This window comes from Anas platyrhynchos, chromosome 3 (genome assembly GCF_047663525.1).
Source record: "Anas platyrhynchos isolate ZD024472 breed Pekin duck chromosome 3, IASCAAS_PekinDuck_T2T, whole genome shotgun sequence".
Taxonomy (NCBI): Eukaryota; Metazoa; Chordata; class Aves; order Anseriformes; family Anatidae; genus Anas; species Anas platyrhynchos.
Genome location: NC_092589.1, coordinates 68,023,749 through 68,095,837, shown reverse-complemented (window position 1 = coordinate 68,095,837; position 72,089 = coordinate 68,023,749).

The following is a 72,089-nucleotide window of genomic DNA, read 5'->3' as shown; positions in this document are numbered from 1 at the left end:
TTGACTGCTTCTTTCCATCTTAATTATTAAACTTCAGAAAATTATGAATAAGAGTGTTGAGATTTGTTTCCCTCTAAGTAATACTGTGTGTGCACAACATCAAAAGTCACAGTAAAATATTTCCCTAATAATGTCAAGAACTAGTCACGGGCATTCTGCCTTCAGGAAGCAATTAAGAAAATTTTCCAGAGGGGATATCTGCTAAAACTGCTTTGCAAAACAAGTTAATCAGAGTGAGTAGGAATTAATTCCTTTACCTCACCTTCAGAGACCTAAGGACGTTTTTCACCTACTTTATTTACAAAGCAGGAAGTGTGCAGAGACTTCTCAACAGAAAACTAATGTGAAAATTAAAAAATGGTATGTACATTTGAAGGAATGACCTCCACAAAAATGTGTCTTAATTTAAAACAAACAAACAGAAATATTAAGTAATCTATTAAAAACACCCCATCAGTGAAGAGAGCTGTTTGAACATGTCTGTGTGGGGAAGGGAGAGCAGAAGGTCAGAGCCAGAGGGTCAACTTGCTACTGGCAAACTGGTTACAGGGAAGGACATTAAAATATGTGCCTGGATTCACCAGGGAATAAGGGGATCAGCAGGTCATGTGTAAAATAACAACTAACCAAAGTTATGAAACATGCATTCACTGTGGGTCCTTGGGACTGGAGTTTCTGCACCGAGAATTAGAAGGCATCAGATTTTTATCAGACTGGTGTATTTGCTATTAGATTCGTTCTCCTCTCCTACTTGTCCCTGCTATGATGTATTGGCAGGTCCAGGCTTCCCATTTCCTAGTCAGCCCAGGATGGCAGATTAATAATGGCAACCTCTGGGCTGAAATTCTTGACAACAAAGCTGAAGCAGTTGCAGAAAACCTTGGGACTTTGCCTCAGTCTCTCATCTTTAGAGGAGAGTCATAGCACTTTCAACATTGCAGAGATACTGTTAACAGTTCTGTGATGCTGAGATGTACCCTCTGTCATACAGGAGATTATATGCACATCAGTTTGGGAGGTTAATGGTAAACAGGGAAATGAGTTATTTATCTGATAAACTGGGTTTACTTTCAGACATTCATGGAGAAAATTGATATTTTCTGGTGCCTGAACAGTATATATAAAAGGAGGTGCATTCACATGTGAAGCAATGAATAGCTTCATCTTCCAGAGAGGCACTAGAAATGTTCTGTAGTTTTGTGATAAAATGTCTGAGGGAGTGATTAGAGTTAGCAGATGAGTAGCTGTTTCACATGACTGAGTGTATGAAGTAAGGCCACACCTGTTATAAAACTTACATTTGAGTCAGCCTTACTAGGAAAGAAAGAAAGAGAAAAAAAAAAAAAAAAAAAAACAACTAAAAATGTTTGCTTCCCTCCTGTCCAGTACCAGCCTCAAAACTGTTAAGGTTTTATGAGAGTATCTCTGTATTCTGCAGAAAAATACTACAAGTGAGCCAGCAAGAAGTCCTGTTATTGCAGGACTGCAGTTCTTACTGATGCTGCTTGTCTTCTACTGCCCACTTAGGGATATCAAAGTATGTGCAACAGTAAGATATCTGATTGTCCATGAAGATTAAATCTGGTTTGAAGAGATTAAAAAAATGTCAGGAGAAGATAATAATTCTCAACACATGCAATATACATGCACTCACTAGCCCTCTCCTGCTCTGGTCCTTTCCATTTGATAGATAAAACATTTTTATCTTCACTGTGCCTACTTTCATATCTTAACTCAGATAAATAAGTGAACTTAAGATAAATTTTTAATTACAGTTGAAAACAAACAAATTAAAAAATCATAGTTTGCTTCAGTCAGCCCCTGATCTGCTAATTACTGCCTGGATAGTGTATACACCTGCTTTTTCTCCATTACACTTAACTCTTTAAAAGTACAACCTTCTTGGCAAGAGATTATTTTAGTTGATGTTTGCTTATTCTGCTTGTTTTTGGTGCCCGCTGTAATCTCTTGTACTCTTATTTAATGCATGAAGAATATATTCTCCTGTCTATAGTCTGTTATGCAACTTTGTGATGTTGCAGCTCTTTGAGAAGAGAGAGATATTTGGAAAGATAATCAAACTCTAGAAAACTGTAATTTACCATATGTGTTCAGAGTTGTAGTGAAAGCTATCAAAATAGCATTGTGAACTATGCACTGTCAGCTATACATACCATATGCACAGTTGTCCTGGTTTTGGCTAGGATAGAATTAATGGTCTTTATAGTAGCTGGTATGGTGCTGTGTTTTAGATTGACAATGAGAACAATGCTGATACCAGAGGGATGTTTCAGTTGGTGCAGAGCAGCGCTTGCACAGAACCAAGGCCCTTCCTGCCCCTGGTGCTGCCTGGCCAGCGAGGAGGCTGGGGGTGCCCCAGGAGCTGGGAGGGGACATGGCCAGGACAGATGGCCCAGGCTGCCCAAAGGGATGTCCCACACCGTGTGGCACCATGCTCAGTGGTAGCAGCTGGGGGAAACGAGGAGGAAGGGGTTACACTGGGGTGATGACGTTTGTCTTCCCAAGGAACCCTCACACACTTTTGCCCTGCTGTCCTGGAAACAGCTGAACACTTCCCTGCCAATGGGAAGTAGTGAATGAATTCCTTGTTTTGTTTTGCTTGTGTGTACAGCTTTTTCTTTTCCTGATATACTGTCTTTATCTCAACCCACTAGGTCAAGCACTTTTACATTTCCAATTCTCTTACCTATCCCGCTGTGGTGAAGTGAGGAGGTGACCGTATGGGACTGAGCTGCCTGCAGGCATTAAAGAAGAATAATAGTCTACATAAGAGACAGAGTGAGCTGTGATCTCAGCTATAGAAGAAAAAGGAGGCAATAAGCAAGAGCATATTTATTTCAATAACTTACTAGTGCAATCTAGGCAGGTGGTACGAAGGTAAGGTCCTAGAAATTCAGGTCTGTATATCAGTAGTGGAGTGCTTCAAGTGAGACGACAACACATCTTGTGTCTGAGAGCAAACCTTCCTAGGTCTTGGATGGGATGGCTACAGAATGGCTGTTACTGAACTGGTTCCAAAAGTCACTCGGTCTACACAGCAAAATGTTCAGTGCATTAGGAGTGGATCTGTGGAGTCCAATCAAAACCCATTCTGCACAGTCTTTCATCAGGTTTTATATTAACTCTAGCCTAGTCCCAGAATAGTGGGTACACTTCTGAAACATATATTTCAGTTTAGTTTCATCCAAATGATATCAAGTTCATGCACTCCAAGACTGTTTTGTGAAGCATGTAAAGTGGGGGTGGCTGGGAGAATGATTTTAAAAGCTCACTTCTTATTCAGAATACATAGTTAATGTAGATTCACCCAGTAGAAATATAAAGTATATGGACCAGGTCTTTCTTTCTCTAAATCTCCTTGTGAACTTACCTTTCTTCTGCAGTACAAGCATACCAGAAAAGCTGGCTTCACAGCTAACATCTTCAGGCAGAACATAAAAGTTCTTGCTGTTTTCTTTTCTGGAACATTTAAATCTCAGTCTCATTCCAAAGAAGAACTTAAAAAAAAAAAAAAAAAAAAAAAGTCAAGAAATCTTTTCCTGGAGAACTGGCAATGAGGTTAAAACTCAGTAATTGTAAGGAGAATTTCCATTGTGAATCTCCAGAGTCTTGTGCATTTTAAGGCCAGAGAGGACCAGCCTGTTTTCCTCTGTAACACAGGCCATAGATTTTACAGGGGGATTTTTGCTTGAAGCTCCTTAACTACTGTTCATGCTACAAGCATTCTCTTTTTAGTTTTAAGACTCCCAGTGAAAGAAAGGATATTGTTGTCTTGTGACTAATTAGTCACAAGATGTGCATTAAATGCACGTCTTGCCTTCTGTTTGCTGTTTCTATTGAAAAGAAATCCAACATGGAGATAGTAGTGATGGAATACTAAAGAATTCAAGTATTCCTAGAGTACGTTTTCTATGTAATGTGTGGAGGAACTTTCATAAAAAATATTTCTTGGAAGGATTTTATTTCAAAGTTCAAGGAAACTCATAATTGCATTTAACTAAGCAAACAGTTGTTTTTATCTATGCTAGTCTATGTAATTAATATAGAAGTGAAGGGAAAGTAATTTTTATGAAAGTCCCTCTTTAGACTCTTCTTAAAAATACTTCTGGGCCTGGTAGCAGAAAAGTCACTTCAAGGAAATATCTGATGGGTGGCGGAAAGTCCAAGCTGTTGGTGTCATCTGCATTGCAAAATACCAGAGTTCAGGAGCAGAAATGCCTGGAACATTTCTGTTCCTTCAGAGTGAAGAGCAAACTTCCTCATAGTAATTTTCAGATAGTTTCAGTTCAAGGGTCTGATTCATAATCTATTGGATGCAAGAGGACTGCTCTGAGAAATTTCAAGTGGATACTAGGAGAGCAGCCTTGCTGGGAAATGTAGAGCCACTTTACAACCACTATATCTGCCAACAATTGCTGGCAAATAGAATTAAATATAAATAATCTGCCAGCAGAGGCTTTTTCTAAGATACATGTATCAGAAAAGTCATGGTGTCTTTGGATAATGGTTTCATAGCAGAAGACATTGAGTCTATCCTTTTATGCTATGGCTCAAGTTGGCTGTCCCTGGATAAATGTGAATAGACTTCCTGAGCAACGAGATTTGGGGATATTGTCCAGAGGCTCCAAGGTTATTCCTTGGTTATTTTTGTTTGACCTGCAGTTCTTGGATGTCTCCAAACCTGAACAGTCACTTTGATTTTAATGCTGAAAGTCAAGCAATCTGGGTTCACAGATTAGAGCATGATTGAAAGTGATTGACCTGAATCCGTGTTTTAGAGAAATCCCCAGAATATCTAGTTGCTCATTTTAGCTGTCTTCCCTCTCATTTCCTAGTTGCAAATGCTGGGTTCAGCTATATGTTTTGCAGTTTAGTTTCACACTTTCAATATCTCATGTTACTGTTAATATATGACTACACCAACCATTTAGTAGTAAAGGAAAAATATTCAGTATACATTATATTACATTATAGTATAAACATATATATTATATTACACATATATATTATATTACATTATAGTATAAACATTTACATGTAGTTGGACTTGGAAAGTATTTTGGTATAATATGTTCTACTCTGTTGACTAACTCAAGCTGAAATTGTGGCTAGTTAACTTACAACCAAACAATATTGCAAGTAATTCTTTTCCTATGCCCAACTATCAATCTGCTTTCTCACACCACTGATGCTGGAGAGGGAAGACTTGCCTCAAATTTATTTATATGAATTTAAACTGGAAATCTTTAGATCTCCAAATGTTCATTCTGAAGATACAGATTGTGGTCCTGCTAAGTGTGGTCCTTAGTGGTGGTGAACTTCATAAAAATGGATATTAAAAGAATAACTAAATTATCTCCAAATTCACAGTATGTTCTCTCTGATTACTATAACCTGTTTATTCCTACATTGTGTCCTAACACAAGAAAAGTGCTGTATGTTTAAATTAACACCATTAAGTCAGCTTGAGACAAATAATACATTCTTTAACATTTCATTTAACCTGATTTCCTAAAATGTCTGGAAAAAAAAAAATAGTGAAAAGTATTGATTTTATTTTCCTTTTCCTCATTTTCGCATTATTCTCTTTTACATCCATGTTGGGAGTAGTTTCAACCACATCTATTTCTACCTTGGAGTATTTCTAACTTTTATTAATTTATCTTTTCTTCTAGACTGTTATATTTTTAGTTGTATCTTTTGATGTATCAGACAGATAGACTTTGTTTGTTTGTTTGTTTAAAGGCATTTGCATTGGAGACTTTCTTTGTGAACCTGCATTAATAGCAGCAACTGATCTGAGCAGAGGGAAATTAGAAGGAAAAGACACACACTGAAAAATACAATGTGGGAGAACATGGGAAAAGATGTAAACTGCTTGTTGGAGTGTAAAATTGGCCTAGGATGGCATGTGACAGTCTATCTTCAGTTGACAAAATAAAGTTTGACTGACAATGCAATAAGATTGAGTAGATGTCCTTCATGAATATATAATATTATTGAAGAATCAGAGGTGAGATGTAGCAGAGAAGAAGAAAGCTCTCTGGCTACATCAAAACCTCCTGCTCTTCTCCTAGCTCCAATGTGCTGAGATGATATGACAGTATGTCGGTGTATTTTCATTATTCAAATAATCATTTTTTGTGGTTACACTGGTTTTGGGTGTATGTGGATGTTATTATATGCCCTAAAATTCAGAGATATTTTCTAGTTAATGCAGCTTTGACAGTGTATTTGGTATGATTACTGTTGACCTCCAGACCTGTGCATAAATACAAGAAAATCAGACTTGTGCTTTTACAGAGTATGCTAAAGTGCTGCTATGCTAAATAATTCAAAATATTGGAGAATTCACCAAGTACTGCAAGTTCTATTTGTGTTGTACACGGATCTATTTACATTATGCAAATGAAGCTATAGTTTTCAAATACACTAATCACTGAGTTTATCCAGATGTGATCAGTGTAATCTTATTTTAAAACTAATCTTATTCTCTGAGGAACACTACAGGATGCACTTCAAAAGTAACTTGTAGGTGGAAGAAAAAGAAACTGGTGCTTACATATATATGTACAGGAGCAGTATGGAATTTTTTTCTTCTTGTGAGAGATGAGAGAAGTGCCACTGTCAGCAACGGTTCAGCTGTGCTGCTGTATGTAGGAGCTGAGAAGAAGTATTAAGTCAGTTTGCAACATTTGCATACTGAAAAAAAAAAAATCACTGTTCATTTATTTATGCATTTATGTCTCAGCCTGTTTGGAAAACTTTAAAAAGGCATGAGGTTTAAACAATTCAATTTCAAAACAAGCTTTCAAAGATAAACAAATATCTGGCACTTCTTAGTCTGCTTTTATTTGATGAAAATATTTTGATTTGTCAGCAATGTCTGAAAAAGTAGATGAGCTCCAGTATGCAGCCCATAAGTTATACTGAGCATGATTTAGCTATATTTTCTTTTTCCTTTCAGGTTCCTTTACTTCAGATACCAAAGAAATAATGTCACAAACTGCATAATGTGATTTCCCCACTTTGTGTGACAAGGATCATTCAGATTTAATAGGACCAAATATATAAATGAGTTTAATTTTAAGCTGTGTTATACTATTGCAATCCATCACACTTCCACATATAAGGTCAGGTTTTTCATTCATCTCTAATGATTTCTGTTGGTCAAATATGTATCTTTTACTTCCCATATTTATTGACTGCTGGAATGAAAATGCTGTAGTGTCTTGTTTACTTTTGAGATTACAAGCTTCATTTTCTTTTTTAAGGTACAATGTTTGTTTAGGCATATAGTACAATAACTGATCATATAAATTGTAAAGGTGCTTCTAATGAATACTTCAACAAAATCAATATAAATAAAGAAACTGCAAAGACACATTCCATCAGCTTTGTTTGCTTTAAAGGTGTTTTTTTGTTTGTTTGTTTTGTTTTGTTTTCAGTTTAACTCATGTAAGATCTCCCATAAGGTTCAGTAAATTAGGGGTGACTCACAACATGTCAATGAGATCTGAATGTTTCATCTAGACTTCACCTATTTGATTACCTATGTCATTACTGCTCAGGGGTTACTGTTTGCTAACAACTTAGGTCAGCTTTGTTCGATTTTGGTTTCTATACAGTTCTGTTCAAAACACTTTTCCTCTTCAGTCCTGACAGTGATGTTCATGCTGTGTCAGAGAGGCTGGAGTCAACATGTGAAAGCACTCTCAAGATGTTTTAGTTAAGGAACCATACACATCAAGAGTACTGAAGATACAGGTGGCAGATGCTTTGCTCAATAAAAAGACACGGGGTACACTTACAAGGGCTTTATCTACACAGAAATCTGTGCCATTACACCTGGACTAGAGGTAGGTACTAACAAAAATTACATGTTCAGAAATTATATGTCCGGTTTCTGTGTGAACAGAGTGGAAATATCAGTGATATTAGAATTTCCTGTGCATTCATAATGGAGATTAAGTATATTTTTTATTTTTAAATCAAAATAATCACTGCTCATATGCTACCAGAGCTGCACAAGTGTCTCTGTGAGGAGCATTCATAGTGCTGAAAGTTTTTCAGGTGGCTGCTGAATACTAGTGAGATTTTCCATTTTTCTGAAAATCAGTTGTTCTTCATTCAGTTTGTCTCATAATCTGCTTAAATATAAATTACAGTCTTCCAGACAATTAAAAAAAAAATATATATTGAAAAGTTAAGATAAAAATAATTATGTTCAGGTTTGTAATTTTAAAAGAAATAACTGAACCTTTTCTTCCTTCTTTCTTGAGAGGCATTAAGTTAATGGAAAATACGGGCTTTTGTCATAAAGGCTTGTGAAAAATCCTTCGGTAAGCTATCATTAAGTTATGAAGTCTTCCCACAGAGACATCATGGGCTTAAGTTTCACTCAGTGTATGGCTGCTTTTTGCCCTGAAAACCTTTTATTGGTCTGTGACTTGCATTGCCAGGCAATTGCTCTTTTACTCCACTGATGATAATCACAGCTGCATGAGATTAAAAGGCTGCCTAATCTCCACACTGCTGTCAGTCGCAGCCAACAGAAAAAAAGTCCTGAAAGGTGATGCAAAGTTTGTGAGCTGAATAGGGTTTGGGATGCGCTTTTCAAGACTGAGTAACTGGCAGTAAACAAAGAAAGAAGACACTCCAAGTAACATTAAACCATGAGCTTCTGAAGGGTGCAGACATTTTGGGGTGCTGCTCTCTCTAGCTGGTGGTGGCACTGCTGAGGATTTCTAAGCAAAATCTGTGTTTGACATCAACCAGCCACATATTTGCCAGGGGCAGGGCAGAGATAGCTGAGTATGGAAAGGGCAGAAGCAGCTATGACTTCTACCTGAACTGATTTGAAATCTGAGCATTGATTTCAAGTGAGACATGGGGTTAGAAACTACAATGGGCTCAGGATAGTTATTTCATCCTGTTTCAGTTGCCTGAAATTGCTGCTGGTCTCCCACTTGGATCCTGAGCCTTGCATTATTATGCTCTTTCTGCATAGCTGACCCATGAAATCCTCACATTCACCCCTGTGGGAGCTATGGCATGAGTCTTGCAAGCTTACTGTATCCTTTGGCAGCTCTACCTCAGAGGTGGGCAGGTGCCCAGTTAACCTCATTGCTGAACGGGACAACAGAGAATCCAGAGCAGGAGCAGGAGACTGCTTTACCACCACTGAAGTCGAGGATCTCAAATAGTCCTGCAGGATCTAAAATAAATAAATAAATAAAAATGCAAATGTTTCCATCCAATTTACCACCATCCAATGATAGTAAAGCATTGTTGGCAACCTCCGAATCTATAAACTTTTATCAACCCTGAAACTACGTAGATCTTGCAATCTATTTGTCTGCTGGCTAGCACCAATTGATATAGGTGTCTCCTTCCAGCATGAGAGCAAAGGTTGTTGATGATCTTTCTGTGATAGTCTCATATTAATCCCTGCAGGATGTGTGGTGAAAGTTAGATTTAAAACATCAGTATCATCCAAACTACATTTTCTGGTCAGAAGTAGCACCAGTGTTGCTGAGCAAATGCTGTGATATACACAGCAGGATACCTTCTGTACAGGGAAGCAAAGAGTAGGAAGATAAAATTAAATTATCAAGTACCTGTTATCCATTACAATTACCTTGTTAAATAGTGTTTCTACTATTTCATTGTATTCTATAAGAGTGTTCTATTTTGTATTTTTTATTGTGCCGAGTGCCTTCTGGAGCACGAAAGTTGAGACACTCTCTTTGTCTACCTACCTTGTGAGAATCAGTATGTATGAATGTGCATGACCTTGCCAGGATTTATGGTGCTGGTACAGGCAGCTGGACTGTACCTTTAATCCCCTCCAGAGAAGGCAGAGGAGTTCAAGTGTTTGAGGTGACAGATAGGGTGATGGTGACTATTCCTCCAGGAATGAGGGATGGAAGCAATCTCTCCCTTACTCACTGCAATCCCTTTTATTGTAGGTTAAAGATGAAGTAATTCAGAGCTGCATGTTTTCAGTGGTTTATTCCCTGAATTACTGCTATATTTAAGTGACAACAGCTCAACCCATTGCAAACTTGTATATCTTATTCTTCTCTTGGGCAGCTGCCACTGTTAAGCTGAGTAACAAAGGTTTTCTTCTGAAGATTAGAGCTTGCTGGAAGCTGTAGATCATCATTATCTATGAAATATGCCTGTTTCTCAGAAAACAATGTATTCTGTAGGAAGACTTTTTATTTTTATTTTTATTTTTTTTAGCTGTGAATTTCCTCCAAAGCATGAGAAGGGAGCTAATCACATCTACAAAGTGAGTCTGCCTAGTTGCTGGATCACAAGAGCATTGATAATGCCATTCTCTGGCCACCTTTCACAATATACAGAATGTGTCTGGGTCTGATATTGTACATGGCTGTAAGGTCTTTGCTTCAGAGAGACCCTGTTAGAAAAGTGCTGCAGAACTGGGAAATCCAGCATTTTGGGGTTCCCTGTTGATCTAAGAAACCACAGGAAGAGCTGTTCTTGACACCAGATTTTCTTTTTATTTGGCATAGAGTTTGCCAGTCCTAAAAACCTTCCTCTGCCCTCTCTCTGTTTTCGCTGTGAAGAACTCTTAGACCTTCAAAAGATGGGGTGGGCAATTAATTAGTTTCAGTTCTACAAATATTAAAAGGAAAAAGTATTAGTTTTTAAAAACAATAATAGACTTTCTCAACTGTATTTCTTCAGAAGTAATAATTTGGTCTAAAAAGCTAGATTTAAAAGCCAAAAAAGAGGAAATCTGTATGGGATGTACATGCCAAGTTTTTACTGTTGTACTGAGGTAGCTGTATTTTACACTTTTCCAAAGAGCTCATCTTTTCTGTGGAGTCCCTCTTTCAGGACCCAGATTTTGGAGGTGAATGTGGTGAATTAGAACCTCATCAACAATGGTGGTGAAGACATGGAAGTACATGGTGGAGTCTGAGCAGATCCACAACCCCCTGTAAAGGTATAGTGACTTTACTCCACACGCAGATCATTTTCAATCTTAAACACATCATAATCCCATTCCATCCTGATCCAGCAAAGTAGTTAAGTTTATGTTTAAGTCAAGTTGCTGTCATTCTGATTTAAGAAGCACTTAAGCAAAGCTTATTCTTAAATACTTATATGACTATGGATGGATTGAAACATGCTTAGTATTCAACACATACTGTTAAGCTGAATGGGAAACCTGAAAGTGGAAAAAACCTGAAACTATATTATTCATTGAACCAAACTATATTTATTCATTCAACCACTGCTTATTTCTGTAAAGATATGCTGATGATGACTATTAAAACGTAATGAGGTTAATTCAGATTGAGTTTAATAGAATTGGTCTCATATATGAACTTTTTGAAACTCATAAACATTTACAGGAAACAAATTCCATTGCCATAGTGAATTCTGGAGTTCATGGAAACCACAGTTAGTGTAGATGAAGAAAAAAAAAGAAAAAAAAAATTAATGACAATGTTGTTTTTTTTTTCTTGGAAATTTAGTTAGGTCTGAAGAATAATATAGTAAGGGATAACTCAGGAAATTCAGTTGCTCATTGAGAGGTAAATGTGGCAAATGCAGATTTCAATCCTATTTTGAAGGGAAAAGATAAATGGATTCCAGCTCAGTGTTGCCTGAATTACATTTTCATATATGCTTCCATAGCATAACTTGTTTATTCTTTTTTTTTGGGGGGAGGGGGGAGAGGGAGGGCGAGGTGGAGTTATAGTAGTTGTGATTATATTATGCTGGTGGCCAGTCACTAGTGGGATTTTGTAGGGTTCTATTTCAGGGCATATTCTTTTTAATGTTTTCATAAATGACTTGGATGCAGGATTTGAAGTTATAATAAGTTTGCAGATGATACTAAATTGGGAGGAGATGTTTACTTTCGAGAGTAAAGAGGCCTTGCAGGGAGATCTTGACAAATTTGAGGGCTGTGCAGTCACCAACAATACAAAGTTTAGCAAGAGCAAGTGCCAGATTCTGCACCTGGCATGGGGCAGCCATGTACATATATACAGACCAGGGGATGAGAGGCTGGAGAGCAGCTCCATGGAAAGGGATTTGCAGTCTCTTTGGTTGATGATAACTTAGATAAAAATCAACAGTGTGTTCTGGCAGCCAAAAGGGCCAGCCATATCCTGGGGTGCATCAGGCATGGCATTGCTAGCCAGTCAAAAGGGATTGTCCTATTCTGCTCTGTGTTGGTGTGGCCTCATCTCAAGTACCGTGCAGTTTGGGGTACCACAATGTAAGACTTAAAACTATTAGAAAGCACCCAAAGGAGGGCTACAAAGATGATGAAGAGGGGAAGACATATGAGGAGCAGCTGAGGTCCCTTGGTTTGTTCAGCCCAGAGTAGAGGAGGCTGAGGGGAGGCCTCATGGCAGCCTGCAGCATCCTCAAGAGGGGAGCAGAGGGGCAGGCGCTGAGCTCTGCTCTCTGAGGACAGTGACAGGACCTGAGAGAATGGCATGGAGCTGGGACAGGGGAGGGTTAGGGAAAGGTTCTGCACCCAGACGGTGGTCGGGCACTGGGACAGGCTCCCCAGAGAAGTGTTCATGGCCCCAGGCCTGCTAGAGTTCAAGTGTTTGAGTAACACTCTCAGACATACAGTCTGATTTTGGTGTGGGGCTATGTTGAGCCAGGAGTTGGACACTATGATCCTTGTGGGTCACTTCCAACTCAGAATATTCTATGATTCTATGAAATTATTTTATAAAATTCAGGGGTCCAGATTTTTCAAGGTATAGTAAAAACTGTAATGAAATTATGGAATTTATTAAAGAACTAGAAAATAGTGAGATACTTAAAGCTCTCATTCATTTGATTACAGTTGTTAAGCACCAAAGTGAAGACAAACTTATATATAAGACAGAAGTAATATTTGTAAGCAATGCCTCCATTGAGGAACAGACCTATTGGTGTGGAAGATTTTATTACCTCTCCAAAATGTGTTCTTTCTATGCTGTGAATATAATAGACAAAGTGCTTTTCAGTTTTCAGATAGATTGCGCTCTCAAGCCATTTTCTCATTGGGAAAGTTTTTGTTTGTTTGTTTTTTGTTTTAATCTAGTGGAGAAAGAAATAGAAACAATGTCTAGAAACTGGAGCGAGACAAATTCAAGAGGGGAAAAATAAATAATAATAATATATATATATAAACAAAAACAACAAAAAGCACAACACATTTTTTTTAACAGATAGATGGACTGGATCAATAGAAAAAAAAAAAAAAGAAAAAAAAAAAAACAATACAGCCAAGGGTCATCATAAAGTCTCCGTTTACCATTTCTTCAGTTCAAAACTAGGTGTATATCAGACGCTGTGCTTTAGTCAAAGGCATCCAATTCTTTATCAAGCACTGGTAAATGAGCTGCTGAAGGGTAACTGGATGAAAATAAATTATTTATGATGTCCAGAGGTTCAAAATAAATTATACTTGTAGCTAGCATTGAACTGTATGAATCTATTATTTCAGTTTACTGTTACTATTTTCTGCCTGGTAGTATCCCACCACATCTCTGCACCTGAGTTAACTTTTAATGTTCTACTCATCAGTCAGCAAAGAAGGGTTCTGCAAGCTCTCCTATAAATAGTACCTCTTTTTTTTTTCATTCCAAGAATCCTAATTTCCACAGAAAATGGCACCAAGTTTTGTCTACAGTAATAACAGTTTAAAAATTGTCCATTCAAAACCCTCTTCCTATTAAAAAAAAAAAAAAGGAAATGTAACTTCCCCATATTATCACGTCCTTGCAGTAATGATGAGAGTGAACAAAGAGACGTGTAAACTGGCTCAAAAAAAAGAAAATAAATATTGTGCTGTAGCATTTCATGTTCATCCTGTGAGTACGTTTACCAGTTTTCTCTTTTGAAATTGCCTTTTTATAGCCCCAGCCTGCAAAACATCCTGACTCAATGAGGAAAGTAAGAATACTGTGGCAAGTAAATATTGGTCTCTGAGTTTTATACCTATTTTACATCATCCTTTTTCCACACCAAAATTACGTTGGCTCACATTTCCCAGGGGAATTGATGGCCTTAGGCAAGGCTATCGTGTCCAGTACCAAAAATGGATCTAAACTCATTACGCTAGAGAAAATCTTTGCTAAGAATTTATCAGTTTGCTTTTGTTTATTCATCAACTTTTTAAAGGAATGGAATAGTCCACCCTCAGATAAATCTGAATGTCCGATGCCAGACAAATGTTTCTTTTAGAAAAAAAAAATACACTTATGTTGTGTTTTAACCCAGCAGGCAGCTAAGTACCACAGAGCCGTTTGCTCTCAAATGCTCTCAAGTGGTGCACAATGCGACACACTCACCACCTGCTGACCAATGCCCAGTCAGTCCCTGAGAAGCAGCACACCCCGTGGCCAACTCCTCCAGTTTTACTGTTAAGCATGATGCCAAACAGTATGGAATATGCCTTTGGCCAGTGTGGGCCAGCTGTCCTGGTTTTGTCCCCTTCCAGTTCCTGGTGCATGCCCAGCCTCCTCACTGTCAAGACAACACAAGGAACAGGAAAGTCATTAATTTCCTTACTGCTCAGCAACAACTGAAACACTAGTGTGTCAATACCATTATTCTCATCCTAAATCCAAAGCACACCACCATACCAGCTACTAGGAAGAAAGCTAACCCAGCCAAAGCCTGGGCAGCGTATTATATAAATGTAGTATTTAAAAGTTTATTCACTTGTTAGAAACTCCTGCAAAATAAGTTCATAAAATTGTGATAATGGAAAAAAAGATTCTGCATTTTATGTTCAAGGAAGAATTCAGGAAGACTGCAATCAAGCATGGCTGTTGTGCCTCGGCATATATAGTGGAATCATCCCTTACAGAGATGGAAACAGATTACAGTGATGCTTTTTGTCTTTAGTATATGAAGGAATGACTTCAGTATGATATTTTGTAACTTAAAACTTCACAGAATTCTTTCAAAGAAAGATTTCCTATAGATTTCCTTGATCATAGTTTATGCTATAGACATTCAGAATGAGAAACATTTTGACTGCTGTTGTTCAGAAGTATTGAGGGGATGTGGACCAAGTAAGCACCTTAATTGATAGAAAACCTTTTATCTTTGTTGCAATTTCAGATTATGTAAAATATATACTAGGTGGTAATAACATTTTTTTTTCCAATATCAACTATTTTGAATGTTACATGTAGAGACCTGAGCTTGCAGTGTTTAACAACTGAACATACAGTTCGTCGGTGGGTAGAGATTAATTCTGAATATTGTTTAGGCAAGCAAGATAAATCCACTAGGTTATCAGAAATGAGGTACAAGATCACTTTGTTAATCAAATATGCATGTTACAAGATTTTATTTTTGTTTTACACTGCTGCTTCCATAATGATATCTCTAAGTCATCACTGTTCTTTTCATGCTCTCTTCCATACAGATGGAGTTCGTTCTCTCTGCAGTTTATGTTTCCTGAGCTGTGATGTTTTTGTGTAGAAAAACACAGGTATCAATGGATGTATGTGATGATATTCCTGCAGTCACATCAAAAAAAAAAAAAATTTTTTTTTCTTTGTAATGTTATGAATTGAAACTTTATCTCTGGAGTTAAAATACTTCCATTATAACAAAAACTCAGTAAATACCTAATAGAAAGGCTGTCAGTATGAAATGGAATCTGAGAAGTTATTTGGCCATCTTTTCTTCTTTACTCCCTCTGAGTTGTAAGAGTATTTCTTGTCTTGAAAGGTTTCATTATACCAATTTGAGAGTTATCCAGCTTCATTTGTGGTAGTAAATAGCACATTCCCACAACTTCAGAAGTAGCAGAATATAGCTGGAAATATCCTTGCCTATTAGATAAAGTTGTGAGTATGTCCTTAAATTATCTTTTACTCCCATGTGTATAGGCATGATTTCTTAGATTTTTAGTTTAGTATATCAAGATTTGAAAATAGCAGTGTCTTTAGTGGGGTGTTTTAGTTTTTAAGAAATGCAACTGACACCTCTCCAATACAGTTGGTGACATTAGGTCACTGGCGTTCGGATGATCGCAGGACAGCTGTGCCTGACTGGATGCTCGGGATGTCCCTGTCCCAGCCCCATGGCAGCAGGCTCAACACTGAGGCCAGGTTGGGCTGCTCAGGGCTGTGTGGGACTGAGGCTGGAAAGCCCAAGGATGGAGCTGGCACAGCCTCCCTGGGCAGCTGGCCCCACTGCCCCATGGGGAGAAAGCTTCTCTCTGTATCCACTCTGAACAGTACAGCTGAGCCTCCTCATGTCTCTTGTTCTTGAGCCTGCAGGATGCTGTTCTCAAAAACCTGCCAGCTTTCATCAAATCTCACATTATGTGAATAGCCATATTTGTGCTTTACTTTGGTTATTGACTCACCAAAGACCTAACATGCCTTAACACTGCTTTTATCACTGCATGACCTACCCAGCAACATGCCTAAACTAAATTTTATGTCAGACACATTCACATCACTAAAACTGAATGTTAATGGACTTCCAAGACAACATCTTATTTCTGGACTCCTCAGATTCTTGCAGACTGGGTTTGCTTCAGCATTAGACCCTAGAACGTCTAGCTTTTTATTTCATAAACTTGTACAAGGCCCACTGAGATTAATGTGTGGACACACGCTGCTTTGAAATTGGTTTTGAATCTGAGTCTTTAATTGCTGATTTGCCCTGTTTACTTATTTAATGAAGAAATAAGCATGAAAAGCAGTCTTACTCTTCTTTCTCTGTCTTGGAAAGTTTTCTTCTGCTCTCCAGGAAGTTCCTTCTTCACACTTCTGGAGCTGAGAAGCTTTGAAACTACTTAACGTCCAGCAGATTAAATCATTTGCACATTCTAACACCTCCTGCAGCAAGGAAATTGAGTCTTTCAATGAAAATTCTTTTTTTCTTTTTTATTTTTTTCCTGCCACTCCATGAGGGCTTTTTTTCCCAGTGAAGACATATCAGAAAGACTGTGATCATCACCAGTGCTGTTTAAATGTGGAGTTTTAATGGACTTTCTAATATGTGGCATCAACTACATAACATCCATAGACTTTCTGTACTGTTTTCAGACTGTCACGCCTGGGCTCTGTATTCTGCTGAGGAGTTGTGAACATGTTTTTTTTTTAAGCAGATAGAAATACACTGGGTGTATCAAGTTAAATATGTACACAGACCCTACGAGGACACCTGACATCCTATGACCTTCAAGCTTGAATGCTATCTATCCTGCCAAAGAACATCAGTGGGTTTTGCACACTTTTTTAAGCATTCCACACAGACATTTCCTCTTGGTGCTTGCTCCTTAGCTTTCTCCAGTGAAATATGCTGTTGACTTCAGAGAGAGAGAGACTTCAGAGCTGACATGACTGGGGAGACTTCAGACCACTCGCCATCTGCTATTGTGGTAGTGATAGCTTTCTAACAGTATCAAAGATTTTTAGAAGTGGAAAGGTATCCTAATTTGTACTGTGAAGCTGGTGTTATAGTGGCTGGGCTGTAGCCATCAGAAATATACTGGAATGAAGGGTTTATTTGACTTTATTAAAACAACTCAGTATTGCAATGCATTATCAGGGGCTGAGGTTTCACAGTGCATTCTGAAGACCCGATTTCCATATTTTTCACCATGCTTAAAATAGGTAAGCTGAAATTTCATTAAAATATAAGTGAAACTAAAAGTCATGCAACTCATTGCCTCCAGCAGCAGCTTGTTTCAGAGAGAGAGAGCATCTGCTTTTCTCTGTTGATATAGCTGTCTGCTTTAAATTTGGGTAAAATTATTTAATTTATTTAAACTCTTTTGACATGATAGCCAGAAGTTGCTGAAGATAGAAGTCATGCAAGAGATACAAGAGAAAAAGTAGGATAGGAAGATCAAGATAAAGGCAAAAGGAGAATTTAGGAAGACAGAGAGGAAAACAAACAAACAAACAAATAAAAAGAGAGAATAAAAAAAATGTTAAATATTTTTGGAGATATCACAGAATCACAGAATCACAGAATCTCTAGGTTGGAAGAGACCTCAAGATCATCGAGTCCAACCTCTGACCTAACACTAACAGTCCCCACTAAACCATATCCCTAAGTTCTACATCTAAACGTCTTTTGAAGACTTCCAGGGATGGTGACTCAACCACCTCCCTGGGCAGCCTGTTCCAATGTCTAACAACCCTTTCAGTAAAGAAATTCTTCCTAACATCTAACCTAAAACTCCCCTGGCGCAACTTTAGCCCATTCCCCCTCGTCCTGTCACCAGGCACATGGGAGAACAGGCCAACCCCCATCTCGCTAGAGCCTCCTTTAATATACTTATACAGAGTGATAAGGTCACCCCTGAGCCTCCTTTTCTCTAGGCTGAACAAGCCCAGCTCCTTCAGCCGCTCCTCATAGGACTTGCTCTCCAGGCCCCTCACCAGCTTCGTCGCCCTTCTCTGGACCCGCTCAAGCACCTCGATGTCCTTCTTGTAGCGAGGGGCCCAGAACTGAACACAGTACTCGAGGTGCGGCCTCACCAGAGCCGAGTACAGGGGGACGATCACCTCCCAAATTATATCCCACCAATTAGTTTTTCACAGTCCCTCAGGATCCTGCCTCCATGTTGGTTTTAGCTCATTTTGGCAGTGTGCTTACTCCACTGCCACAGAGACACTCACTTTGCATCCTAGTCCATGGGTTCCTCCCACATTCAGAGGGACTCTTTATATAAAATCTCTTCCATGGAAAAACAATTTTATTTACTTATTTTTGCACAGGGACTTGTGTGTGTATGAGTGCACACACACAAATAACCATTCTGAAGGGAAAAAAAGCTCACAATATTCTAGCAGATCCAGACAGAAATTTCTAGCTATGCCTCTATACAAACTGCTGAGAAAACTGAATCTCGAGTCTTAACATTTTTTGTTGTGACTGGTTACAACACTGATAAAACAAGTATCTCCACCCTCTTTAGTGACATGTTCTCTTCACTTACAAATAGTTTGAAAGAAAAATGCTGTCAGCAATCAAACACTTATCCACCTTTTAATCAGTTAGCTTTCAAATGATTAGAGGGGTATGCTATAGATCTAAAGATCACATCCCTGAGGATGACTCATGTAGAGAGTAAATATAACCCTACAAGACATACTTATGAGATTTTTAAATAAAAAATAAAATAAAAAATAAAATAAAAAAAAATAAAATAAAAAAATAAAAAGGAGGAATTTACTTCCAAAAGCAAGTGTATGTTTCATTAAATCACATTCTTAAAAGTTAAGATATGCCAACATTATGACTATAACCTATGCAAATCTAATTCATCCTCCTGACATTAATTATAGAGCCATATGATTTTATTTTATTGTTTTTATTTTTTATTTTTCATTTCACGGGAACTAAGTCACATCTACATAGGACAAAATAAGTTTCAGAAACAATTCTGGCTAGTCCAACAAGAATCTATTAGGTAGAGAAGTTCACCTTATCTCACCCTGCAGAAATGTTCTGAAGATTGATTTTTTCAATATGTAGAGGGTATTAAAATGTTAGAAAGATATTACCAGAGGGAAAACCTCAAAGAAATTAATTATGTTGTCCTTGGTTCAGGATCTGAATGTTGTGTACAAAGATGTACAAAGCCTCTCATTGAATAATGTTGATAAACAGAAATATCAAATCTTTGCTAACAGAAGGTTGTGTCGTGTATTGAATGATCAAGTAATCACAAACTATTTAATGATTCATAAATACAAGGGGGTTGAAGGAATACTGCTCAGGCAGCCTTAATTTTGGCTTCAAACTTCAAACACTTGATTTTGAAACCCTAAAGTTCATTCCAGTGCCGTGTCTCTTTTTTTATGCAATGTGTATGGATGTAGGATTTACACCATATAAACTTGTGTCATGATTCAAAATCAGCGATGCATTTATAATAGCTTAAGATATTATTATTAGATATAAAAGTTGGCTAACATCAGGAAAAAAGACAACATAGAAAAGTGGTTATATGAAGTAGGTGAGAATTTTAATAACATAAATACTATTGGACTGATAAGAACACCTATCTCTAGAGGCAAGTTAAGAGATGTGATGAATAACTGAAAACACAATGTCCTTTCCAGTCTTCCCTGTGTTGCCTTCTCACTTTTAGCAGCAGGTAAGTAAGAAGAGACTTTTAGTTCAGTCCTTCAGCAGATTCCATCCAGCCACTGCTCATCTATCACCTTTCCTAGTGGCGCCACTGACTTCATAGAACTCAGAAAAGAAAAAAAAAAAAAAAAAAAAAAACATTCCCCAGAGTCTGCTTTCTCACGACCTGATTTGGGCTAAATTTAGTTCTTAATAGCTCTCACAAACCTGTTTTCCTTTTCTTTACAAAGCTGGAAATTTCAGCTGCCAAACTGCAGTAGCCCCTTGAGTGCAGCATGATCCACCTACCAGTCCATCAACATAATGAGATGCCACTATAACCCTTCAATTAATATAGCAGTGATAGAACATCCAGAGGCAAACAGAATAAATTCCCCTTAATGTTAAGAGTCTGAATGAAATGCAGATAAGCATGTGAAATTAAGGTAGGGCATCTGGTAGGAAAAGCTGGATGGGTGGAGGGACAGGCTAGCCATCATTAAAGATGTTTGCTCTGTTTAAGAGGCATCCTTCCCTCTCCTATTACTGGAGAACAACATATCTCAGGTCAAATTAAAATGAGAGTTTGCTTCTCTGCTGTATGCAAGCTGCCCTTCATTTTAATCCCAGCCTCTAGAGAGGCAAGTCTGTTAATATAAAACAGGTGAAAAATATTGAGTGTGGCTGAAAGATTTTCATATCTTAATTGGGAACCCTCAGTGTTGGTTCAAGTCGCTTGTACCAAGAAGCCTGGATCATGAATTCTGGATCATGTCCTGGCACCACAGTAAAATACATATTTAACAGATGGATAGGAAAGTCTGTGCTCCCCTACTGCTTCTTTCTTTTCACTGTTCTTAACATTATCCCAGGGATCTGGTCTGATTATCAGTTCTTCACAATGCCGACTACAACACATGAATATGTAGTATAGAGCCAAAGTTTTCAGGAAAAAAAGAAGTGGATTTATTAGAATCATGATGCAGCATCAGTGACTGGTTTAGAGTAGACTGCTGAGGTCTGAGTAGGAGAGAGGAAACAGATAAAGATCCAAAAATAGAATGACTGATTCCTTAGGAATTGTTTGTTATACTCGTTATGGGAAATGCAATGTTTTCTGTGTGTATAAAATATGTATACTGACTTAAATATTTAAAATAAGTGTTTTTGCTGATTACTGTCTGAAATACACGCATAGTAGTCTGCTTTAAAGTATACCATAGTGATGACAGGTAAAATCTTCCATTAATTGTAGCAATATTTTATTTTTTCAGTTTCATAGCAGTCTGTAATTAGAAGCATCTCAATTTCTTTGATTAGCAGTACAGAAAGAGACATAAAACCTTTGACATGTTACTGGAACAGAAACTCAGGAAACTGTCTTCTACTTCTACCCTGTAGTGCGTGATCCAAGGTGCATCCTCTGTGTCATCTCCTACTCTTTGGATTCTTTTGTCTGTTTTATACTTGAAGACCATGTCTTGATACCTGTGCCACTAAGGTGTTCATAAAATTGTTTGTCCTGAGGGAGCATCGCACCTCCTTTAAGGCCTCTAGGTATTTCTGAGGTGTAAATGGTTTGTAAAATAGCAGTTAGACATTGTTCAAAACACGAAATGAAGGAAGGTACTTGAAACTTCATATGGAAACAAAGATGGCAGTGTCTGGCTGGCTGTATAAAGAGAAGGTTTGTCATGACCTGCTCTCTGATCATATCTGCAGGGTGTGACTGGGAAGCTCATAAATGTAGTGGTCGAGACACATGGAGAAACACTATTGTGTGATCCAGTGAATTGTGAGATTTTTTTTTATTATTATTATTTTTGTTATTTTTGAATTTGCAATAAAGGCTGATCTTCTGGATCTTAAATCTCCCTCCATCTTTAGACATATTCTGGAACTCAGACCAGTCAATTATATTAATCTTGTATTAAGACATATTTTTTCATTGTATAAAATGAGAGATTTAGTCTCCAGTAGAAGTGAGCAGTTGACACTGAACTCATTCAGTTGTTAATCTTAACAAAGAGTTTAGTTCGGTATTTTTCCTACCCTATCTACCCTCCTGCCATTCTCTTAAATCTTTCAGAGTAGGGCTATATCAAACAGCAGAACTAGTGAAATTGCTAGAAAGACTTAAAAACACATTGCTTGAAATAACTTTTTGGTTCATAGATTTGTTTCCTTAGAGAGAAAGAGCTGACCTAACCATGGCTTCCTATACATTTATGAACTCTCACAAATATTTCTCCTGTTTACACTGTTCACATAATTTAAAGAATAAAAATAAAATTTTTTGTATTACAGAAATATTTGTAAATTACTTCAGAATAAAAATTGATAAAATATATATATATATATCCTTATTACTTTGATGCAATCAAAACTCACTAGCTGGTCATAAAGTCATCATATTTCCCCATCCCAAACCTAAGACTCAATATCTGGCATGTACAGTTGTTTACTTGTTGTTTGTTTGTTTGTTTGTTTGTTTGTTTGTTTCCCCCTGGGTATTATATGGTTTGATTTTGAGTAAAAAGTATTCTGAATGTTGGTTTCTCTGTCTTGCTATAATGTACTAGGAAATGTGCTCAAGTACAATTTGAGGACAAGATCTGCATGGGTTTGTATAGAGTTCTCAAAATGGTGCAGAGAAAGGTTATTATAATACCAGTTATCACTTCAGCAAATCACTAAAACAATACTAATGTGCTTAATATTTTTCTGTGTGGACAAGTGTGTGCGTGCATTTAGGCTTATAAGTTTTTTGGAATTCTTAACTTTTACATCTTGTCCATCGAGAAGCCTTCCTCCCCCCATCCCCCCCCCCGAGGCTGTTGCAGTTCCCATCTCTTATTTACATATAGTGTTCTGATCGTCTTCAGAGAAAATAAGATAGCAGTGATAACAGTGTGATGTATTTTATTCTGGTTTAAGAAACAAAGGAAAGAGTTATGCACCTGAAATAGAAAAACACAATTCAATCTATCAGAATTAGCTATATTACTATTTCTGCAATAATCAAGGGCCTAATACTGCACATAGCATGAAGAGTGCAATACTGTTTAACTTTGGGGGAATACTGTTCTTAGTATTCTACAGATCAAAAGAACTGCAAGATAGGTAAAATTTCTAGATCAAATGAAAAGGAAAAATTGGCAGAACAAGCTTCTTCACAGTTAACTTCTCTGTCCTGTATGCTACTGGACTATTATTCTTCTGTTCTAGTTTTTCTATTACTTACTGAATGTAAACTTCCATTACAACAGTTCTTAGCCATTTGATATGTCAATATCTAGATTGCTAGACATTTTGCTTTGGATAAAGTTGCTGCATCTGTTTTCCAGATCTGATCAACCATTCCAGTTGCCCTGGAGTGGTTACCTGACCCAGTCTACCAGAGTGCATATATTCCTTTCCTAATCCAAGTTTCCTATTGCTTATCTTGTATAGCAGTTTACATGTGACATTTGTTGTTCTTTGTATGAACCACAATTTTAAATGAACATATAGCAGCAAAGCAAATACATGAGTAAACCTGAATCCTTGGCAGCATTAGCACGAAATTTAGTAAGATGGTATTTCCACTGAAGTGAGTGTTAGACATTCTCAGCCTGCTTACTATGGTAAACAAGTCTGAAATGCTTCTCTGGTTCACCTGGTAGTTCTTTGGGTGTGCTTCAGATGCCTGTTTTCTGTCTGTTGTCCATGTTTACCTGATGAGCCTTCTGAAGCTGTATTTGAAGACAGGGAGGAAAAAATACTGTGTATGATTTTTGTTTTTACATGGATAATGCCTAAATCTCACTCAATAATGCTATTTTAGGGACTTACCTTTCTGAAAACAATGGAATTGATGATTACTATATTTGGATTATGGAGATTTGAACTATGACAAGATAAGGGACCAACTAGATCACGAAGTCTATATCGTATCTCAGAGAAAATCTATATCGTGTCTATTTAGAAAAATATTTTGGATAGCTTTTCCCTGTGTAGAGGAAGCTTATTATTTCATTTTAAAACTATTTGTCAGGGAATGAGTGCCTTCATGTGGCACCAATGTAAAAAATGCAGTATTAGTTGAAAAATGTTACAGGGTAGCACTTATATGGGCAAGGAGACAAAAATTATTTTTTCCAGGAAAATGAAAGTATCAGTCCCCAAGGATGAACTGGAGAACTTCTGCAGAAAGCCTGGAATGCCTCTGATGGTGTTGTAAAAATCCTGCAACCAAAAGCTTGGAAAGAACAGAGGGCTACCAAACCCCTTCTGAATGTTAAAGCGCTCCTTCTGTTCTCTGTTGTTGTGTTTATTTGTAGCAATTAAAATAATAGATCACGAAAACATGTGGAACAATATTTATTGCTCTTCTACATAGTTATATTTCCAGGAGGCCAAGCCTGATATGTATCTTGCTGTCGTAAAAATACAAGTGACAGTTTATTATCCCCGTTACAGAACATCCCTCATTATTTATAGAGATTGTGTTTGGAAAGACAAATGACTTCTGTTCTTTCCAGAAGCAATAATAAAGTGAAAATGTTTTCTGTTAATAACAAGCTCCTTTCTTACCCCAGGAACTTGCTGTTTGGTCCTCTAATCATAGGGTTCCATAGCCAAGTTGGGTACATTGTAGCATTGTATTTATTAGGTGTCACACATTAAGAATTGCTTTTTGTCCACTTCCATTTTCCACCCTAATGATAGTACTAATAAAAAAAGTATTTGTTGAAATGAGTGATTTCAGTTGTATTCTTTAGGTGTTGTCATGTTAAGGGGTGTAGCCGATTAACCGTTATGGGTCTGGTACTGAACTATCACAATGACAGATTCACCAATAACGTATAACCACCCTTACTCTAGTTATGTTTAATGAGAACCGTCACGACTAGGAACAATGCAATCAAGCACAATTTATTACAGCAACAGGTACACAGGTTCTTTGGATTTCCAGCAATAGTTACTGTCTGCAAAAGCAAGCTAGCATGCACAAAATACACAGGTGACACAGGTGACACAGGTGAGCAGCCTGGAAATTAACGTGTTAAAAGGCACAAAGACTCTATAGAGATTTCTAAGTTTCCATGGAGACACACAGTATAACCAAGTGTTCAGATCTCACCCAAAGGCATCCCAGTGGGGGGAGGGGGCGGGGAAGAGAGGCTCAGCCCGTCGACTCATCCCAGGAGTCAAGAGGTCCTCAGGATGGTGTATTCCCTCAGGATGGTATCTCCCCTGATGGTGGTATCTTCCCTAACAACGGTATCTTCCCTAACATCCCGTCTCTCTTAGGCCAATTTATATTATTTTCTATCTTTTAGATGGAGTTTGAGGGACTCTAGTAAAGCATATCATAGTTATGATCAGTGAAAAGTTCTCCCATCTCCGTTTAAAGTAATAGGTTCCGAGATATTCAGAGCACATGCTCAGTGAGGGGTAGTCGCACCTTGTAAGCGGGTAGCTTTTGGGATGGAGGTGTGTTTTGATATTATAATGATAGTATAATGAGCAAAAGTACACTAGGGTACAGCATCTGTCAAAACATGACAGGTCCTTTTGCTCAGGGTAGCAAAAAGTGCGGCTTATCAGTCTTGGTGTACACAAGAACAATCGAGGCCCCACCTGGTCACAAAGACTAGCCGTGGTGTCTCCACTCCACTTTATGCTCCATATTGTTCCTTAGAGCTAGCACAGCAGGTTCCCCCAGTGCAATAGCATCTAAGGTTGGAAGCCTAGGGAACAATTAGATAATGCAGCTACACCCCACCCTGAAAGCCTCTCCAATGCTGTACATTTTCTTTAAAATGTGAATGTTAGTTTTATTTTCCTAGTTACTTTAAGCAAATGCACCACAAGGTGTAGTTTCTAAAGTTGCTGTATAAACACATATATATTAGTATGTAGCTTTTTAAATAGAATATATCCTCTGCTAACAGACTGCAGTGATACTTCTTCCTAAACCAGTAGAATAGGGATTTCCTTCAATATGCTAATCCTTAAACTGTTATCTTTAATAGATAAACATTTACAGCAGTTCTTTGATGCATATTACATAATAATTAATCATAAAATAAGGTATTATTTATTACAGACTCTGCACAACTTAAACATTAATGCTAATGCTAAGAAGCTGAATTTCAAACTTTGAAGCACTCATTCTCTGATAGCATTTCCTATTTATGAGCCCCACAGAAGAGCTTCTGCGCTGTATTCCAATAATCTGTATAAAAAGACAGCATTTTTTATTTTTTTTTTCAGTCTAACGCAGATGCAAGGAGTAAAAATCATACAAGAAATCCAAAGGTACACTGAAGAGAATTATCAGTGAGAGATGTTTTCATTTTGGGGAAAGGCAAGCAGAAGCTGAAAGAAAGAATCCTAATCAAACAGGGAGCTGGATGGTTTTTAAGCTTTGCTTCAAGTTGTGTCTTTAAAACAAAATACACGCTTTTGGATAAGGAGCCTAGTTTATACTTAGAGCCACTACGATGTACATGAACCATTGCATCATTCAGTGATAGCACAATAAATATTAATTTGCACAACTATATTTTTAACAAGACATCAGCTGAGCAGAGTAAGTTGAATCTTGCAGTAATCATGAAACATACAAAGTTTATGGTGATGAAATGTGAACATTTCAGTGGACTTAAGAAAAAAGTTAATGCATGATGTACAAGGAAACCAGTCTTGACAACCATTCTTGACAGTAAATCTAATGAGCAGGAATTGGATTGGAAGACTGGATTTGGCTTCAGTTTTGTTATGCATTTGCTGTGTATACAATAGGGAAGAGGATAGGAAAAGGACTCTTTATCCTGTTTTAACTTTTGTTTTCAGAAGTCAGAATAAACTGTATAGTTTTGTTTTCTTGGGTTTCTTTTCTTTTGTATTTTTATAAATATACTGTCTGTTTAGACATGAAGACAATGACTGCTAGTTTCTTAATAAATCAACTTTGCCTGTTGATGACTGGCTGCTGTTTGGTGGAGTCTGTTTAAACATCAGTTCTTTTCTCTTCCTGTTTATGTGTTGATGGACCCTCCCAACCCTCATGCTAGTGGCTATTCTAGTAACAGAAATGGATCAGGCAATGGGTATGCCTTGTTTCATGGCTTCCTTCAGCATTTTCACACAAAATTAATTCAAAATAGATTTTGAGTAACTTTGGTGAAGAAAGAACTCTTATTAAGAAACAATGCTGCATTTCAGAGGTTCAGTGTTCAGGTTGGTGGATCGTGTTACCAGATTAACCAGATTATTTTATAGAAAATTATGATGATCAATAATGCTAGCTATACAGATTCTGAAGTTGATAGGCTTCTATTATTCAGTTATTGAATTACAGAATCACAGATTCATTCCAGTTGGAAAAGACCTCTAAGATCATCTAGTCAAACCTTTTACATAGTACTGAGAAGTCCACCACTAAACTATGATACTAAATTCTACATCCACGTATTTCTTCAAGACCTTCAGGGATGGTGACTCAAACACTTTCCTGGGCAGCCTATTCCAATGCTGCTCTAGCATTTGAGTAAAAAAATTTCTCCAAATATCCAACCTAAACATCTCTTGGTGCAACTTGTGGCCATTTCCCCTCATCTTGTCACTTGGTGCTTGGGAAAAGAGACAGATCACCACCTCATTAAACTTGCTTTTCTTGGTCCTAAAAACAGAAATAAGGAGTTATTACTTTGCAGTCCTAAACATATGAGGCAAGGTCTATTAGCCTGAAAACAGAACTTTGCTGTTAAGATTCAAATGTTATTTTTTCCATATAACTTTGTATTGGGCTTTGTGAGTGTATCAGAATGAGTTAGTAGCCAATCAGGGTCTCTAAAGTACATGCTGCTGAGAGCTGTAGTCAAGGCCTACATCCTTCTCTATCTTGCAAGTACCACGGCTATTTACAAGAGGGCAAACTGAAGTCAAATTGCAGGGATGACACATTCCCTATCTCCCATTTTCAAGAGATTAAGAATACTCATTTTTTCTAGTCTAGGGCAAAAAGCTGCCTTTGACAATGCACCATGGTGTTTTTTTTTTGTTTGTTTTTTTGTTTTTTCCCCTCATGTATTATGAATGCCTGCAGGTGGACTCTGTAAGTACTCAGGGTTCCACAGCTGTGACAGACAGGTGATATCACATAAATAGGTGTTAATACAATAACTGTTTGAATCATTGAACTGGGTCAGAAACATTTTTTAAGCTATGGTAACCTGTCTACAAATATTGAATTCTTTTTCCCCATTGCGCCTTTGGCTGAAAATCAGAAAAATAAAGAAAAACAAAACAAACAAACAGGAAATTAAAACTCAGAGCAGAAGCCACATTCTTCCCAATAACAGAGGCCTTGCAAGACCTGTTCTGTTTTGCACAAGGTATTATCGTGCGAAGACATTGCACAATGACTCAGCCTTGGATTTTGCTTCTATTTTAAGGGTCTAAACCAACTATTTGTAAGTAAATGGGAGGGAGTGTGGGATAACAAAAAGGCTAGGAGGGACAGGGTTTATGGTGAATTAAGGCACAACAGAACTCTTTAGACTGCTATTTCACTGGCTATTCAAAACAAGAAAACACAAAGGATTTTCACAAATTAAAATATTAAAATAATGGATTGTGACTTGAAAAATGCAGAGGAGGCAATCCAATTACTGAAGCTGGGGAAACTATTAAGCAAGTATGTCAATCTTATTCTAGAAGTAAGTATGGGACCCCTTTAAAACTTAAATAGCATCTTCTGGGATTTAATTGCAAATCATCTCACCTAGAATGTGTAGAAAGCTTATACTGGAAATGTTCCTAGTACTGAGTCACTTGGACTACTCACTTAAGATGTCTGGAACATTGCACAGTAAGTTCCAACATTTAAAAGTTATGACTTGCAGCTATTTTAAAACTGGTTTTGTTAAGATCTCATTTTGCTTTTTAAACTTGACATAACTGGAGGCAAAAATGTAATTGAATATTACGTATCTTCTTTGGAGGGTGCAGGTGAGTATGGGGTTAAATCAAGGTTACACTGCAACAGTTTATCTTCTGCAGGAAAATGTGGGTTTTCCTAATGAGTGCTCAGTACGGTCTAGTGAGAAATTTCTAGTCCTACCCACTTACACAATGTTTTGTGGAAAAAAAAAAAAAAAAAAAGAGACCTTACAGATGGGTGGAAGAAATATAATTTGCTGTAAAAATGAGAGAGGTTCAAAACAGAAGCTGCTCCTTCTTTCCAAGAGTTACACTAAAGTTAACCCAAGCCCTCCCCCAGTTTTCTAGCAATCTGAAGCAATTTGTGAATCACAGTTCGATGGACATATACAGGCTGGAGTTTGACAGGTATCTCTATATTTTATATTCGTTAGACTTTCTGTAGCATTCTCCTGTGTCACAGCTGTACTGCTGATACCACGAAAACACCTTGCATGATGCAGGAATGTTATGATCTCCAGTTGGTGTGATGAAAGTTTTTCTCATTACCAGACACAGCTTTATTTTCTCATTCTCTCCCCCATAATTTCTTGTTTAGACATTTTGAAAAATAAGCACTTAGCATGCTCTTGACTGCACTTAGGACTGTGAAGGTGAATCTGAATTCTCTGAAAAGTCTGTAATCAGGATGCAAAATTTCAATCATGATCATGGACATGCTTATGATTGAGTTCAAATCTAAACACTTTAGGTCTGTTTGAGCGTGGACAAAGATTGCTACTGCCCATTAGATTTGCTTTCATTTGTCAAATTTTCTCTACTCAGACTAACATGTAATTAAAACACTGTGATATAAAGAAATACTAATTTATTTATTTTCATTCCCTTGTCAAAATGAGTTTCACTGAAGTGAAAGTTCGTAGGGTCTTAATAAGAATTTGAGATTATTTTTTCCCCTCTCATCTCACAAACATATTCTCTCTCATACCTTCCCAACAGAGACAGAATTAGCTGATTAACCTCCTTCCTCCTTTTTATACTGTTGTTCTTATGGATCTATCAGATCAGAGATCAGGTCTTTGTCATTCTCCCAGACTTTGGTATCACCAAAGTGTCATCAACCTTTCTGGTATGGTTCTTATTCTCACAGAAAAGGTGGGAATAAAGGAAAAAATTATGTAATGTCACCTACTACTGACTGATGGTTTTGTGCATTTAACTTCCTGAGGCTGCTGAGCAGGATGAGCTGATTCTGCTTCTTTGTATAAGTATTTGATATCTATGCCTTATCTTTCCCATCCGTGACATATTGCTCTACAGTATAATTTTAGTGTAAACCAGAAATGATGCTTCTGAGGTGTGGTGACAATTAATATAACTGTTTCTTCACATAAACAAAGTAATCCACCGTGAAAGAAGAGAATAGATTTTTGTTGTTTGTTTGTTTGTTTGTTTGTTTTCTGTAAGTTTGTGTAGGAAGAGGCTTTCTTCTTTAGATGGGTTTTCTGCAAGGACAGATAACTCTTTATTTCCTCTTATCTATTTTTGATAGCCAGTTAATATGTAATGCACAGTTTCTTGGAATAAAAGATCATGTAACTGCTTACCATTCTGATGTACCACATTACAAAATAAATAAATAAAAATTGCGCAAACACCAAGGATCCATTAATGCAGACTAAACTGAAATATGCCATGCCTCATTTAAATATGTTAATTTCAGTGTTAAAAATGAAAAATTTAAATAATCTCTTCTTGTTATTTTTAACAAACAAAGTTTTAATATAATATAACAGTAGCTGTCAATGTGCCAGCACTAGTAAGATTGGTTTGACAATTCTCCTGCCAATTTTACCTATTGTTTTCACTTAAAGGAGAAACTTATAAAATGCTTTGATTTCTGGGTTGCAGACATTGTCAGAAAGTGAAACGTACAGAAAAATAATATTTTATTTCTTAAAAATAAACAAACAGCAAAAACAGAACCATAAAAACACAGTCTCAGATTAAATGTAACCTTATTTCTAAAACAAAATATTTCCTTATATCACCAGAAGAAATGAAAAACTTCACATTTAATGCAGTGGTGAGAAATATTCTTAAACCAAAGAAATGTGGAGAGAAAAGCATTTTAGAAGCTTTCAGTGGAACTGTTAATTGACGGTAAGATATAGGAGAATTAAATACCCCAAACATGCAATAGGCTTTCTTCACTGAACAGGGAAGATAATCTTTTGTTCACATTGTTTATATAGCTTGTCTTTTAGCTTTGTCACATTGTATGACAGAGGAAAACAGTGTTATTAGTAGCAAGGTCTCAGTATTGCTCAATAAACACCTGCAGAAATATTTGAACTGAAATATCACCAGTTCATTCAAAATGCCCTTTGTAAATGGTATGATTTGTCAGAAGCACAGATATCTTCCCAAATAACTTGCCGTGCATAAGAGGAAGAAATAGCCTTACTGGCCAGTCACAAAACTGCCTTTGCTCATCTGTAAGTCCATCTTCAGTTGTTGAATACTTGAATGGCAAAAGAAGGTATAAAAGATGTATTTGTAGTTTATGATGTGAATGTAGATTCAACAAACAACTATGATGCTAAAGAGATGGATAGTATCTCTGACTCGGCTTGAGAAAACCTCTAGGTTCAGCACCTCTGAATTTGAAAAAAAAAAAAAAAAAAACAACTCTCATTTGAATCTATAGTAAATGAGAGAAGAAACCTATGTTCCTTTGCTCTACAGTTAGTCCTCACATCCCAGGACTGCCAGTACAGTCTATCTAAAAGAAACTAAACTACCGTGGAAGCTCAGGAAAGTCATAGCTGCCTATACATTTCACTGGAGTGAATCTGAGACTGGCCAGACAACACATCTGCATCTCTACCAGTAAATAAAGTAAGTCAGAGGCACTTGCTGCCAGTGGGTCAGTCTGCTCTAAAGACTTTTGCTCTGTCTTTAATCAAACACTCCTTGGTATGTGCTGTTCCCACTGTGTGTCTGGGCTTTGGCTGGCAGAATCCAAATGAATGTAAGGATTTGGTTAAAAATTAAATGGTGTAGGTGGTTAGCACTAATACCTGTATCTTCGCCTTCTTTTATTTACTATGGGTGGACATAAGGAACAGCAGTGTCCTCTTTCCTGAATGAGGAGCCATGAGGAACCATAAGAATTCTCCCCTAGGATAGGTGCAGTATACTTTGAAATACTACCAATATATTCAACAGCAGAAGTTTGTAGTTGTAGCTTGTCAGGCTCCAAAATTAATTTTAATTTTGTTTAGAAAAGTCTAATCTTGATGTAGCATGCAAGCATGCTTAATTTTGCATGCAGTCAACTAAATCCTGCATTCCCAATGTGAGGTTTTCTTCTTTCCCTAGACAATCAGGTATCCTAAAAAGGTCCAAACAGTAAGAGTAATGCTTTTTTTAGGAATAGTGTTGGCTCATAAAGCAGAAAGAAAACATTAATACCAACACTGCCTAGTTAGTGAAATCTATAAAAAGGAGGAGGACTAAAGACAGAGTGAAGGTTTGTGATAAGCAAAACATCCTATTTTTTTGATTTCCCTCATTAGCAGTTTTTGGTGGACATCTGAGTAACAGCCAATATTTTTGGTCTTTCCCTGGAGAAACAACAAACTTGAAGAAATGATTTCTCTCATTCATAATTTATACAGGAATCTTTAATGTTATTTAAGATATACTCTATGGCTATAGCCTACTGGGATTATTAATATATTTCAATAGACAAGTCCATTTTAATGTGAACATTTCTAACAGAGATATTTTATAGGGATCTTTTTTCTTTATCTGATTATGTTTAAGCCTAGAAAGGATCTCTATAGAGAGGGTTTAGAACTACCTTAAATAAAATTTGAAAATTTGATATATTTCCTTGACTCACCACTCCCTAATTCCCTTCCAAAAATTCTTATTTCTTACTTCTACATCATACGTCCATTTCCATACATCTGGAATGCAAGGTTGAGTGGTTTAATTGCCAAGATATAAATACATGTAATATTCCCTTTTTCCATCCTTTAAATTTCACCTCTTCAAGAATCTGGAAATTGCTTCTGACTACTTGGAAGAAAAAACTTGCAGGAATAGAAAACTTGTGGCACCCTTTAAAAAGGGGCTACCAGTTAGACAGGAGAAAAAGGTAAAAAAAGGGTTTGACTCTTTCAACATCTGGACATATTATTTCCATTACTACCATATGGGTTCTTACACAAGAAAAGTACTAATTGTTGTCCAATCTCATCAGGAAGGTCTTTTTGAAACCAAACCAAACTAAATGAAACCTTCTTTCACTTCCTGTTTCACTCCCTGTATGTAAATACTTACTGCATTTTTCCACAGTGTTATAAATTGATTAGTACTTCTCCCTTACGTTGTTAGAAAGTCCCATTTTATTTAAAATAAGACATTTGATTTAAAAAGTATACTTAGGTTTCATAATATAAATAATTTTAGACGTTTTATCTTCACTGAGAAAAGTGCCATTGAAGAACACGCCTCACTGAAATAACCAATATTTAAAAGGTAGACAACTGATATCAGCAAGTTAGAGCATTTGTCAAAGTGTGTTATGAAAGTGATTTAAGCAAAGAAACAATTCAAAATTCTCAGTAATCAGCATATTACCTTTATTTTTACATCACGTTTATTAAATGTTGGAAAAATACTACCAGCTAAAAATGAAAAAATGTTCTATTATTTGACCACAGTCCTCTGAACTGTGAAAAATATGGCTTGGTTTAAATACTTTTGCAAAGAAAACTACTATGAAATAAAAGTTGAAGCAAAAACTAAGACCATTTTTCCTTCTCCTCTTAGTCTGCATGTGCTGTAAATACTAAGTACAGAGCTTGTTTGTTTCTCTTATTAACTCCAGCTCCAATCCTTTGTCACTTTGTCAGTCAGTCCAAACAGGGCTAATCTATCAGACCATGAGAGCCCTGTGAAGTGGAATTGGAATGGCACTTGTATTGGAGGTGTGGATGAGAAAGATCTAAATCTGGGCTTAAAATCATTATTTAATTATTCTGAACACCGCTAATATAAAAATAACATCTATGATACTCAGAAGAAATGAATCAAGGAGACAAAAGTTTAATTACATTGCTTTATTTCCTTTGCAGCTGTATCCCATTAGCTTACAAGCAGTGGGGTTTTTCTTTGCAAGCTCTGACCCTCCTACCAATATATTTCTGGCTAAACTGAGAATTAAAATAAATTGCAGGGTATAGAAGTGATGAAAGGGATATTTTTCCCAACAGAGACCCCTGAATTAACTTTGCTCTTGTACAGTAACTTTCTAGTCTATTGATTGTTGATTGCCAGATGCTCATTTGAGATTTTAGAGGTGAGAGTCATCTTCTATAAACACAACATTTAGGTCTGGTTTGGTAAATGACATAAGGAATGGAAAAGCCTGCATAGTCTAGACTGAATTTTATGTACATTGTTCAAGAGCGGGGTTTATACCAGTTAAGTCTGCAATTCCTGCTTATGTTTAATAGACTATTTTGTGCATAAATCATGCAGAATTCAGAAACTAAAGTTAACACCCCAAAATAAAATAAAATAAAATAAAAACATGAGTTAGTTGTTTAGCCTGCTTAAACAGGTTATTTTATTTTATTTTTAAAAATCCCATCAGGCACACAGTAATTATCTGTGGTGGTACTTTTACTCTTTGGAAAACCTTGGCATGAATGTAGTTTCGTTAATTTACAGGCAAGTTATGACCTCTACCTCTGGGAATTTTGTAAAAGCATTTAGTAGTACCACAAAACCCAGAGTAGACTCCTCTGTCTTTTGAGTTGTTAGAACATATGGCTGAGGTGCAGTTCTCCTATCCTATCCTATCCTATCCTATCCTATCCTATCCTATCCTATCCTATCCTATCCTATCCTATCCTATCCCTTTTATTTTATTATTTTATTTTATTTTATTTATTTTATTTTATTTATTTTATTTTATTTCATTTTATTTTATTTTATTTTATTTTATTTTATTTATTTTATTTTATTTATTTTATTATTTATATACTTATAGTGTAAAAAATGTAGTGGCAAAAATAATGACTGTGAGCCTTCTAGACAGAAATTAGAGAACAATTATATGTCTCCTTAGGGCTTTCAATCTCTCCTCCCCGGGAACATCTATACAAGAAATCCTACTGTTTAGTAGGATCTTGTTTGTTGATTTTCACAGCAAGTGAAAAACAGGAACTAGGTGGATCATTTAGGTGAACCAACTTAAATGTACCAAGTGGTGTATAACACAAAAATCCTGAGACACAGTTGTGATCTTCCAAATTCAGAATGGAATACACTGTGATGCACATGGTGGTTAAACAATGACCTTTGATCTAACTGTGGAATTCATTACGAAGAGTGAAAGTTGTTTTAGTGGCTCTCCATAATCCACTGGAAACAAGAAACTGCCTTGGCTTTTTATTTTTACCTTTTACTTTTTTGACAGTCGTTCTGTTGAGAGTTTATCTTTCATTAGATTTTAGGCCTCCAGCCATCATATACTGTCAGGGTCCTTTGGGGCACATTGAACTTTTATTCTAGCATTGTCTTACTCACTTGAAGGCTTACCGTCATTTCTTTGAAAGGCTGTCACTAGTTTAATATCTGAAGGTTAGGCAAGATAGACCCCTTCATTTCATTAGCAGAGTCCTAAACCGATATTATTACTATTCTGCTCTTATATTTCTAGCTTTTAATTAGGTTGGATGTGTAGGAGAGAAACTTCAGAACAGTCATTAAATGTAATTTGTTGACTGTTCTCCAAATTTTTGTCCTTAATATTATGCATGATTATTTTCATAATTAATAAACTCATTATGGAATATTTAGTAATGTAGCACTTCTGATCTGATCTGACAAACAGATCCTTTTCACTGGATTTTTGGAGGTCTATTTGAAACTCCTTCTCTGTTAAGCAGTCAGCAGTAATGGATAATATGTGTTGGTTTTTAAATGATTCTGCAATAAAAACAAAGCTGTGTGGGAAATCCTGATAGAGTCACTTTACCTTAGATTATATAATACACTAAACTAACTTGGAATTAAAAAGAAAAACAAGTGTGTGGGTCTTAGACTTTTGACTATTTCTTTAATTTGGAAGAAAATTCTGTGTAGCTCAGGCATTATGGCATTACAGTCAGGATGCAATTTGCTTAAGGAATTGATTAGCAAGGGAAAAGAGCAGAGCTGGCAAGGTGGAGAACAGGGATGAGGGAAGGTTTTTCTGTGGCTTTGCTCTTATCACAGGAAAATGCTTTAGTGCCTGTGCCAGTTGAGTTCTCATGGAACAATGAACAGCATAAGTCCTACTCACTTGATAATATCTTCTATGCTGCAATTTGCTAAGTTTACTTTCTAAAGCATCTCAAAGTTAAATAGGATTATTCGTTATTATTTTAGAAGAATAAATGCATACTTCTGCTGATGTTGTACTTATCCATGGTTTCCCAGTTTATGGATGAGACATCTCTCCATCTTCCACAAAGCCTCATCTCCCAGATGGGCAGAGCATCGAAAGGAATCCATAAAATAAAATGATACACTGCAGTTCTTTGACTGATACATACAGAAATCATTCTCCTCATTAATTTGAATTGCTCTTACTCTTTGAATTTCTTGAAGACAAAAACTAACATAACCTTCCTTAGTTTTTGTTAGGTCACCAAGCAATAATTCCTTCCTTGGCTCAGTGTTATCTACACTCAATTTCTGGATCTGTTAGATTATTTATTTCCCTAGGTCAAAGCCATTCCAAACTTCACTAGATGTTTTGAGTCACGAAAAAAAATAAAAAAAAAGACTATTTATTTTTTTGCAGTTTTTTAACTTATCCTCCTTTCCCCCTTTGATGCTTCCTCATTTACCTCCCCTTCTCTCTTCCATGTTTATTTGTAACTAGGGAATTCTTTTTCTAATTTCCAGTTTCTACATTTTTGAAGTTTATTACCTTTTGTTTTCATATTAATGAGAAATTGATTCTTCTTCTGTAGTGGTTCTACATAAAAATATATTTTTCATATCTGTTTCCATACTTGGTTTTATTTTTGCTAGGCTAGATCAATCTTTCCTTGTCTCCTCTGCTAAAATAATCTCTCCATTCTCTTAGCTATTTAATATTGCTTTGCAGAATCTCTTCAGGCTCAAGTTAATTTTCTTAAGCATGAGTGACCAGTAAATGTGTCAGAAAAAAAAAATAAAATACTTTTTTCTACCTGTGCAAGATACTGTATGTTCCTCAAGGTGTCAAAGTTAGGACTTGAAGCACGCTCATTCATTGTTATATATGCATAAGTATACATAGCATCAAAAACGAAACGTGGACTATATGCTTTGTACTTGAAAACTAGTGCTTTGCACGTATCTGGCAGATCAGGTGGGAATCAGTGATTATTGTGAGCAAGCAGTGCTGCCCAATTTTAGCAGTACCCATCTGAAATTGTAAAGATGCTGATCTTTTCCTGCTGAGAGAAGCACCGTACAAGCTAATGAGCAATAGGCAACAGGAAAATTCTGATGCAAGCTCATCACTACCTGATGTGAAAAAGCTGCTTTCATCCCCCAAAGACAGACAGGCTGTGTAATATCAGTAGTTACTCTTTTGCACTGTAATCCTAAAAGGGGAGTCCATAAGATACGGCTTTGAAATTAGATCCTTTGCTGCATTGTTGCGAGCTACTGTGATACCTGCCCTGACTATAAAACACTTTGCAGAGCCTCAGAACTTTAAAAACTTCACCTCTTAATGTTGATAGAAACTGCTCTGACACAATGAAGAAACTCTTCTACAAAGCATACCCGGATCCTAATGGAAAAGTAAGCCTCTAATGCTGGCAAGTCCAGGCTCTGGAATTGCTTTGATGCAAGTGATTGTCTTGTCACAGAGATGAGCTTGTCTGCGGTATGTGTGTCTGTGTGTGTGTGAGCATCCAGCATACTCTCCACTATTCTAGTCAGCATTTGTTGCTGAATTTGTCACAGCCCTCCTCATTACTGCTGACAATTATGCTTTCCTATCCCTGAACTGAATATTTGTATAATTCCCCATACGTTACTAAGAAATCTTATGACACCTGAGAGAAACTTTCTTAGAAAGGGTGCATATAGAAACAACAACAACAACAAAAAACAGCCACCCACTTGGTTTATTAGAGCTAGTTGTAAATGTTTTAGTGATTCCCAGCCCCAGCCCAGAAAGAATGTGCAAACAACCAGTATTTCCTCACTAAACTATTGAATAAACCTTTTGTATTTTGTAGAAGTTTGAGATAGCTGACAAGCTATCTCCCTTCTAAATCCAAAGGTAAGAAAAATACTCTCCAGAACTGAATTCAACTTATCCATCTTAAACACCTGTTTACACTTGCCCTCTAGAAGCACCACTGAGAATAGAACGGAAGGCAGACAACCAGGGTAGCCTGTATATTTTGGTTTTACATACCTAAAGTCACAGGAATAGATGACCTACAGCTGCAAACTTATTAATGCAGATACCTTAGTTTTTATTTAGTTTATATTTTCATCTACTTTTTTTTTTTTTTTTTTTTTTTCTTCCCCAAAGGCAAAAACAGGAAAAGAAGAAATGAAGAGAAAAATTCAAAACATCATTGTAAGAATACTGTAAGATCCTTTGTAGGGAATTTAAACTAAGAAAAAGTTAGGAAGAACTTGCTGTTGGAGATCTGGAGGACTCCAAGTGCATACTAATGCAAGTACAATTTTGGGCAGGACAGACAATAGCTTTATGAACTCTGAAAATAGAGAGAGCACATTCACACAGCATCTCCCTCACTGCCCAGTGACTGGGGAGACCCAGCCTATATGCTGCTTCATGAAACAAAACAAAACAAAAAAGCTCAGAAGTGGGGGTTGGAAACAATCACTGTCTGCCAGCCTGCTGTTGAAAGCAATGTTCTCTTATTTAGGGCAAACTTCCTAGCCAGATCTCTCAAATCATAAATATTAATGATTTTACCACCACACTGTTTGTTGTAGTGAGTTTAACCTTTTCTCCAGACTAAGAAACTTAAGGAAAAATGTAGATAATCACTTATTACATAATTATTTATGTTTAAAATGATTATAGTGTATCTGAGTGAAATCAAAGATCAAAAGAAATACTCATCTGTTTTCTTCTGAGCTACCATTCCAATATACAAAACGTACTTGATTGTGAACAATCTGAGAGAAACCCTCAAGAAATCCTAACAGAAAAAAATATGTTTTTACTTTAAATTCCCATTTCTTAGGTAAAATAGTCATTTGTTTTTAATTTTCAATTAATTACTTTGTTTATGTTCTGCATCCAATTTCTATTCAGAGAAGTATTTCTCCTGTGCTTATAAACAAAATCTGCCTTTCTGATTCTACCTTCTGTCAGTGCTAATTATTAGGCCTGCTTTGCCCAAAACAATAGCAATAACAGTAAATTATGGGTTGAAGATTATTTATTTTTTATTTTAATGTATTTACAAAGATAGGCCTCAGGTGGTGAAAAAATGATGGCCCCTGAATTAGAGGCTGTGTTGGAAACCTGGACTCATGAGCTGTAACCAAGGCAGCCACCAGTTATAAACCACTAGGGCATGCTTTAGACACTGTGGAGAGAAGACATTGCATGAAAAATAAAATATGGAGATGTAAAACAATGAAAAGAGTGGAAGTCCAAGCCTCTTGAAGGCAAAAGTTTTGATGATTACTCCAGAGGACCCAAGGGACCTGAGCTTTGCTACATCTGCCCATTGAGTCAGAGAGATGCAGAGACGTGTCACAGACCACCAAGTGCAGCCCATTGTTGTTGCAGGGAGAAAATAAATAAATAAATAAATAAATAAATAAATAAATAAATCCACCTTTCCTGCCTTTTATGTTTTGGCTACTCCACTTATTCTCTGGCACCTGCTTTCCTCAATACTGTTATATACAATAAAGACTTGTGTTTATTTTTCTCCCCTTCCTTGCACGTCATCTCCCTGACATTTCTCTTCTTTCAGCTGCATTTCTTCTTAGTTCTCCTCTCTGTCCTCTTCCCCTACTCCTTCTTATTTAATAACTCATACTCCTTATGCATTTTCACAGCTCTTGGGTTGTGTCACCCTCTGCCACCGTCCAGACCATTCATTCTTCATGCATGATTTTCTACCTGTGACCACATTTCACCTCACACTGAGACCTTAATTCCCATCTCCTCCTGTATTTAGATTATCATTTATTTTTTTTAAATGTGAACTTGTTCCAAAAGTGCTTTCCAAAAGCCATAATTCCTGACCAGAGCAATCAGCCTGAATAGATTAACATGCCATTGAATATATATCATTTGAAGTAATTCTACTTTTTCATGGACCTTCACCATATATGAATAGCACCAGAATCCATCTCTCCTGAGGTTATTTAAGCAAAGTTTGTTTTTGTTTTTGTTTTGTTTTGTTTTGTTTTTTAAAAAAAAGACTGTTTACCTTTGTTCAAGAAGTCTACAAAACTGGTTACAGCAGGTTATGTATCTTTGAGACATTAGAGACAGGTACTTTATTTTGGTTACTATTTATAAAACACTTTCTGTCTAAATAAGCCTTTGTAGGACTGTTATAGCAAGTTATTTAGTCCAGGACTAAGGTCACTGAGGACTGAATTAATATAATTTTCCTTTAACCATCTTAAAATTGGGTATCTAGTTCAAGTGCATCACTGTGGCTCCTGGTATTCTGAGAGGAGAGAGCATGGTGTCTCTGCTGGGATGCATCTTGACCAATGGTCAAGACTTCATACGGGGTGAAGTGTTCAGGAGAGCTACTTTACTCCTTGCAGAGAACTGGGTAGTAAGGAGGAAAGGCTAAAATTAGGTTTAAGAACAATGCTATCACTCCCAAAAGAGCCATCTGGGACTTTAAAAATTTAAAAATACCTTACAGCCATGGATGGACCATCTTCTTTTTTTTTTTTTTTCTTCCTTCCAATCAGAATTCCTAGAAAGCTGATTTAGAATTTTAAATGCAATTTAAATTTATTTAAATGCAAGTTGTTAAATGTTAGTGGGTTCTCTTCAATCCAGGTTTTCTCATTGTCACTTTGGGCTGTCATCTGCACTGCTAAGATATTTTTGTTTACGAAGTTCATCTTATGAAACTAGTTGCTACAAAATTCAGCCTGTATTCATCAAGTCTGACAAAAAGAATAGCTCTGTATACTGTTCAGAATTGCTGCAGGAAACTATGATCCTCAGAGAAAATAAAGACAATTTTTAGAGTTGGATTTTCAAAGAACAACAAGATAAATGAAGAGGTAAAAACCCAAGAATATAAAGACAAATCTCTCTCTCTCTCTCTCTTTTTTTTTTTTTTTTTTTTTTTCCCCTACAGTGGGTTTCTACACTTCTAGGGAATCACAGATATCATAGCAAATAAAACATTTAGCATATGTTTTTATTTCATATAAAGTTAGATATTGCTGTGTAAATAGCTTTATGTCACTACTTTGTCTTCAGAACAGAGTGATTTTTGTTAGATTATATCCAAGTATTTGTCCCAATAAGATGCTGTGGTAAATTTGTACTCAGTTCTGGTGAGGCCGCACCTCAAGTACTGTGTTCAGTTTTGGGCCCCTCGCTACAAGAAGGACATCGAGGTGCTTGAGCGGGTCCGGAGAAGGGTGATGAAGCTGGTGAGGGGCCTGGAGAACAAGTCCTACGAGGAGCGGCTGAGGGAGCTGGGCTTGTTCAGCCTGGAGAAAAGGAGGCTCAGGGGTGACCTTATTGCTCTCTACAGATACCTTAAAGGAGGCTGTAGCGAGGTGGGGTTTGGTCTATTTTCCCACGTGCCTGGTGACAGAACGAGAGGGAATGGGCTTAAGTTGCACCAGGGGAGTTTTAGGCTGGATGTTAGGAAGAACTTCTTTACCGAAAGGGTTGTTAGGCACTGGAACAGGCTGCCCAGGGAAGTGGTGGAGTCACCATCCCTGGAAGTCTTTAAAAGACGTAGAGCCTAGGGATATGGTTTAGTGGGGACTGTTAGTGTCAGGTCAGAGGTTGGACTCTGATCTTGAGGTCTCTTCCAACCTAGAAATTCTGTGATTCTGTGATTCTGTGATTCTGTGATCTGTTTTTTCCCAGTTCAGGAATTACAAATTTGGTTCCAAAGAAGATATGTAAATTTTATTTATTTATTTATTTATTTATTGGGCTGGGGAGAGGGGGGGGGAATTCACCTAAGTGTCACCCAATATTCTAAGGATACTATTTCATTTAGCTTTAATTTCACAGATTAAGCAACAGTATTTTGTTCTTGGGAACACATTAAAAGAGGTAAAAACTTCTGAGAAACACCCAGACATAAAAGCTCATATTTAAATAATTGTTTCTCTCTAGTTGTTTGCTTCTTTTTTTTTTTTTTTTTTTTTTTTTTTAACCCCTTTCACTAATCTTTTAATACTTTGCTGCAATTTATGTCAGAAAGAGAAAATCCCATCGATCTGTGATTTCTTCACCAGAAAAATATTGTCCCAAAATGGTAATAAAGAGTTATGGAAATTAAGAAAATAATATCTATCGTCCTCTTCTAGGGTTTCAGTCTGAGATTCAGCATGACTGTAAGCTTGTCTGTAAGAGATGCAGTTTAATTTTATGACTATATTAATCACTTCCCTCGCATGGATGTCTTCTGAGTGTTGGCTTGCTTTCTTTCATGCATTGCAAAACATTTTTTTTTTTTGAGAAAAGAGGATCAGAGAATCATAGAAATGTAGAACATGAGAAATCACTGAGCCAATTTCCCTTCCTGTGTCCCTACATAAAGGAGAAATGAGTATAATTAAGCTCAGTATAACTAAGATTTTAGCCAACCTGCTCTGGAAATCCTACATCAAAGAAATCCCATAGCTTCTCTAAAAGATTTCCATAATGTTTCACAGACTTTATAGATAGAAGCTCAAAATGAGACAGCAATTTTCTTTCTTGAAGCCCAGAAAGAAAAACTGAGTTTTCATCAGAAGAGTGGCCAGCAGGTCAAGGGAGGTGATTCTCCCCCTCTGCTCTGCTCTCAAAACCCCACCTGGAGCACTGCATTCAGCTCTGGGGCCCCTAGCATGGATGTATTAGAATGAGACCAGAGGAGGGCCACAAAGATGATCAAGGGGCTGGAGCACCTCTCCTATGAAGACAGGCTGAGGGCGCTGGGGTTGTACAGCCTGGAGAAAAGAAGGCTCTGGAGAGAGTTTAAACAGCCTACAAGGGGACCTACAGGAAAGATGGGGAGGAATTCTTTGTCAGGGAGTATAGTGATAGGACAAGGAGTAGTTAATTTAAACTAAAGAAGGTGATGAGGCCCTGGCACAGGTTGCTCAGAGAAGCTGTGGATGCCCCATCCGTGGAAGTGTTAAAAGCCAGGTTGGATGGGCCTTTGGGCAACCTGGTCTTGTGGGAAGCCAGGCGGGGGGGTTGGAACTGGATGGTCTTTAAGGTCCCTTCCAACGCAAGCCATTCTGTGATTCTATGATTGCATGAAACCTTTTCATAATATCTAATGTAGATCTTTAATGTACATCTTCCATCTTCTTGATGACAGATTGTTTTTGTTTTTGTTTTCTCCACTTTCTTGAAGAATCCAGACAATAACCATTCTCTCCATTCCTTTTCCATGCAGAAGGATAACTTCGACTTTTCATACTTATAGGGTGAGAGTAGTCAGTAAAATGAAAGGCAAAGCTTTTATTTATTCTAGAAGGGTTATGGCTAACAAAACCAGATGACATTCAGTTCATGGAAAATATTTTATTAAACCTGTGTAAAAGGAAATATCCTTTCAAATTCCCCCAGCAGCCAGCATGATAGACCACAAGTGGTATATCTAAGTTCGGATGCAGGATTCAAAATGGTAATTATCTGTATCTTTTTAGCATGTGCTGTTTTTTATCTTAAAAGTGTTCTAAAGGAGAGGCCTAGCTGCCTGCTGCCCCCATAACTCTTGCATGGCTGTGTTTTGAAGTTGTTGAAAAGTTGTTGAAAGTGTGTGTTTGAAGATCAGACTAGCAATATGCTGCACAAATGGTGTTTCTGGTAAACAAGTTATCTGGAAATGAGATTTCAGTGTAAGCCTATGACCAGTAGCCTGTGCTGGAAGAAAAAAGTACAGTTCTATAGACATACCAGTTGCATGATGAGTGGGAGCAGACACCAAGCTGTCCCAATCTACTCTCCTCATGACCACAAAAATGTGACATCCTGTGAGCCTTTGCTCCGCCCTAAGTCAAGCCCTGTAGGAAGAAGTTTATGAAAAGGATGGCACTTCAGCCACATAACATTTATGGTGATCATGTTTTTTTTTAATAATTTCTCCTTGAAAGTCACAGGCCCCCTTGAAGTTCAGGAAATACATAGAAGTATTTTAGAACAGCAGAGTTATACTGAGGAAGATAAGAAATTAATATTTACTTTTAGGTGATGGTGTGCATATGTTTCAGATATCAGAAATAATCAAGTGAACTTCTATGGTTTCTCATTTCTGGTGTCTGCTTTTTATTTCAGGATCCTTTTTTTTTTTCACAGTTTGAGTTGTAATCCACTGTTCAGGAACATGAGTTTCTGGAGATATGCACAAATAATGTGATTTTTAATCCAAAAGAGAATGTGATAGAATTGTCCCCGCCTACATTATCTCTTCATAGTGGTGCTGCCTTAATGCTGCACAGATTCTTGGGTTTCATATACCATTAATTTTAAATTGCTTTCTTCATTAAAATTCCAAGAGGCATAAGACCTTAAAGAGAAAATGACCCCTTGCAAGGAAAAGCGGGAAATATTGCCACACTTGCCTTTTACCTTCTGGCATTTAGCCATGAGAACTTTTTTTCTTTATTGCAAAACTCATTTAATGTATGAAAAATGAGTTATTTCTTTCCCAAATACATTTTGGAAGAAAGCAATGAATGAACATGTTCTAGGAGTCTTGCTTCAACAAATGTAATGGGTGATGAGCTGCTGTCTTCAGATATTGTTTCCAATCAAGCCCTGTATACTCTGTATATGAAGATGAATTGACATAATTCTTACAACAGCATTTTTCAGCAAATTTTCCTGTTAAATAGGAAATTTTTACTCAAGCCTGCAGAAGTGATAAGCCTGACCCTTCTGCTCTGCTTTGAAAGGTCATTTTGATTAGTATAGGCAAAATTGGAGAGTAAATGCATTTTCAGTGCCTGGTGTCTTTTCGCCTTTAATGGATGAATGGCCTGATTTTTTTTGAAATATAAAGTATGTGCAGGTTCTGCTAAAATCAGTGGGAGCTGCAGGCATCAAACGGTCCTGACAATCAGACCATGAGTTTCCCCACTTCTCTCTCTCTTCTCATTCCCTTCCCACCTTTATTCTCACTATGATAATATAATGGCCTTTTTGACAAAGAAGCTTCATTCATGATTTGTTAAGTATAAGGGCTTTAATCTAAAGGTTGTATACTGAGAAAATTATGGAAGTTTCCTTCTAAGTCATAAAAACTCAAGTTTATTTCAGACAATATGCTAAGTACATCAGATGTCCATTACACCATCAACTACAGCCAACTGGCAATCCAGCTGAAACTATTTATGCATAGTTAAACCTGCTATGAATTTTCCATAAAGCATTCACTCTCAATTTTTGCCTATGAAATTAAAGTTCTCAGCTATATTCAAAATTTATCAATAATTAATAACTACAAAAACCCTTACATTTCTCTGGAAATTAAAATAAATTTTTCATTGTCCCAATATTTAGCCAAATTTTTGCTCAAGCATGATGAGGGGAGGGCAAAAAGGAGGAGAAAAGTGAAAATTGCAACTCTTAAAGGTTTATCATTTATTATGATGCAAATATTTTCATACAAATTAATTTTAAAATTAATTACTATCACTTTGGAAATGAGAGAACAACACAGGCTTGGAATAAACTCTATGCAATAAGTAACTTTCTAGTCACAGAAAATTAGTTTTTTTAGGTAGCTTGGCATATACAGATAAGGCATTATATACCATTACTGTACAAATAGTAGTACATGTGTTTATGCCTGAGATCCAGAGGAATTGCTTGTGTAAAATGGATAAATAAATGCATGATATACACGTTTTGTAACCTACAGATAAACATTTTTACCCAGAAATGACTGAATTTGAACTAAGTTTCATGCTTGTCTAAGATCATATCTCAAACAGTTTTACTGGTATAAAACTACATGTAGCCTGAGCAGAGACTTTAAAATATGAGCTCAAAGGCATTTCTTGCCATTTTACCAAGCCATTCAACTTTCTTGTGCAATGGATTGTTTTGTGCAATGGATTATTTTATGTAATTCATCACTTTTCCCTTTTATATTTATTTCATATTTAAGATACACTCTGTCAGAATGTATAACACCTTTTACAAACTATTAGAAACAAATGACTGAATAAGAACCCAATGCGGCAATAACAACAGCAAAAAAATGGTCATATATAGATATTGTAGGCACATAAACAGCCTGGAGCAAAGGGGAATCAGTCCTATTCCCATTTCTTCCGAAGAGGAATAGGAATGAAGAACAGCAGTGGCATTCTACACAGCCAAGAAAAACTGTGTTGGGAACCGTGACTGTAAAATTCAGGAAGATTCAGTGACTATGCTTTTAAGAATACATCCATTTTATTAAGACTTTTAAATCTTCTACTGAATAATTATTCCAGGTTAAAACTGGGGATACAGAGGAGATGTACCTTATTAGTGCTCTGAGCTGAGGTAGTCTATGGAGGAAGAAGGCAGAGAAAGGTTTCCTCTTGGCTTTTCCTGAAGTTTAACATGAGTGGAAAGAGGGTATGTCTTAATTTGAAAACACTTCAGTGCTGACTAGCAGTGGTGAAAGAACAAATAGTGCAGAACTTGGATGAGATGTTCAATAATTTTAAAAAATATATACTATTTTATGTAATGTACTAAATCTAAAAGAAAAAAAAAAAAAAAAGTTACATCTTTAATTAAAATAAAAAGACAAAGTAACCTAATGCCCTATAGTCTGTCATGAAAATACAGTGTGTCAATGATTTTAGTCTACTTCAAGAAGAAAAGAATTGCAAAACCAGTGTGTCTTTTAGTTCATTTACTGTGGCAGAAAACAAACTCATAGTAGATTGAATAGTGGTTTTAGTGGTTTTGTTTTGTTATTTTTGTTTTGTTTTGTTTTGTTTTAAGCAATGTGGTGATCTGACATACAGGATATGTGCATTCAAAAGCATGGAAGAAAATCACTGAAAAATGCTAAAATTTTAATGATGTTTTTTGTTTGTTTGTTTGTTTTTTGTTTGTTTTTTTTTTTTTTTCAGCAATGGGAATAAATCTATATAATCTTGTATATAAAGGGTTTTATAAAATCACAATTAAAAAATATTGACAAATTTTTTAATAAAAGTTTAAGTTTATCAGCTTAAAGTGATATCCTTTATTTTTCTTTTAAATTCCTTAGTACATAACCCAAGGAGCTTCTTACTATTCAATTATTTTAAATATTTGGGTTTACTTAAGCCTAAATTTTGGTGGGTTGTGTCTTATTCAAAGAATAGAGTTTTACACGGTACAAATAAGAATATAAACATACTTGGTGGCAGGCCTAATCAATATGTCAATCCAATCTAAATACATATTTAGAAGGTTCAACATAAGGGTTGAACCTTCTAAATATTAAATGGAAATTGCTTAAGGCTTTCTTTCAACGAGACACAGAATTAATTGATTTGTTAAATTATTACTCTCTGAATCAGTCTGTCAGACATCTAAAAAGAACGATGCCTTAAACAAACACGGTGACAAAAATAATGAAACAGAAGAATATAGCTGGCCTACATGACAAAATGACAAATGTGATATTTATCATAAAGTAAATTCTATGTTAAAACTAAAAAGAAATTATCAACAAATAAAGTTCTGACTTTAAGATAAGGTTTGAAAGCAAATAAAAATGGGCAAAGAATGTTCAGTTGAAGAAAAGTTAAATACTTCGATGTAGTCTTGAATGTGCAAGACAACAATAGTTTGTTGGAAAAAAAAAATCACACACAACAAGATGATCTTTTTAAAAAAATAAAAGATCAAACAAAATACAGATGGAGGGAAATGGCAAAGAAGAAATCAAATCACAAATACTTTCTGTCACTGATGAAATGGTCAACCATGAAAATATAAAAGAATGTTGTATATTCAATTAGAAACGTTAAAGGTATCTTCTTAGAGTTTCCTTGTGGCTACAAAAACAAGAAACTGATGAAGAAAATTAGACCTTTCTAGTAGGAAATTACTGACATCTTGAGAGCATCTTGTCAAACCCCAGCTAAAGAATCCAACAACCTTTCTAGGCAACCTTTTCCAGTGTTTGACTACTTTTACAGTAAGAGAGAATTTTCTTGTGTTCAGACGGAATTTCACATTTTAGTTTGTATCCATTGCCTCTTTTCCTGTTAGTGAGCATTACTGAGATGAGTATCTTCTTCATTCCCTCCTGTCATATTGGGATGGAATTCTATATGAATTGGATTTACATATTGATAAGGTCTGCCACCACCCACTCCAAGCTTTCACCAGGCTGGAGTCCCAAATCTTGAACTCACTTCATATGAAAATGCTCCAGAACCTTGATCTTTGTGGCACTGTGCTCCATTAAGTCTGTATCTTCCTTGTATTATATCACCTTGTTCTTTAGAGGAAGATTAAAGGTATTCCTGAGAGGTTTATGTGTGTCCAGTTTCCTGGATGACTCTAACAGTGCTGATATTGAAGAACTTGAATTAGAACAAGTCTTCTGGGTCAGATCAAGATTGATGTCCATAGAGAAAAGCACAAACTGAGAGCACTAATTGCATTCTTATCCATAGAGCTCCAGATGTAGAGATTCAGACTCTGCAGAAAAGAACCCAACCACAACACAGTTTTGTAAGCTGATGAAAAACAGAACATTCCCATGACTGTGTATTTAAGTCTTCTTCTTCCCAAAAGACTGTTCAGACATCTACATTTGGATTACTTTATATATATACATATATACATATATATATATATATATACATATACATATTTGTTCCTGTGAAGAACGCTTCATTTCCCTATGTATTAAGATAAAATTCCTAGTTGAAGAGAATTCATACTGTCTCTGGTTCCATTGAAATCCACGTTATAGATAAGATGCAACTGGTATTTTGAATGGTTCATGCAACTCAGGAATTAAGGGTCTTCAGTACATCAGAATGATTTCATTCTGTATGGTAGAGAATAGGAAAGAATAGGAGAGATCAAAGTTTTTGCATCATCAGAGAACTGTGCAGTATTTTGTAGAGAATTGATTAGGTAAGTGAGGCAGAGGAAACCAGAGATAATACCAGTCTGTTTGGGAGCCTTGCCAATCTCATCAGAGAGAAAATTTCTCCCTAACATCAGATCCAGCAATCAGCATAGCTTCACAAGCAGCCAAGGCACCTGAGAGGTTTTCCTACACTATGTAATATCACATTTCTGATAGTCCTGAGGAATGTGAGAAATCATTCAGGAAATGATATTAAACATATGACAAGAAAAAGCCTTCTCTCAGTCCCCTGATGGACTGAGAGCAGAATCCCACAAGAATGAAATCTGATGTGCTGACAACTCACAGACATAGGACTTTATCTTATATCTTTGTAATTGTATCCGAGAGAGGGCTCGAGCTGATAACAGTGTGGCTTTGAAATCATGCCCAGAGCCCAGATTGTTTCACACATTATTCTCCCTCCTGTTTGAGATTCACAGGTTGATGATCTAGCTGGCTTGCTCCAAGATATATATTGTGTATGCAATCAGCAGTGTTTGAACTACAGCGTGAGTCTAAATCCCAAGCCAGCTTGACAACGTAAGTGTACATATATGCTGGAGCTCTATAGTGGTAGAAAAAGGAAAAGGTGGACCAATGCAAGTTCTCCATTGCTCCAAGAAAGACATAAAAATATAACTTTTGTCTACTACTAAAGTAGCTTTTGCATAATTAGATAATATATACGGTGTAATTTCCTGTAACTACAAGCACTGTTTCATGTAAAAGAAATGCTTATATCAACCTCCATCCCTTCTACTCTCCTATATATCTATTTTGGTTTTGCACTTTTTTTTTTTTTCCAGTTGGATATATTAAGAACATGTCAAATGCATGAGTTCTAGTGAAACGCATAAAGGTATGTATTTGGAAGCAATTAAGCACAGATAAAGAAGCAAGCAATTGCTTAGGGATTTCCAAAATAACTGACTGGTGAACTCCCTCAGGAAATATTCTCTCAGGTACTATTTGTACATATAGACATGAAAATATATGTGATCTTCAGCTATAAGCGAGTGTAAATAATAACTGATTTCTAAATAATTGTAATAGAATCTTACATTCATTTGTATATAATGCTTCACAAAACAATTGTCTAGTTTTAGAAAAGGTCCCATTCATGGTTCTTAGTTTAATGTATTCCTAAAGAAGTATTTATGACAATGGAGAAAGTGTAAACACAGAGGTTTCCATATCAGTCATTGACATCAACACATGCCTGTATGTTGTCTGCAGGGATAGTGGAATTATACCCAAATAATGTATTTTGATTTTAAATTTGGATGTGTCAGGATGCTTAGGTCATTTCCTGCAAAAGATTAAGAATTAGAGTTGTGATCTGAGAGCTTTTGTTCATTCAAGCTTGACTGAATCACAGTGCTCATATATTTGAACTCAGTGTTTTGTAAGAAAGTTCTCTTTTTTTATAATTATTTATAAAATAATTTACAGGAAATGAGAAAATGTTAAGAAGGAAGTTCTTCACAGAGAGAGTGGTTGCACACTGGAACAGGCTCCCCAGGGAAGTGGTCACTGCACCGAGCCTGACTGAATTTAAGAAGAGATTGGACTGTGCGCTTAGTCACATGGTCTGAACTTTTGGGTAGACCTGTGCGGTGTCAAGAGTTGGACTTGATGATCCTTAAGGGTCCCTTCCAACTCAGGATATTCTAAGTCAAGTGCTTTATGGAAGGAAGGAAGGAAGGAAGGAAGGAAGGAAGGAAGGAAGGAAGGAAGGAAGGAAGGAAGGAAGGAAGGAAGGAAGGAAGGAAGGAAGGAAGGAAGGAAGGAAGGAAGGAAGGAAAAGGTAAATATAAAAGCTTTTTTTTTCCCTAAATTTTTGTCTTGAATAAAATAACTCAGGCTGCAGAGCAAAATTAAGATAAATAATAATAATAATAATAATAATAAAAAAAATAAGCACTACTCCCAGAGAAAATCCCTGGAAGTCTTTAAAAGACATTTAGCTTACGTAAAGCTTACGTAAAGCTTACGGATATGGTTTAGTGGGGACTGTTAGTGTTAGGTCAGAGGTTGGGCTCGATGATCTTGAGGTCTCTTCCAACCTAGACAATTCTGTGATTCTGTGATTCTGTGAAATGTTAGAGTATATTCAAAGTTATATTTTGCATACTGTAAAGAACATCTGTGCTTGTAAACTTTGAAGGACTGACTTATAAACTGTATTTTTAAAATAAACTGTTTATATGACGATGATAATCCAGCTCTGTGCCACAAGGCATTGAGTATGTCATGTAATCTCATTAAAAGCCAGAAAAAGAGCCATTTACTTGGATCTAAGGAGAATGGTATTTAGAAATCTTTATTATGGTTTGCTATACATTAGCAGTGCAACTACCACACATTTCTCTCCCAGTGTGGGCAAAATATTCACCCAGATCACACAAATTAGGAGGCTTGACGAGTTTCTTTCTGCACGACACTTTCAGACTCTCTGGTAAAATGTCATACCTAAATGCTGTGTTCTATTGATATATTCATTATAAAACATATTTGTCAGATGGTGGCAGGATATGATCTATGGCCTAAAAGTAATCAGATCACAGAGTATTTTGCAGGGGCAAGACTTCAACTCTTGATGGAGCACTGTAGGAAAGTAACCCATTTTTACATGTTAATTTACATGCTGAAGCATAATATAAATGTTAAAACTCTAGGTGTCCATGGAACAGGAGAAAAATATTCCCTTGTACTCTGCCTTAATCTAAACCAATGCATAGCCCCAGTACATATTTTTTTTCGCAGCTCTAGCATTTCTTGGGCTTCCATCACTGCCTCTGTGCCTAGGGCACAGAGGAAAGTAATTCAGGTGAAGGCTGCATAGCTCGAGACTGCCAAAATCAGCCAATTACAAACTCATTGAAGTTATAATCAATATTGCACTTTCATTTTCGTGAATATTCTTTCAGAATGACTCTTTTTTTAACTCTACAGTAAAATAAAATAAAATAAATAAAATAATAAATAATAAAATCAAATCAAATCAAATCAAATCAAATCAAATCAAATCAAATAAAATAAAATAAAATAAAATAAAAAGCATACCTGTGCAAGTCCCCCAAACAATTAATTGGACTGCAGAGTGAATGACTGGTTTTATACAGTGGTTAAAAGGACATCCTGATTGCTTGTGAATTGGAAGGCTAAGGGTCTAAAGTAACACATCTGATAGAATTAAACCATCCTTAAAGAACTGTTCTTTAAGATGTCTGAGGGTATTCTGAATGAAAGCTTCAATGACCATTTTCACACTATCATAATTACAATATCAGAAGGGGAAAACAGACGTAATTTCCCTTCTGAACTTTATCAAAAAGCTGAAGAAAATCTCTTTGCATCACTAAAGTAAGAGAATACACGCATATCTACAAGCAGCTGGTTAAAACTTTCAGATGGCAAATTATGCATAGACATTTAAATGAGTTTTTATGTGGCATGCTCTGATGAAGGGAATGTCTTCCAGCTGGGATGTAGTCAGAATTGCTGGTAAACTTTATCACTGTATTATCATGTAAAATTTATCATTGCATCACTGCATCGGTAATTTGAGTATACTACTATTTCTGTTTTACTATTCAGCTTCCTCAGCTGGGCTCTTCGGGTTATAAGCTTAATGGCTGAAGATCATGGACATTCCCTGATTCCAACATTTTTTTTTCTCACCTTAGTTCACTCTTAATATTATTGCTTTAAAAATTAGGTATGGTGAGTTTAAGCTCAGTGGCATTAAACAGATTGGTATTTACTTTTAATCTAGATTCTATATTTTAAATGTTCTGAGTCTAAGTAAGAAAAAATTTAATTCAGGGCAAATGTAAACATTAGTCAAATGTGAATTTGAAGTGTACTAAAGAACTGTCAAATTCTATCCTATCTCTCCCCTTCATTCCTTTTTCCCACTTTCATTTTTTATGCCTTCTATCCTCCTCATTTCCTGGCTGCTTTCTGACTCAGCTGCTGACATACTTTTAATTTAAATTATAACTTTCACTGACATCAGTGGGAGGTTAAGGTGCAAGACTTTCCTGAACCAGGAGGAATATAGGACAAGACAGAGAGACAGGAAACAGCAATAATGAAAGAACATGGCTTTACGGGTGAGATAGGTGTCTAGTACATTCATTTAGAATCAATGATTCTTTCTTTAAGTAACCACTTTAATCCACAAGTCCAGTGTAGTTTCCTTGTGATTTTAACAATGAATAAGTAAGTTAGGACTCTTCAGTCTAAAATTGAGATGAGTTGGGTTATATGATAGATGTCTACAAAGTTATTAGTTATTATATTATATTATATTATATTATATTATATTATATTATATTATATTATATTATATAGTTATTATGCCTTCCTACACATTGACCATCAGATGAAAGTAGGAAGAAAAGAAAAAAAAAGACTTCACTGGATAGATTCTAGACTACAAAAGACCTTGCCAGATGATCTTATAGTTGAAAAGGCTCAGGTGGAACCTGAACAAATACTTACAGAGAAACCTGTTGAAGATAGTTTAACCATACCAGGCTTGGGCCTACCCACCAACCTGGAAAACATAAGAGGCTAGGAGAACACAAACAGGAAGTATCACAGAATCACAGAATCACAGAATTTCTAGGTTGGAAGAGACCTCAAGATCATCGAGTCCAACCTCTAACCTAACACTAACAGTCCCCACTAAACCATATCCCATATGTTTTCCCTATTCTTACTCCCACACAGACCTCTGTTTGTAATCTCTGTTGGAAACTCATATCAGTCTAATTGAAACCCTGGTCTGAAACTGTATGGCTCTGATCTGGTTAGTAACAGTTCACAAACACTGGCATATTTTATTCCACTTCATGGAAGTGGTTCCCACACAATGCTACATTCTATCAACCCTTAGAAATGATTCACATCCACTTATCAGCTTGATGATAAATGAATATACACATCTCGGTCACTATTTATTAAAATAGTTATTAAAATATGCCCAGAGAAGTTGTGAAAGCCCTATCTTTGCAAGTAATTAAGGCCAGGTTGGCTTTAGGCAACCAGGTCTAGTGGGGTTTCCCTGCCCATGGCAGGTGGGTTGGAATTGAATGACCTTTAAGGTTCCTCCCAATACATACCATTCTGTGATTCTTTCAGAGTTCTGTGTCTATTACATGGTTTTAATACTCATTTACTCACAGTTTCCATTATTTTAAGACATGCTTTCACTGTTTTCCTGTTTCCTATCTTTAAATACTAATCCTCATTATTTTGTTACTGCCAATTTCAGTTCTTGAGGACATGTGAGTTATTAAATTTACAATTTGTTTTCTTTCTACCAAATCCTTCCTCAGGACTAGCCACTATCACTAGATATTAAGAGGCATTGCCACAAAACATACATTTTCTGTATAATGTGCAAGACAGAACTAAAATTTTCAATATATGTTTTATTTCAATGACTTACATATTCAATTGGGGAGGATTTAATTCTGTGATATGTTTAGTGTCAACCATGCCATTATAACTTTAAAAAAAGTTTTATTCCTATGCAACATCACACTTTGATTTTTATTGACTTGGATTAAAAAGTTGCCACTAAATAAACACACCAACAGATGAGGTCTTCAAGATCACTCAGTAAATTGAATTAATATTTTAATTGTCAAGCCAACATTATGTGAGACACAGAGGAAGATTAAATTTGAATTAAGGTGCAGAATGATTCACTCTGGTTATACAGACAAATATTTAAATTTGGGGTTCAATCTGTTATCGTATGTCAGCATTTAAAAATGGCAAAATAGTACATAGTAAAAATGCAAGAAAAATAAGCATTTGAATTAAACACTGTAATACACATATACTTCAATAGCTACTTGCAGAAAACATGATTCAAGGAGTAAAACCTTCTGCAAACTGAGGCAACTGCAACTTAGTGCTTTTATTCATTAATCCATTCCCTTTCAACTGAGTCAGCATTGTGTTAGCATGCAAGTCACTCTCATATTTCTAACTTAATTCCTTTGTAAAGTAAACATTAGTTTTGGGGATGTACTTGATTAAATACAGTTGGATTTTCTGGCCTGTCTTACATTTTGGAGGGGTATTTTTTGTTCAGTAAACATGCAAACTGCTGCTCATTTTTTTCCTATTATGTTCCTAATGTGTAATTCAGCATATTATGTTATGTCCCATGATGCAGAGGATTGACCACAGTGATTATGAATACACTTAACAAGCACCAGAGATTTCTCTTATGTGCTATATTAACTGATGAATAAATCAGGTTAGTATTAACATAGTGTGGTTATTTTGGGTACTTAAGTTTGACAACATATTTTTAATAAGACCTCTTTGATGCAACAATAAAATGTTCCCACTGAAAAAACAACTAGCCAGCTTAGCCATGTAGCTGTTTTTCCAAAGCTGTTGGAAAAATGCATTGAGGCATAATATTCTCAGTCAATGGAAGCTGATTGATTCAGCTGTCTTAAATTTAGTGTTAATTTACAAGTAAACAGCTGGACTCTCCAGAAACAGATCTGCACCCGTACTATGCAGTATCTCTGCCTTCAACATGCCCTGATAAACAAATCTTTTTTAAAATTTTATTTATTTATTTATTTATTTTAATTCATTAAGAAGAGTACTAAACCTGAAGCCAAACTGAAACACTGGGTCTGGCTTCTCCAGAGACCACTCTGAAATGTTCCAGGCCCTTCATATTAGCATCACTTTGGGAAGATGGAAGGACAGGGCAGATAGAAAAGTAATCTCATAACATGTTTGTAAAGCTACCAGGAAATCTCATACTCTCTTAGGACTTTCCCCTTCCCCCTGTGTTGGAGCATTTCCTTCTATCCTCAGCCTCAATGGCAATTTGTGGAAAGGAGCTGGGCCTAGCAGTGACTGAAAACTTCCTCATTTATTTGAGGCAGGATGTTGCAATTGATTTTGAAACCCCAAATGGACTAGCAGTTTCCCTGTGGTTTCATTAGGAATACGTTGTACAGTTTTTAGTGGCTATATTCATGTGGAGCAGTGGAGGCATTTGAATGGAGGAAGGAAGCATTTAATGGCCCCACCTGTTTGTGTATACAAGACCACATGATTACCCATTTACAACAGCCAAAATAGAAACAGCTGTCCTAGAACAATTTAAAACTTTATCTCTCACTTAACTACACAAATAAATAAAAATCCATTTTCAATGCAAATTATTCTTGATACCAGCTAACGGAATTCAACAAGTTAGTTATGATTGTAACAAGGCTTCTAAAACATTCATATTTATCCATGTACTTTATTTTTTTAAGAATAATGTGAGGTTTGATACAGACAAAAACTATGAGACACATACAGTGTGGGCAGGCAAATCTAGCATAGTTCTGTAAAACTACCTAAATGCGGATCTGTAATCAGCTTCCCTTGTTATTGCTTTTATAAGAGTCTGGATAAGAGACAGACTGTAGTTGATGCCATGGTGCTTTGAAACGTGTCTCTGTCTGAGTATCTTAAAAGACATTGCAAAAAATATTATTTGGAATGCCTTGAGCTAGGAAAGTGCGTCTGCAGTCCCCAGCAACAGCTGTCTCACGTATTTTAAAAGTGCTGTTTCTACTGGTTTCCTCCCAGCATGAACAGAAAATTACAAACATTAAAAGCCCATTGGAGCACCCAGACTTTTTGTGTTTTTGTTTGCCTACAGTGCAATACATTATGCTTTGTATTTTTCTCCCAGAGATCTTGCTCTCAAAAACAACAGTGGGCATTTGGGGAGAAATATTTTTCTGAAGTTTCAGAATGGATTAATGTAGTGACTCATGTCAAGTCTGAAAGTATCACAGGACTCTTCAAACCAGCATGGATAACCCCAAAGTTTTAAAAGTAAGAAATCTGCAGAGCTTTCTTTTATTAAAACCATGTGCTGCTTAAATGCTCCAGCAGCACTATTGTGGCAAGAGGGGTGAATTCTCTTAACCCATGCTATTAAAGAACAGCCACTTCAATAAAAGAATTGGGGAACTCTCCAGTTCTCATTCCCTCTCTTGCTTCCCACAGAGTAAGAAGGCAAAGAGGATTTATTTGCATTTGTACCATGTCTTTAGACTTCTTGAAAAGCTGTGTGACTTCTCCATAGGTACTCCATTTCTATTTGAACTACTTATTTTGCTTGACTCTCTGACTTTTATTTCCAGGCATTTCTTCATTAGCTTCTATTTAATTTACTCAGTTCAGTCTCTGTATTTCATTTTTATCACCTGATGTCCATCATGTTCCATGATTATTTTTTTCGTGTCTGGAGAATTTGTAAGATCTTCATCTCCCAGAGAGATTCCATGGTGTCTAAAAAGATTTAATTTCATAAGATTAGTTAATTCCTCAGCAATTATGTTTATAAAGTTGCTTTCCTGGGCACATATTTCCATGAAACTTAAAAAAAATTATTTTCAAACCTTTGCTCCTGCATTAAATTAAACTGAAGTCAGGTAACAGGTTAAAAAGTTATTAAGGAGAACATGCAAGCATAACAAAGACACAGATACAGAAGTTTTTCTGTCTAGGCCAATATATTTAGTCACCAAGAATTCACAGAGAAAAAAGGAAAATAAGGTCTTCCAGAAAAGGGGGGTGAGGGGTAGAGTTATCTGTTATAGTGCTAACACTGAAATAATCCACTTAACAAATAGTAATAATAATGAATTCTTGAAAAATAAATGAGAGTTGGATGACACTTAGAAAATGTCTTGTTTTGAATTATTTGATCATTTATTTGACGTGTGGCCCATTCCTGGCCTTTCAGACTGGACACATTTCTGAATTTGCTTAATGCTGCTTTGCCATACTGTGTTCAATCAGACAGTCAAGGTCTAATTCCATCTGGGATACTTCATCACACTACAGGGTGGTAATTTAAAAGCAAACAATAAAACCTCATCTTTGTTTTGTAAAGGAGCATAAAAATAACATGAAGTATGGTTGAGTTAGATAATATTAAATATGATGTCCTTTAAAAACATACAGAGTTTAAATCATTGTAATAGTACACATTATAACAGCTTATGATGCTGTGTGAGAAATGATCAGTGTTGCTCCTGCCTCTGACTCAGAAGATGAAGTTCCATGCTGGTGGTATACTAGCATTATGACTGTGTTATCTCATGTTCATCTTGGACATTCAGCTTAATTCTTGGCTAGAGTATAATGAGCACGAAACACACACAAGTGGTGAAAAGGGTGATGGCATTTTTTCTGGTTTTCTACCGGGACATTAATTCTCTCTGCTCTTGTCTAATCCTCCTTTTGAGTAAAGGTTACTTTGCAAGATCCTCATTATGCTAAAAAGTGTTGTTAAATGTTAATTAAGAAAAGATAATAGCTTGAACCTTTATACTAGTTCAGTAATCAGGAGCCTTTGGCTAACATATATACTTGTTTCCTCTCCTAAACTGAGATTGCAATTTCTCCCCCAGAAGACTGTCATCCTTCCCCACCTCTACCTCTCCCCTCCCTCCACCCCCTCTTTATTTTTCTTTTTCTCACTTTTTCTTGGAAACCAACTTTTGTCTGTTGTTCTAGTTCATTTGATTATAATTTGGTACTTCACTGAATTGAGACTAATATTCATTAAACTAGTTTGTTCAGCCATAATAAAGAGCAACTATTGGAGGGCTTCATCAACTACTGCATGGTAATTGTCCCACAGCAGGGCTGTGATTATTGTCACAATACAAAATCCATCTCTTCTGCCCAGCTAAATAAATAAAAAAAAGGAAAGACTACAAAAATCAGAGTCCTGATACAAATCATTTCTTCTCTGATTCAGTAGATCCTCTGACACTTTAGTTTAGAGAATGAGATGCATTTTCTTCAATTTGAATGTGGCATGATCACATACTACAAAAACATTAAAAAAAAAAGGGAATGGGGGGGGAGGGGAAGGCAGGGGAGCTCTACATGACAACAATTAGGACTATAGAGAATGGAGAAGATACAGATCTGCCCAGCCGCCATGAATATTGTGTTCAGTTTTGGGCCCCTCACTACAAGAATACAAGAAGGTTGTTGATGCTCAAGTGTGTGCAGAGGAGAGCAACAAAGCTCATGAAGGGATTAGAAAAAAAAAAAAAAAACACTTCAGAGGAGCAACTGAGAGAACTGGGGTTGTTCAGTCTGGAGGAGGCTGAGGAGAGACCTCTTCATTCTCTACAACTACCTGAAAGAAAATTGCAGCAAGGAGTGTGTTGGTCTCTTTTCTCAGGTGACAAGTGATAGGATGCAAGGCAGCATCCTTAGGTTGTTCCACTGAATGTTTAGAATGGATATTAGGAAGAATTTCTTCACGGGAAGGGTAGTCAAACACTGGAAGAGGCTGACCAGGAAGTGTCAGAGTCCTCCTCCCTAGATGTGTTTGAGATGTGTGACCAAGGCACTAAAGGACATGGTTTATTGGTGGGACACAGTAGGTTATGTTGATGGTTGAACTTGGTGATTTTGAAGACTTTTTCCAATCTAGATGATTCTATTATTCTATCTCACACATCTGCACATGTGTTTCACAGAATCTTTCTCCACAGAGTGCCCAATCTTTCTCCACAGGGTGCCCAATTGAAACCAGCTAAAGGGAAAAGAGGGGATTCTGTATACCATAGTAGAACCAGGACTATAAAAATACTATTAGCAACTTATTCTAAATTAAAGTACTGAGTATAAAGCAAATGCAGATAGATAGTTGCATATATACACTCACATACATACACTCCTTACTACTATTTTTTTCCTTTACTGTATGAAATATAATGACAATTTATACATCTCCCATTAATTTTTCTGGATCGTAGTTATCTAGGTAAGAAGAGAACCTCTACATGAAGATCGTTTGCAGATATTTCCAAACAGCTGAATGTTCAGACTCTTAAAAGTGGGCATAGGATCTCTTTGAAAGGTTGCCTGGTTCACTGCATTAAAAGATTCCTTTAGGACCATGTAAGAAATAATCCCAGACACACATATATTCAATTTGGTATGAGTGAAATAAAAGTTATAATCACAAAAAAAAATTATTCTGCATTAATCATTTGGCTTGTTATTTCACAATAAAATTTCAGTGTGCTGTTTGCGAGCTTAAACAATAAACCAATTTAGCACAGGGCCAATCCAATGCTACTGTAAATAAAAATTATTTTGAAATTTTAACTCCTCATATTTTCCTACAGCTACATTACAAATTATTAATTAAAAACTCTTTGAAGTATTAGCTCATAGTCAATCATAAAACATATATTTTTATAAATGTGACACAAAATTAGGACAAAAATGTGACCATAAAATCACACAGATCTAAATGAGGCTTGTTTCAAGACCATATATTTAACATACACAAACGTGTCCATGTTTGTTTGCAGTAAGGAAAAAATCTAGAATAACGAGAACTATATACCATAGAAAATAAGCAATGCTCAGTTTTTCTAGATCATTATATATGATATATATATATATATATATTATTTTTATAAATAAAATTATTTTTATAAATAAAAATACCTTGTAATACCTAATACTTGGCTGTTTGTCAAGTGAAGCAGTGGGTTTTAAATTTATTGTGAAGAATGTTCTCACATCTCCAGTGGATTAGAAATAAAGGATCATTTGTCAAATCTCATTCAGTATACTAGAAAGAATTTTCTGACAATAGCACAGCACATGCTAAGTACATGCTGGAAAAAATAACTATACCAGTTGCCAAAATTAAAATGTCAATTCACTCTAGTAATGCTCATTTCTTCTGCTGATTCATGTTACAACATCGTCCCCACCTACCTAACTTCCAGAGCATCAATAAAAGAAAAAGAAAAGAAAAAACCTTTTGTGCTCAGAACCTGGCTCCAAAACACTTAACTACATTTTAAAAAAATGTTTTAGCATTTATGACTCCCTTTCAAATAGCACCATTTCATACAGATATGTTCAACTAAATTACATCATTTCTTCCCTTTCCCATGAAGTATTTCCACAGTGAGAAGTAAAGGACATTAAGTCACTCTACAAAATCAATCTGAACAAAAATCTTTTTACGTAAACTTTTTTTTTTTTCCAGAGGTTCTGCATCACTTGTGAGACAAGACCGACAGAAATCACCATCTGATAAAAATGGGATTCTCAGTCAAAAATAAGAGTACAAATAATAAGGACAACCCAACACATTAGAATCTCAGACAAACTTGCAAATCACAGAATCACAGAATCATCTAGGTTGGAAGAGACCTCAAGATCACCTAGTCCAACCTCTGACCTAACACTAACAAGTCCTCCACTAAACCATATCACTAAGCTCTACATCTAAATGTTTTTTAAAGACCTCCAGGGATGGTGACTCCACCACTTCCCTGGGCAGGCCATTCCAATGCCTCACAACCCTCTCAGAAAAAAAGTTTTTCCTAATATCCAACCTAAAACACCCCTGGTGCAACTTCAGCCTGTTCCCCCTCGTCCTGTCACCAGGCACATGGGAGAACAGACCAACCCCCGCCTCTCTACAGCCTCCTTTAATGTACTTATAAAGAGTGATAAGGTCACCACTGAGCCTCCTCTTCTCCAGGCTGAACAAACCCAGCTCCCTCAGCCATTCCTTGTACAACTTGTTCTCCAGACCCCTCACCAGCTTCATCGTCCTTCTTTGGACTCTTTCGAGCACCTCGATGCCCTTCTTGTAGTGATGGGTCCAAAACTGAATACAGTACTTGAGGTGCAGCCTCACCAGAGCCAAGTACAGGGGGACGATCACTTCCCTAGACCTGCTGGCCACACTGCTTCTTATGCAAGCCAGGATGCCGTTGGCCTTCTTGGCCACTTGAGCACACTGCTGGCTCATATTCAGCCAACTATCCACCAATGCTCCCAGGTCCTTCTCCGCCTGGCAGCTTTCCAACCACTCATCTCCCAGCCTGTAGCTCTGCTTGTGGTTATTGCGCCTCAAGTGCAGGACCCAGCACTTGGCCTTGTTGAACTTTATGCAGTTGACCTCAGCCCATTGGTGCAGCCTATCCAGATCCTCCTGCAGAGCCTTCTTTCCCTTGATCAGATTGACACACGCACCTAACTTGGTGTCATCTGCGAACTTACTGAGGGTGCACTCGATCCCCTCATCAAGATCATCGATAAAGATATTAAAGAGGACTGGCCCCAGTACCAAGCCCTGGGGAACTCCACTAGTGACTGGCCTCCAACTGGATTTGACTCCATTCACCACGACTCTTTGGGCCCAGCTATCCAGCCAGTTTTTAACCCAACGAAGCGTGCGCCAGTCCAAGCCAAGAGCAGCCAGTTTCTTGAGGAGAATGCTCTGGGAAACAGTGTCAAAAGCCTTGCTGAAGTCAAGGTAGACCACATCCACAGCCTTTCCCTCATCCATCTCGCCCAATGTAAAGCCCTCTCAATGAGCCCCACCAGCTCCTGGCCTACAATCCATTGTCCCCTTAGAGAAAGGGATCCATCTGTGGCCATCAGGCCAGGTGCTGAGTAAAGTGGCCCATGGTCAAAAAACCCTAAATTTCTGTGTTGGCACCAGCCTCTGAGCCACATGTTTATCAGGTGGGCTTTCCGTATCCTCTCTGTACCCCTCCCTGCCACCGTAGGGATGGACAAAAACACCACCTGTACTCCCGCTCCATTCACTAACCGTCCCAGTCCTCTAAAGTCCCGTTTGATGGTCTTCATGCTTCTCTCTTCAGTGTCATCACTGCCAGCCTGGACTATTAAAAGAGGACAATAGTCAGAGGGGCGAACCAGGTTGGGAAGCTTTCTGGCAATGTCCCTGACCCTGGCCCCAGGGAGGCAGCAGACTTCCCTACGGGTAGGGTCAGGCCGACAAATAGGTCCCTTTGTTCCCCTGAGAAGGGAGTCGCTCACAACAATCACCCTTCGTTCTGTCCTGGTGGAGGCAGTCCTGAGGCGTGGAGTCGACTTCTTCGCCCTACGCATCCTCCTGGGTAGACTTTCTTCCTCTTCCTCAGCTACCAGTCTCTCAAGCTCCAGGGCCTCAAACCTCTTGCATAGGGGCACCTGGGAAGGTGGGGCCGGTAGGGGGGAGGGCATCGCCTGCAATATCGAGCAGGGATCTGTTTCCATTCCTCCTCAACTCCTAGGTCCCCTGCCTCTGCCCAACAGCAACAGCGCAGGGGGTCCATCCCCATTTGGGGTGTCTAACCCTGGTACCTGTCCTTCAGGCCATGCAGGGAGTTGCTCCACATGTCTGTCTCCCGCTCACACTCCCTGATATCCCTCAACCTCTCGACCTCCTCCTTGAGTTTTGCCACAAAGCGGACCAGGTCATCCACCTGCTCGCACCTCACGCACAGTCTCTTTGCCCCCCGCAGGTGGTAGCAACAGGTTCAGGCACTCCTTGCACGCAGACACCTGAACTGCCGCAGTTCTGAGCGGGCAGTCGGTCTGGGTGTGTACAGACTTCCTGGAGAGAGCACTGTGCCTGGTGTATACCACTGTAGTTGAGCTAGCAGTATACCACTGTTAGAGGAGGTGTTCATATGGGCAGTGGGGAATGCTCTGTCCTTCCTGCTCACCCCGCCTGTACGAACTGCTGTGCCAACTGCCGCACCTCACCCTTCTGATGCGCCATCCTGGTCACCATGCTCCTGGTCGCTCATGCTCCCTAGGGACAGCTTATGAATGGCCGGGGGGAGGGGGGCGCTGCTGGCTCCACCTTCGCTGCTGGCTCCGCCTATGCCTCATTCTCACCTTGTTCACCTCCTTCGTGAGGGCTGCCAGGTCTTGGCAGCTCCCTCAAGTGAGCTCGGTGCCAGAAAAATTAGCCCCACCTGCCCGATCCCCAACTCTGCTGCAGAATGTGTCTGCCCCAGAGCTGATTGCCTCGGCAAGGGGCCAGTGATGCCACTTCAGATGATGCAAAACTTACAGTCTTTGGAGGGATTAATAAATGCCTTATCAACATTGTGTCTGTGGTGCATCTTTCCTAGATTCTGCAGCAGACTGGGTTAAGAATTTCCTAAGATCTTTGTATGACATATATAAGTGAATATACTTTAATCTGACATATAGGAGTTATAAGATGTATACTACTCTCTAAATGTATATGTGCAGTATTTATTTACTCATGAATATTTTTAAATAGATGAAAGTAAATGAGAAGTATAGTGGGAACAGTTGATTAATTCACACCTCAGTGTCCTCATAATTGGAGAACTTGAAGGAGAAGTTTGTCTGTTGAGATAAAACTGTATTTTTTTGACTCAAGATAGGAATTATTAAGTAATATTTATAAGTATTAGAACAAGTAATAAGAACATGCAACTTTAAATATTTCAAAATATGAAGTGTTACCAGATATATGAAATGAGACCTGAAAGGAAATAGAGGGTAGTGTGCTATTATACTGTGCCATGTATTTCCCAGAAATAACAGCTGGCCATTTATGATATTATTTGGTTTTATTATTTTCAGAGAAAAAAAAAAAAAGGTTTGATTATATATTTACCACTGACTTACTTAAAAGGCCTGGGTTCTCTTATTCCCTGATAAACAGCCATTGAAGCTGAAAACACAAATCAGAATTTGCCCTGCAAAAATAATAATATAATGAGAAAATTGTCTTAGTTTTAGATTACAAGCTTATTGGCTTATGGAAAATGTTGCTATAAGTAGCTCACAATGGATAGGAAGTCAATCTGTTTGGATCGTTAAATCTAGGCTGAAAATAAATCACTCAATTCCAGACCCAAAGCAAACAGAGTCATATTATCCCTTATGTATGCTTTTAAGTTCTGGCATTGCTATATAGTGAGATGTAGAGGTTATAAAAAAAGAAAGGCAAGGCTTGTAATTACCATCAAAAGCCAGGGAGGGGTAGTGAGGGGTGGATTACTTAGAAAGTTAATTAAGCTTGGATTCCTACTAAAAATTGTTCCATTGTTTTCTAGCCTTGTTGATCAATCGGCATTGGATCTGTGCACAGCCATGGCATTTCTGTTCCTGGGCAGAAGTTATTTTCAAGTTTCTAATAATAAAGGTACAAATTTTATTTCATTTTTGTGTAAGAATGAATATTTCAGAAGATAGGTATGACACAGTGAAGGAGAAATCAGCTGTGCAAATTAACTTTACCTGAACTATTGCATTTAAATCTTTACTTACTTCATGTTCCTGCTACTAGGCAGTCCCAGGTCTTTCCACTAAAATTTCCACAAATCATTAGTATTTGAAATTGTGGTCTTTTGCTTGACAGGTTTAGACTTTAAAATTGGGACAAACTCTGCACCTATTTAATATAGTTTCCAAAACATATATCATAGGTTCTAATCACTATTGATCTGGTCTACATGACCAGAAATATCTTTGCTTCTTTTATCAACTCCTTACCACACACCACTGAACTTATTTCCAGTATTTCTCTAATATGATTCAAATTGTCTTTGTCCAACCCCCCATGTCTTTTCTAATTCTCTTCGAAAATGCCTAATCCAGCTGGATGATTAGTAGAAACACTGTGACACTAGCAAGGACTTATGACCCTCTCAGGAGTATCAATTTACGTGTGAAAAACTTCAAGTCTATTGAACCTACTCAGAATTCTTTCCTTCTTTTGTAGTCCAGTGGATGCTGGGTGATACATATAGAAATAAATAATGTATGAAGAACTAGAAAAAAAGTATTTAGTTAATCAAAACGTTAGACTTAAAAGGGAATGCTGAGAGAAGGAACAGGGCATGGGTCAATGACCCAAGTTACATTTGCAGATTCTGTGCCTTACAAATATTTAAAGCTCCTAACTCTAAAATAAAACATTTACACTTTTGACATCAGAGCATATCGTAATTGTAGTTTAGGAGTCTCATCAGAATTTTCCCAGACATGGAGGCAAAATATTTTTCCCTGTGGGAGATGGCTCTCAGATCAGAAGGGAATTTGGTCTCTAGGGCTTTGAAGGGGACAGCTTGCAGCTTATTCCAAACTGTTAAAGGAAAAAAAGAACTTCATTCATATTTTAGTTAAAGTGATTCATATAATGATCAGCTCATTCAGTTTCTTACCTGAACTAAATGAAGTAAACTGCATTTACATCATGGATGTTCTGCAATTGCTGTTCACACCCATGCTGGTGTCATTCTCCAGGCTATTCAAAGGTGATATATGCTGAATATCTTGATACCATTGCTAGTACATAGTGAATATCTTACTACCACCAGGACACCAATAGTTAGATTCTGCCATGCTTCAATCATTTCTTGTGTTATAAGAGTACTTTACTCCACCGGGTCTTTTCCCAGATGTTACTGAAGAGTACTCTGGGAAAAATAAATAAATCAGATAATAATAATAATAACAATAATAATAATAATAATAATACATAAAAAAATAAAAAATAAAACCAGCTCTAATAGAGGTAAAAAAAAATTCGATTCCTTGTGTTCAAATGTATCTGTAAATTCAACCTCCTTCATAAGATAATTTGTTTTAAGTTATGTAAAACTTGGCAGGAAGCCAAGCTTGTTCCACTGGCTGATAATTCTTTCTCTGGTTATTAGATTTTTGTGTTTGCAATCATTTCTCATTCTTCTAATGTAATGCTATTTCTTGACAGACCACCCATCATCATTTAATTTTGTCTGCTGGGAAAACTATGCCAGTCTATTCCCCTTCAACGAAGGAGCCATATATCACAATTTTTTTAACCCTGATATATAATCAGAATTGATTATCCTGTAGTTTCTACTATATACTACTATAGCAGCATAGGCAGATATTTTTAAAATTAGCCACTAGTTTTTTTTCATTAATCTGACTTTCCTGATAAAAATATTCCAGGCAACTGAACAATATTTTTTTTAATGTGATGTGCAAAACTTGAGTGGATATGAAATCTAAAGATAGGTTAAAACCTTGATAGCCTGCATCTTGTCAAGTTATCTTGCAGTACTTATACTTGAGAAGTAAATTCAACCGTACTGACTTGCAAAATCATAACCTAAATTCAACTTGCAGACTATTCTACCAACTGAAGAGGGGTATAGGTATCATTTGCGCTCAGTTTTCTAGACATGCATTGTCTGTCAAAATTGATGTTACACAAGTCAAGACACCATATGTGTACTTTTGAACAATACCTTATATTTGGTACAGTCATGAGTGTAGGAGTATTAGCAGTATGGTTTAGGGAAAATTATTGCTCAATCCTCCCATAGAAAATTGTGCTGAGGGCTGAGATCAACATTTTCTTAAGTTTGAAAGTATTTTTTAGCCTCCCAGTCTCTCTTTTATTAGCATTGAACTTAGCCCTTTTCTGAGCTGGCTGCAAATGCTCACTGCTGGCTCATGTCAAGCTTTTCATCCACCAGAACCCCCAAGTCCTTCTCTGCAGGGCTGCTCTCGGAGTTCTTCTCCTAGTCTATACTCATGTTGGGATCGCCCTGACCCAGGTGCAGCACACTGCACTTAGACTCATTGAACCTCGTTAGCTCCACATGGGCCCACACCTTGTGGTTTTCAATGAAGCTGGGAAGTGTTTTAAAGTGTTTCTTCAAATTGTATCAGTCAAACTACAAACCCAGACAAAAATTCCATTGTTCAGACAAGTTTCAAGCAAGCAATTCAGCATCCAACTTAGCTGTTTAGAATTTACCAGGTTTTAAAAGCACTCCAGTCATAGGGGCATATCCATTGTATTTACCAGATACTTCTACTACATTCTCTTTTTCCCTTTCAGATTAAAATTCCTTAATAACACTAGATCTAATTTCAAAACTTTCATCTGAGCTCTTAAAAAAGTTTATCCTATATATCATCAGCATCATTCAGCAAACTTTCTGACTCCTATTCATTTAGTAGAACTTGGAGTAAAGTGTTGGTTGTTGCCATTTCTCAAAACAAAGAGGGCTGCATAATTTATTTTGTTCTTTGTGATTCTTGAAAACGTTCTTTTATGACTAGGGGTAGGAAAGGCTTCTGTGCCTCATAATGATCCATAATTACATTTCTGCCTTGAAGCAACAACTTCATCCTCAATTTAGCTCCAATCTTTAAGATTTCTATGGGACTATAGTAAAAAATAATGCTTGTTAGAACCATACACTTATTTGTCTAGAATGTTTACAAGTTTTGTTTGATTGTTCCTCCCCTCCCCTCCCCTCCCCTCCCCTCCCCTCTCCTCTTCTTTTGTAAAAATGAATGTTAAGCCAATATTGGAGATTGAGGAAATTGATTGTAATTCACAAATATAAATATTTACATTGAAAATGTGATTCTCAGAACTTATGCTCAGCATTTAGGAAACTTAAACAATGTCTTGTTTACAGCTTCAAAAAATATCATAAATAATAATACACAGAAGTCCCTTAGTGTAGGGATGAAATATTGTGATTTCACAAAATACAATCATAGAAGGAGAGATAAGAAAAAAATATATATAATAGGGAACTATTTTATTAATCACTCCCTGACTTAGATCATATTTAAGTAAATATCCCAATTTCCCCAAAAAGTTATTGAGGACTTTGCCAGAATAAGTGCCTGGAAAATTTCTGCAGAAGGCTGCTGTTGAATAGCCTTAAAAAAGAAGAAAGGTGTTGATGGGAGAAAAGGGAGACAGAATTTCTCGTAAAGGACTAAAGAATAGAGGAAGAAGGAGACCTCAAACAAATTTTATCTTTTTGGATACCCAGCAGGTAGGTTGTTGAAATAAAGCTTAAATTTTATGCATGACACTGAAAATTTTTGCATCCTTTGCTGAATTACCAGTTTTTCTGGTAATTCAGCAAAGGAATCCTTGATAAATTAATACACAGTTTGACAACAAAATGGCAGACCTCTATTCTTGCTGAAGTCAAGGGGGGGAGGGTGTCAGTAAAACTGCTACCTCGTACTTTGGGAGGGCAGACTTTGAACTGTTCAGGACACTGGTAGGGCATGTATCCCCTTGTACAGGCAGAGTTTGACTGTTCAGAATATTTGTTTTACTGTCAGTGGTAATTCCTGTTTCAGAGGTTAGCACTTGAGTGTGCTAGGGCACATAGAAGGCAGTTCTGAACTTTTTCATTATGGAGCACCAGCTGTCTGCAATGTTTCATTAAGCAGTGAAAGGATACAATAGTTATTTTGACTTACATTTTAGCTCTTTTTTTTTTTTGCTGATCTTAAAAAGTTCTTGTGCTTTTCTCAAAATTTAACTGTCTGTCTCTGCCATAAGTTTTTCTTCATCTGACAAAGTTAAATTAGATATATTTTTAATTATTAATATTAAGTGACAATGTCCTTTGATTAAAAAGAATTTCAGTTTCTCTTATATTAGTCTTCCAGACTCTCTCTCTCTCTCTCATGAATACTCTGGCTTCCTTCCTGTTTTGAGGAAGAGAACATTTGAAAAAGATAACCATATTTTAATTTTTAGTTGTTCTTTTGCCAAGTTGTCTCTATCTGCTTATGCATTTTTATTTATTTATTTATTTATTTATTTTTGTTGAGCTGTTTTTAATGCTTCATTGAAGCAAGCACAATTCTTTTGCTTAAGGGAAAAGTGAAGGTAAACTTACTGAAGAACACAAGTGTATGTGACTAGTCATTTTTATGTCTCATCTCTGCCAAGTTGATACTCTGTGCATAGACAGAGATTCTTCACACCCCAAGGGTGTATGAAAGGAGAACACAGGAAGGAAAATGTAATATATTAAATAAATAAATATTAATAGATATCATATTAGTTTGATTGCAGTCTCAAAGTTTTTCACAGAATCATCTAGGTTGGAAGAGACCTAGATCACCTAGTCCAACCTCTGACCTAACATTAACCAGTCCTCCACTAAACTATATCACTAAGCTCTACATCTAAATGTTTTTTAAAGACCTCCAGGGATGGTGACTCCACCACTTCCCTGGGCAGGCCATTCCAATGCCTCACAACCCTCTCAGAAAAAAGTTCTTCCTAATATGCAACCTAAAACACCCCTGGTGCAACTTTAGCCCATTCCCCCTCATCCTGTCACCAGGCACGTGGGAGAATAGACCAACCCCCACCTCTCTACAGCCTCCTTTAATATGCTTATAGAGAGCAATAAGGTTACCTCTGAGCCTCCTTTTCTCCAGGCTGAACAAGCCCAGCTCCCTCAGCCGCTCCTTGTAAGACTTGTTCTCCAGACCCCTCACCAGCTTCGTCACCCTTCTCTGGATTCTCTCAAGCACCTCCATGTTCTTCTTGTACTGAGGGGCCCAAAACTGAACACAGTGCTCAAAGTGCAGCCTCACCAGAGCCAAGTACAGGGGGACAATCACCTCCCTAGACCTGCTGGCTACAAATCTCTGGCTGGGTAGATATAATCATATATGAGTAAGTGTATATGCATTTTGGAATGAAAAAGGTAAAACTCGTCACTTATTCTTTCATAATACACTGTAATTGTATTCTACAAAATGTAATTTTTTGAAATAAATTTGTATAGGAAATAACGTCTGTCAAAAGAGCAACAGTAATGCACTTAAAGCATTTTAAAGCACTAGCTTGATTAATATTATGTTGTTGGGAATCCTGGAACATGAAGTTCTCCTCTTGTTCATGTTGTTTTGTTTGTGTTTGATTGTTAAATCAGGTAGGATGCTGTCTGATGTTGTGTTTGGCCCTGAACCAATGTGAGACAGCACATGTTAGTATAGGAGAACATATGCCCCATCAGAAAAATCCAGAAAGGTTAGCAACTCCAAAGTGAATCCTATTTTCACACATTTAATAAGCAAACTCGTAACATGTGTTTTCATCAAGGAAATTAAACCAGACTTTTGTTCAAATGCAGATGTAGAAATCTGTAGTGAGAGATGAATTCAAAACTGAATTACTGTATGTGCCACCATAAGCTTTAAGAACAGAAACAAGTTCTTTCATATCTGAAAATGCACTTATTACCATTTTAACATAAGAAGCCTTCTAAGAAAGGTTTTATTATTCAAACTGGGAGACTTTAAGAATCTAGTGAAGCATATATTTAATTGGATTAAATTTTTACTTTATGAGTTATTACATATCTAAAAAGTGTTATCTTCATATTAGGTAGGAACCACAAGAGCAAGATAGCTTGTAATTTACATTTTTGACCTTAAAAAACAAAACCATATGAGGAATTCTACCAGAAGATAAAAAAAGATAAAATGGGAACCTGCCAGCATTTCATATTAAAACAGTTTGAATGTTTGAATAAATTATAAAGATAGTCTGTTTCAGTCCCAGACAATTTCAAATCAGGCTCAGCCTATTGTTTCTAATACCCAATTTCTAAATCTCCAGTTATTAACAAAAGAAATGAACAGGACCATTAGGACAGAAAGTATTCTGTTTATCCTTTCGTCGTATTTGAACAAACTCAGGATTTCAAATGAGATCCAACTATGCTAGGTACTTCACAAGAAAATTAGGAAAGAGAATCTATGACTTAAAAATGTATATACTGGGCAATCAAAGATCAAATGCATAGAAGAATCCCCTTTGGCAGGTGATAGACTTTGGAAAAGGACACATAGAGCACTACGCCTACAGGAAAGCAAGACTTGTTCCTGTGTAAACTACTGAGTTCAGATGCAGAAATAATTATTCAGCTACACAGGATGTAGATCCTCTCTATTGTAGGATGAAGAAGTTAGTGGTTT